Source organism: Lytechinus pictus, chromosome 8, assembly GCF_037042905.1.
Source record: "Lytechinus pictus isolate F3 Inbred chromosome 8, Lp3.0, whole genome shotgun sequence".
Taxonomy (NCBI): domain Eukaryota; kingdom Metazoa; phylum Echinodermata; class Echinoidea; order Temnopleuroida; family Toxopneustidae; genus Lytechinus; species Lytechinus pictus.
In genome coordinates this window covers 38,340,964-38,413,052 of record NC_087252.1, presented here as the reverse complement: position 1 = coordinate 38,413,052, position 72,089 = coordinate 38,340,964, and the positions used below count along the sequence as shown (strand labels likewise).

The 72,089-nt window shown below is 35.6% G+C and overlaps 2 protein-coding genes across 2 annotated transcripts; one reads left to right on the top strand and one right to left on the bottom strand.

Moving 5' to 3' along the window:
- The first annotated feature begins 1,442 nt into the window (after nt 1–1,442).
- LOC135155304 (limbic system-associated membrane protein-like) lies at nt 1,443–39,840 on the top strand. The gene is made up of 11 exons (XM_064104258.1): nt 1,443–1,522; nt 7,740–7,880; nt 10,311–10,496; nt 15,261–15,461; nt 28,924–29,046; nt 30,943–31,099; nt 34,515–34,615; nt 35,229–35,386; nt 35,943–36,147; nt 36,753–36,806; nt 39,624–39,840. The coding sequence occupies exons 1-11, from the start codon at nt 1,465–1,467 to the stop codon at nt 39,746–39,748; spliced, it is 1,509 nt and encodes a 502-aa protein (XP_063960328.1). The 5' UTR covers nt 1,443–1,464; the 3' UTR covers nt 39,749–39,840.
- A 7,778-nt stretch (nt 39,841–47,618) lies between these two features.
- On the bottom strand, nt 47,619–71,856 carry LOC135155189 (limbic system-associated membrane protein-like). The gene is made up of 12 exons (XM_064104050.1): nt 71,733–71,856; nt 67,574–67,708; nt 67,251–67,403; nt 66,202–66,420; nt 59,044–59,226; nt 58,487–58,618; nt 57,173–57,317; nt 55,094–55,218; nt 51,917–52,065; nt 50,582–50,771; nt 49,474–49,512; nt 47,619–49,057 (listed from the first exon to the last, which is right to left on the bottom strand). The coding sequence occupies exons 1-12, from the start codon at nt 71,839–71,841 to the stop codon at nt 48,894–48,896; spliced, it is 1,743 nt and encodes a 580-aa protein (XP_063960120.1). The 5' UTR covers nt 71,842–71,856; the 3' UTR covers nt 47,619–48,893.
- Nucleotides 71,857–72,089: the final 233 nt, after the last annotated feature.

The following is a 72,089-nucleotide window of genomic DNA, read 5'->3' as shown; positions in this document are numbered from 1 at the left end:
TCATATCTTGAGAAGAAATGCCTTGGTGCACACTTTACATGCTTTTTCGTCGTTTTTTTAATATTCAAAGATATTATCGGGTTTTTGCATTCTTATGTTGAAAAAGTGCTTTGGTGCACACTTTACATGCATTTTCATGATTGTTATCACAATATGCAAAGAGGTTTTCGATTCTGAGGGAGGGGGGCTACCTGAATCCTTACCCTTCTTGATGGAATAATATATACAGAATCACTTCAAACGTGGGATGATTTTTGGAAGCAAGAGGTTTCATCGTCAATTATTCAAACTACCATTATCACAATTATTCATTAATTACCTGATTGTTACCAAGTGCTTTAACATGTTTTATAAATTAATTGGTTTATTGATGGTCTTTTTTTCTCCAGATGCATTATGTATAACGTGATTAATAACTGAGGATACAAACAAATGAAACTTCATCCAACGGCATCGAATCAAATTATACAGTTTTAATGGTTTTGATAAATAGACCTGCAACCATGTCTACACTACATACACCTCATTTTGAGGTGACACGACATATTCTCCGCCGACAATTGCTCCGGGCTTTATTTCTTCTATGATATAGGGTTAGGGTCACGGTTGCATTAGGGTTTTATGTTAGATTTAGGATAGGGCAGAGTTTTAAATCCAGGGGTAAAGTTGGTCTTTCCTTCAGTATATGGAACAATTGACGCCGGAGCAAATGTCATGGTACAAATCAGTCAAATTGACTAGATCAGTAGTCAGCTGGGTGCAACTGATTTGGCAATAACTGATAGTCACATTTCTGACATATATTCTAGTCAGAAATAACTCTGTTCTAGTAAAATACGACTAGAAAATAGTCAAATATGACTAGAATAACAGTTGCACCCAGCTGACCCTATTAACTAGTCATATTTGACTGATTTGTTTTTAGAGTGTACCCATTTTGAACCCTGCTCAGATGGGGGATTATATGGCATTAAGGACAAAGGTCCTCGTGATATGGACTTTCTTGAAATTTGTATTAGTTTTGACAATTAAACTAAACTTGCATTTTCTCACCTCAATAGCGAAAAAAAAATTGATGGTATGATTTATTGGCCCTTATTGTGAAGTCAGGTTTAACTCAGACCATGATCTAACTCTGTGCTAATATTATGGAGAGCCAAAAATGTCAAAAACTTTCAAAACATTGTATATTTCTTATGTTTACCGTGCTCTTTCCTAAACTCGTGAATGGTGAAGAAAGCTATCTTATCTATCCTTCCAGAACGGTTAAGAATGATTAAAGAGAGAAAAAAAATTATACTGTTAGAGATTTATGCCACAACTGGCTATCCATAGTTAAACCATAACTTTAAACCAGAGTGTGAATAAAACCCGACTTCAGAATACGGGCCATAGTGTTTCGTTACAGTTCATTTTATTTTACATTTTGAATATTAAGCCTTTAGTACAGCAATTCAACGCAATATGTATCGAGAATTTAATCTCAGCGCCTGGTACCTAGGAATCACCTCAAAACCACATTGTGAGTAGAAATCTTATTTAAATACCTTATCCTTTTTCAGCTGCAGTTCACTCTTTCCTCTTCTGAAACATTTTTGACAGTATAGAAATGTTAACACGGGTGGGGTATAACTTTGTGTTCACAGTATTTGGAAAGAGACCTTTACGAGAGTTTTGAAAATGTTTTGAAATATCATGTGATAGCCAGACTGGGTGAGTCGTGCCCGTGTTTTAATACAAGGCACTGGGAACGTTTTTTTTTAAGTGGGGGTTCTGATGTAAATTTAAAAAGCAAAAAAAAACAACAAAAAAAACCAGGGGGTTGTTTCACTACAAAACGAAGGTCATTTTGGTTAGATTTTTCCATTTTTACACATCTACCAGAATAGCTGGGGGTGCTGCCTATGGAAAATAATACACGCAGCAGCACCCCCGCTTCCCAGGGCCATATACTGAGTGACTCGTGCCCATGTTTAATTGCAGGGCCATGGGAACGATTATTTTTCAAAGTGGGGGTGCTGATGTCATTTTGAAAAGCCAAAATATAAAAATAAATGAATAGATATACACATCTTCCAGAATACCTGGGGGTGCTGCCTATGGAGAAAAAAATGCAATAAAAAACAAACCAAGATGAAAAAAAAAGTAAAAGACCCTTTAACAGTACAAGACCCTGGAGGGTGTTTCATAAAGCTGTTCGTAAGTTAAGAGCGACTTTAAGAACGACTGGTGAACCTTTCTTACGCGCTAAGCTATCACCAATGAACATTGAATGGTGCATATTTACCACAAGAAAGGATCACCAGTCGTTCTTAAAGTCGCTCTTAACTTACGAACAGCTTTATGAAACACCCACCCAATCACTGTTCTATCTAGCGTGCACTGTTTTAGTCCTTCACTGCTTAGTAACAACGCTTCATATTATCTTATTTTTTTAAGGAAGCATTTTTTTTCTTGAATGAAAATCTATCTCTTCTTTTATAGAATCAGCTTTTCGAAATACTTTCACTGCTATTTCAGTGCTAATGCTTGAACGCTTTCATTTTAAATTCTTGTAAGATTGCCGTTCCTTAACTTTTAGTACTACTGCAAAATTAAACCCAACTTGCGGTGTACTGCTAATCCGTAGCATATTCCTTCGAATGCGACCTTAAAGTCATCTAAACGGTCTATATCACAAGAAAGACCTTTGATGAGAAGGCGTGCCTATCGGTATAATGCACGTGTTCACAATCTCAAAAGACATGACTGAACAATTTCTTGAGAGATGCAGTTCCTCTCCTAAAATTTTGATTCATTGTAAAAAAAGTGTCCCTCTTTTGTACAGAATCAGGATATATTTAAAATATTTTCAAATTTCAAATGCATTTCTTATGAATTCATATATTCTTAACACTACCTTATGTGAACTGAAATAGATTTTTACATACACTTGTTTATTGACCGATTCGCACTGATTTTTTGAAACCTGAAGATAATTTCAGGTGAGCTTCCGAATCTTATTTTCTCGAGTGCTTAACCTGTGCACACGTTGAGTTCGATTATGATAAAAATGCGATTTTTTTCGTACTACAGACAAGTCCGGGATACCAATTATTGTTACCAGTACCAATTGGCACCATATAATTCAAAAGGCGGTGCAATAAATTTCAAATCAAATTAATATGGTTGCATGGAAAAATATCAGAGGAATTATAATATTTCGCGATGAGAATCAATCACACCATTATCAGTTTTATTCATTATATTTCAACAAAGAAAGTTTCAAATCTTTTTTCAGTTCAATTTAAGACATGCTTTCTTCCTTCTTGTTTAACGTTTTCAACCCTGCTCAGATAAATTTTCCCATAACATGTAAGATATTTTTATTGGTATTGTTTAATTTCTACAAAATATATGTTGGTCTACTAAAATAAAGACTTACCTTTAAGGGCGACATTATGAAGACAACAATTCGTTATGAAGTAATTATGAAGTAATACCAGAAAAAAGTGTCTATTTTTCGATCTCCTTCAGATTTACCCCTACAATGTCCTTGTTAAGAATTTTTTTTCTTATTGTCTAGAAATACAATTAACTTTATAATGCTTGAAATTTTAATAACATAAATTTGCTTTAGTGAATGATGATAATACTTGCTTATGTAGCGCTTAAAAACTATGATGTCTAAAGCCCTCTACCAAAGAACTTATGGATTCACGTCATCCAACTCCCTTCTTAGATGCTAAAATCATTCGCCTTCCATGCGCTAGTGATCTGAAGCTGGCGTATCTCAGACAACTTAAGTTTACGCGTATTCGTATGTCCTCTGAGGGAGGGCGCTATAAGATTATGACGTCATATGCATAAAGTCTATAGCTGAAGTAGATCAGCTGTTCGGCCATTCAGTGTTTCAAGGGAAATAGAACTCCGATAAAGTAGAATTAAGAATAAATCCTCATTACTCCTTGCGAACATCCGTATTCCTATATCCATTAATACTTTCATATCTACTTGAGATGAGCTTAATCACATTACAACTAATATGTTGCAGTCACTATGAATACCTTCAGCTCAAGACCAAAACGTCCCTGTGTGGGTCCTGTATTTTTAATAAGGATGCGTAATTTAGTTCCTATGTACTATTACATGTATCATAATATCCTCTAATCTTTCCAACATGCATACCTCAATTATATGCACCAAAGTGAAATGATAGTCTGCTTCCAGGCTTTTCTATTTTTTCTATTAAAGATAACCTAAATCATTTTATCTTTTACTCAAATTTCGCAATACATTTCTAAACGTTTGATGGAAGGATGAGGATGAAGAGACTGATGATGTCATATCCCCACTTGTTCTTTTGTATTTTATTATAAAAAAATTAGATTTATTCAAATATTTTCCTCCAACAACTAAAACATTGGATTGAAAACTTATTTAATGGATCATATATTAATTGGTGCAACCTACTTCATTATAAAGGGAACATATCATTTAAATATGAATGAAACAATGAAACAATTATGATTTCATTTAATAACACAAGAAAAGGGAAAGTGACATCATCAATCCATCAAATGGATATTCATGTCGATGTGCATATTAATGTTTTCACAATATATTTAATAATTTGTTATCAGATTTTGATGAAATTTTCAGCATTTTGCTTCACGAATTTTACTCTATTTTTTTAAAAATATTAAAAATATTAAATTATTATAAAGAATATTAAAAAGAAATATTCCCCTCATGGTGTACCGTTTTACGATACACATTATATGAAACAATGACTAAGCATCTACCTTTGATATTCGATATAGCTTAATGACTCAATATCTGTTTAAATTAGGCTACCTACTTTTGGAAAATTGTCTTTTACAGCACGTAAAAATGTTTTGTCTTGATTATGGAATATGTAAATTTAAGAAGGAATTACGTGATAAATTAACTCAAGCTAAGCTAAGTGGTAAAACAAATATACTCATGAATTGACGTGGTGTCTATTTACCTTATTCTAAAAAAAATACTACATGTTTTTAATTCTAGCAATCACAAGATGATATTGTTAGTATTTGGGAATAAATGTCTACTCCTTTCCCGTATGCGTGATACACATTGATATGATACTTTTATACTAAAATACTAAAATGATTCAATTTACACCAACATAGTATAACTTCCAAGGCTCCATACCTTTGTTAAGTCATACAAAAAAAACACGATTCATTTATATTTCCCCTTAAGAATATTTTCATATCATTCTTCAAAATAAAGCTTTATATCTACTTAAGATTTAGGACAAGCACTTTCTCGGAAACACTATTAACTATTAAATGATATTTTGTTATCCACTTTATTATATAATTATGTGCTCTTACAGCTGACTAGCCTAACAGATACAAGTGGTGAATATAGGATTGTCCGGGGGCAGTTTTCTAAAAAAAGCTAATAGGGGTTTAAGGTTCTCAAAATTACCGTGACTTTCGAAGAATTTTTGGTTTAATATTTTAAAAATCTCCTCTTGTGATATTTACAAGACTTATTCGACTGGTAAAAGAATTATAACAAATCAGACGCGGATCCAAGAAAAAAAAGGACCCGAAACCCCCAATTCCTTTATATGGGAGTGATGATCCTCCTTTTTTTCTCGTCAATTTTTTTTCCATTATTGGATTTTTTGATTTATTACAAGAATAAATAAATGATTATTCATTAGATGCATATGCACGAGGCTCGTTTCACAAAAGACTTACCACTGTTGTGACTTTGCCGTTATGGCAATTACCATGGTAACAGGGCTCATCAGCCAATCAGAATCAAGGTTATCGTGGTAGTTGCCATAATGGCAAAGTTACAACAAGTCCTTTATGAAACGGGCCCCTAGGTATATTATGTTTTCAAAACTTGTTTGATCGAAAAGAGACTCTTTAGGTCGGACACCTTATATGCCAAACGATTATTTATTCTTCGGTCTTATTTCTCGTGTACGATCCCTATCTGTCTGTGTTTTCGTGCTAATATATGACTTTCTTTGTGTTATTGTATCTTTTTCTAAAATTTAGCCAGATCGTTTATATTTCACATGATGTCGTATTCTGTTTACCATTATCTGATTTTGCTTCTAGCGTGGCGATTGAAGCGCATGTTGCATGAGGCTTTTTATATGTTTCTTTGGTTTGTGCGTTGTATGATATAAATCATGACCATTCCATCACATTTATTTGCTTGATTCCCCAAAGAATTTTTTATTTGCATTGATTCCATCACCATTCTTCTGCTCCATTGCTCAATGTTTGGTCCGACCACCTTCCAGCCCCTATATTTAGACCAGTATCGGGTAAGATGGAAACACATTGAATGCCCAAAAAATTCTGAGTACTCGTTTAACTTTAACCATGGTCAAAGCCAGGGCTGAAATTATGGGAAGCCAGAAGTATTAGTATTAGTGGAGGTTCACCCCCCTTCCTACGCCCTTGGATTGAGACCACGGTTTATGGTAAACCGGAGTTTAGAATACGGGCAGTTTAATAAATATTTTAATTCAATCATTTAGAGTTGAGCGTGGGTGTGAACTCTCATGTTTTGTAATTGAAGTGAACCGACATGCACGAATTAATGGAATGTCTAGATTATGGTAAAGCATGGCCACTCGAGTGAATGTATTTGACGATTTATCATTACTCCTACAAATGTGAATCGACCAAGAATAAACGGTTTCTTGAAACCTGTGCGGCGAAAAACTGCTCGTCTATTAAAAAAAAATTATCAATATACTTACCACTTCCCAAAGGGGAAGAGACGTAGCCACATAAGAAGCCAATTCACCATTTTTCTTTGAATTATATTGATATGGAATGATATGACTGCATTAATAATATGATTTCAGCGATTTTTTTTCCTTGCCATCGAATTCATTACTATGCATTTTGCAAAAGATATTTTGTTCACTCCTCTTATTTTTAAAACTTTAATTTTGATTAGCATGTGCTTGTTAGTTTTAGGGTTTATGTGCGTGTGATTTGCTGTTCCTGCTGTTACAAATATTTTTGTTTTTTTAGATTTTTTATCGATAATTGTGATGAATGGTTTACAACAGTTAATTATGACTAAATTAATAAGCTTCTTAATTTTAAGCTGAAGCCCCCCAGACGAGACGGTCATGCAAGCCATTAAGAAAAAAAAATAAGTCTGAAAATAATGTCTAAATAAAAAATAAACATTCAATTTAATGTAAATAGATCTCTAAGTTTTCCTGAAATCACTTGCTGCGAAAGGCTACATTTGAATAAATATCCACCCATTTCTCTTCATAATAAACACTGTAAAAAAATAACGTTTAAGAATGTCACACATTGCGAAAGAATTACTCTTGCAAGAAATGAACTTCCTTCGCTTGCACTTATGAGGTTCTATGAATTTTCCACGTAGAGCAGTGATATTTTTATTCCTAAATAAAGATTGAAAATCCCTAATTTGGAATTTGTTATAAGAATAATAATACCAATTTTAGATTAGGCCTAGTGCTGAGCTCTCAATCATTACTTCCATACCAAGTGTATATCCTTTTGGAGAATACGCCATTCAAAATGCCAATAATGTTAAACGCCAAAGGTTATTTATATCCAATGTTGGAAGTTGAAGAAAAGATCCCTTAGTAAAAAAGAAATCATGCTTTATGCAGTGTTCGCTGTTCATATGATTAATGGACTTTTTTCTAATTGAAGCAATTTTCCTCTCGTACTTATTTTTCATTAAAGCTCCTGGAATGCCCTATTTCATCACACACAACGTGCAAGTTATGATTCGAGTCAACGAAGGCGGTAATGCTCATTTCAAATGCCGAGTTTCTGATCTGGGGGACTATCCTGTTGTCTGGTATAAGAACAACAAAGGAATAAGTAAGTATTACTCTTATAGCGAGCTCCGCACACCACCCACTTGTTTTCAATCTAGACCTTATGTAATGACGTCATCGGGCCGCCATCTTGGAGGCTGAATCCATCGCCTTGCATGCGTTGGTGATGTGCAGCTGGCGCATCTCTGGCAACTCCGATTAGCGTATCGTGGTTGTTATTGCATCGTCAAGATAGCCATAAGTTACTCGTGTTAACCCCCCTACGTGTTTTGCAAATATTTAAGCGAATTGCTAAAATGCAATAACTTTATTTCTTTTACATCCGACTGTGATAACGTTTGTAGTGTAATTCTTCTTTAATTCACTTAAATGACTTCCTATCAATATTTTCAATCCTAATTGGAATCTTCTATACATTACAGTATTATGCAATAATAAAAATAATGATAACAATAATAACAATGATAATAATACTAATAATATTAATAATTATAATAGTACTACTACTACTACTACTACTACTTCTACTAGTACTACTACTACTACTACTACTACTACTACTACTACTACTACTACTACTAATAATAATAATAATTGTCAAGCAAATTTGCCAATATAACAAACATGTAAAGGGTAAAATATATATAAGGGTATTTAAAGTGAAATAGCATACGAAATTTCATCTTTCCGAGAGAAATAATTGGCATCATTTTGGCCAGAAGAAACCATTGGGGCTTTGTACTCGATTAATCGAATTCTATTTGTATGCAATATCTTGGAAAAGATGTATTAATGGCAGAAATGCGTGCTTGTTCATGGAATTACAGTTGGTCATGAATACGACTTTGTAGGACATTTAGCAGTCCCATGGGTTGGTGGGTCGGTAAGTCTCGACAACTATGTCTTGATCTGCATAATGAAATCGAGAATAAGGGTCTCGTCGAAAGGTTAAAGATAAATACCAGTTGTGGTAACGGTCTCGAAATGAGTTCGAACAGAATCCAATAAAATTACCAGCAAAGTGTTTGTATGTATAAAGAAAAGAAAATATGCGCCGAATAGCTGATAGAATGCGTAATTGCTGAGAAATGACAAAATAAGCACGGATTTCCATCATACTTCGGGTATTCTTCGAAGCAATATTAATAAATGTGTCCCACATATGCTTTTCTGTGTTGGTGATCATCAGAGTTATCGATTTCGAGCTTAGATTTTTTGGTTTTCCAAAGATAAGTTTGCATTAATGGACCAGATCTAGATGTATGAAAATATTTTGACAATTAACCTTGATTTAAAAGACTTTCTGATAAAATAATTTTTGCTGCAACTACTGTTTTTTTTAATACTTTTAAATAAAATATGTTCATTTCTTTGACACTGTATCACAGCAGACCAGCGAAACCGTTTCCAGATCGTCCAAATCTATTACGTTATTTTCAATGACATACCATCGATCGGTTTGGAAAGGGTTTAGTCATTGAGACAGTAGCCTAAAAGAAAGTGTGGGTAATGATCTATATTTTAGAAAAAAAAACGCTTCTGACTGATAGAGAAAAAACACTTTTTTAGTCATTCATGCGATTTTACTCCGATGGATACATGTCGAAAAGCTTTAGTAAGTCCGTTTTAAGGCTATTTTACGATTTACCTATCTTAAAAGTACTTTGTGAAATGTAGTTTCCATGAGACATTGAGTTTGGCTTCCTGCAGAAAAAGTAAGTATAAGGGACCGCACATTATAATCTGGCCTAAATTGTTATGTCAAACGGTTGAGAAATCGCGACATTACTAGGCCGATGAACAGAAATGATCTCATGGTCACGTGAAAGGAGATTGTTGCCGCTTGATTGCCAATAACGTCCACACTGCAAAAAGAGGTCTTAAAAAATAAATAGGTCAGTCGGTGTTTCAGGATGACCACAACATATACATCAAACCAAATCTGAATTCATGGTGTTAATTCAATATACATGCACCCATTGGTGTTATCATAGAACTGTCTTATATGGTGTAGTGTACAAACACCATTGTGTATATTTAACACCGAAGTGTGTGGTTCTGTCAGGACACCAATTATTCATGCTAGTGTTGTCTTTAATAACTTCCCCTTTTTTATTTACAGTCTACTAACTCTTAATTATACATCACTCCTTTAAATTCAAAGTTTGAATTGTCCTTTTAGGAGTGATTATACCTAGTTCCAATTTACACAGTAAAAGCACTGTTTTCGTACAATGCCCTTTACTTTATGAACCTTACAGTAGTTTAAATAATTCGAAGTAGTATTTGAAATCGTAACCAACAAAGTTTGATTTTTCGTATTTGATTCTCAATAAACTAAGCACGGTTGTTCAAATTGTTAAACATCTTCACTGTAAGGTCCATATTACAAACAGCATTGCATATACATATAATATTAAATTAACATATTTTATTAGTACTGCTTAAACGTCCTTTTCCCAATGATTTCAAGGAAGTCTCATCGCCTTCGGCCCATCGATCGTGGACCAATCGCGACACTATATCAAAGATGGCGACTTTTTCAATTCGACCTTTGACCTTCGACTGAGAAAAGTGAGAAGGTCGGACGAGGACATCTACGCGTGCTCCATTCAGACTACTCCGCCCACAGAGCTGAATTTTACTCTACTTGTGTCATGTAAGTGAAAACCATCTTTAACATTATTCAAATCATGCAGGTTTTGAATGTGTTCAATTCTAATTCAATTCTTTGTTTTCTTTCCATTTAAATATAGTACAATGTAATATAGATCAGATACAAATTTAAGGATTGGCATTTTAAAGAAAAGCAGTATTAAAAAGCATAAGGAGAAGAGGGTGTCCACTTAAAGCAATGCTTGTACCATTAGTTAAAATTATTTCGTAGTTGGAATGATCCCGTGTGGAAAGTTTGCACAATAATATCCATTTCCGTTATTTGGTTAAATATTTCATTATGATATTATTAATTGAATGGGTTAACGCATTATAGATGTGAGAAAAAAAAAGAAAAAATTTCAACATTGTATATACCTCTATCCTAACCCTTACATCATTTTTCTTCGTTGCATCTCATTTTTTGTTGATGAATTCAATTTAGATTCAATATATGCATAGACAAAATCTATACACTGTAAAAAAAAATGAAGTGCTAATTTGGCACTTACAGTGCTTGTGTAGTGACTGCACTACGAGTGCTGATTTTCTAGTTCAAATTTGAACTAGGAAATCAGCACTCGTAGTGCAGTCACTATACAAACACTGTAAGCATGGTAAGTGCTAAATTAACACTTCATTTTTTACAGGGTAGGTGATGTCACTTCCGTAAAATCCAGTGAGCTTTCTGTCCAGTTCTTCTCCTGTGTGGTACATCTTCACTATAGAGATGTGTGTCGTTGAGGTGAATTTTAATAGAGTTCGCCTTAACTGCTCACTGGGGACCAATCTGACGCCACGGTGTGCTGAAAATGGTCCATCACTGTCTAAGAACTGTGAAGCAGATTAACGCCAAAAAGTGCTACACCCTTCGCATCGCCTGCATACTAAATACGCTCTTTGCCATTGCAATCAAACGTATTCTCTAGCCCTATAGGCCCAGGCATGAGCAGCTGTGAAATAATAAGGGAGTTTAGGCATCGGCAGCAGGGGCGGATTATAGAACTGAGTCGATATATTTGGGGGGGGGGGGGGTATTTGTCGAAAATTTGCGAACCGAAACAACAGTTTCGCCCTACGTTTCGGAGATGACGAACAATGCCAGGATAAAAGGGCTGTTTGGATTTCACCCAATTTTCGACAAAGCCTTCTTGGCTGTTCATTGTCACTTGACGGGCATTTTGCAATACAATTGTATACGTTCTTGAATCCGTTGCGGCGTCGTGAAAGCGAAGACTCCCTAAGGTTGAAACTTCGGGCTCATTATGCTTTACATTCAGTCTCCAAAGTCACTGGAAATTCTCAATCTAAGAACATGCATTCGCTCCACTGGCGGATCCAGGAGGAGGGGGGGGGGGGCACATCCGGCCCGTGCGCCCCCCCCCCCCTTGAGAGCCATAATGATAAAAAAAAATGTTGGAAAATCCTGGATCCGCCCCTTTTGATGGCGGAAGTAACTTTAAAAATAATCCTAGCTGCAGTGTCAGCGTTAATCTGGTTTGATAGTCAATAAAAGCTGAAGTATCCTTTTGTAATGAAGCAGGGAATGGCGCCATTATTTATCAGGACCATATGTATCGACAAGCATGATGACAACGGTAATCATAATGAACATTATGTGGCATCTTCAACCAAATATTTGATCTCCGAAAGCGCTCGTTTGTACTCAAATTTCAATTTGAAGCGATATAAAAATTATAGACTGTATAGCCAAACTTGTATCCATCGTGAAATGTTTTCTCTCATGACTTACTTTTTATCATAATTCAACGAATTCGTTGGCAAATGACACGACCCAAAGTACGTTCGTAATTAATATTGTGCTATAGGCCCTTGGAGTCAATCATCTCAAAGAGGCAAGTGCTTGAGCATAATGTCGTTTTAAGCCCTGAAGTATTGAGATCGTTATGATGGAAATTCACCCATTTTTACCTCAGAGGTCGCCCATCATTAATAACTCACCGTTATTATCAATAAAACAAAAAAATCATTTTTAAAGGGAATTTGTGAAGGGAATCAAATGATCCGTACAACACCCTACTTCACTAGCAGAACCGTGTTTGATAGTTTTATAAGGAACTGAAAATGTGTACATGAATGAATGTACCAAGTAGATGAATTAAATCATAATCGAAATGTGGACATGAGAAATGAAAGCAAGTAGCTAGATCGTATATTGATTATAAACACGATGCGCTCCTGGGAACAGTTTCAGGGCAATACTAGTACCTGTTTTAAATAAATAGTATCCTCTGTTAATCTGTGCACCAGTATGCATGGAAAGTCAGCCTAATAATTGTTCAAGTTTCTATTTCGTTGTTATTAATAGTTGATATATTTCCGCTCAAGGTCACAGATAGCTAAAACAGGTGTCAGGGAAATACATGATGAAATGCTGGCTTCGATGGGTCATAAAGGGCTGAGTGTGGGGGAAACCATATAAGTACATAGAAATTTGTAATTTGACCTAGGTCATATTTAGATTTTTGCATGAAGGTTATTTCTGGCATGATCAGAGAGATTTTGATAAATTAATTAACGAGATCAACAAACGATGACTCAAGTATGAATCACAACATGAATCATATTTACAAGAAATTGATAGAATAGATATTTCGGCATCAATTACATTAAGAGATGATTTTACTTTATATACGAAGAATGACGTGATAGAATATTGAACCATATATATATATATATATATATATATATATAAATATCAATGTCCGTACATTGAGTATACTACACAATATATGCCTATATGTGCTCAGTAGCGTGAAATTTACACGTGTAAATTTCCTGTCGGTTGCATTTTAATTGTACCTCTTTTCTTTTATCTTTCGACTCGTACAAAACATCGCGTGCCGTTCCTTTGGATACGGAGTATTGTTACGACCCTCGGTACTCAGATTAAAACTAACGTGGCGTACCATAGTTAAATAGGCTTTCCATAACTACTTAGCAGGGGTCTCAAGGTGAATTAACAAAGAGAAATTATTTATTAATGATTGGGTTTTCTAATTGTGGAGACACAATGGACTTCAAAAGATGGATACAAGTGTTGATGAGATTGGATATAATTATAAAAGTTTCATCATTATTCATACAAACATTAATCCTGGAATAAAGTAGGCCATGTCAAACATTGAACTTAAGGTTTCATCATCATATATGAATATCGGTAAGAAGTATTGTGTTGCAGATAAAGATTGGCTTGAATTCTTAGAATATTGTTAAATTTAAATGTACTCTTGTTTAAGTTGCACTGGATCAATACTCTCCCGTCCATTTCTATGACCAAGGGGTTTAGAAGATGGGGCATTTAATCACATTGCTTCAATATAATATATATATATATGAGTATTGGTCGGTTTGAAAACGTTTTTGTTGGTGTGACTGTGTGATTAAATACGTCAAAATCAACCTTGGTCCAGTAACACAAAGGTTAGCGATTAATCGTGCGCTTGATTTTCAGGATTGATTGTAGAGTGTAGTCAATGCGATCAAATTTATTGTAAAGATATTCTTCTACGATGATTACTAAGCTTTGTTCTACGGGTCCCCGCTTCTTTTAACCTTTGAAAGAACGATTCTGATTAGTTCCCAATCAGTATACTGAGCAAAATGCGCATGTACCGATGATCATGATAGGCCATTTCATATAGCGATTAATCGCTAACCTTCGTGTGACGGGGCCCAGATTGCTTTAACCTTCTTCATCTTAATACACTCTCTTATGAATTCGGGTCACAGATATGGCATAGGTTGGTGCAGTCAATCCCCCAACCGGTTTCAAGTATCCATCGTCATGCCTCAGTCTGACAGGCGAAACCGACTTAAGACCGATCGGATCTATTACATTATTTCCAATGGCTTCCCATCGGTCGGTTAGTAGTCGGTTTCGCGTGTGTGACTGTAGCACCCGGATCGGTTTGAGGTGTTGACTTCACGTCTTGTACTTCGCCCCGTATCAAGGGAGTGCACATGATTTACCAACCACGTGCGTTTTTAATGATACATTATCCGAAGCGCTTCCATCAAAGGAAGATACAATGAATATGAGAAGGGGACATTGCGCTGGGGGATATTTCATACCATCTCCCAGATTGATCATAGTGTTCTTGTTGACGAAACCGATATCTAGAACAAGGCCCACAAAATATATTGCCAGTAGCAATTCTAATTATACGCCCATATGCCTAATGACTATTTTGTTCATGTTGCTGTTGTTGCTTTGTTTGGTATTTTTGTCAATATTGTTTGATCTATTTGAAGGAGCATGTATTAATGACAACGGTTGCCTTTGTTCCGTTTATATGAAATGTTTATGTTATCCATTCGCCCAGTAGACAAGAAGCGCAACCCATGCAATATTATGTTTTGATTATCTGTACCATGTTGAATTTGTGCGAACATGAATAATTTCCCAGGGAGACCAAAACGTAAGGTCAAAGAATTCATAAAAGCGAGAGAGGCGAATCAATCGAGATGATTTTGAAGGTATTTTGGAATTTTGAAATTGTAGCGGTCCAATACTCCCTTGGGCAAGCGTATTATCAAAATGCAAATAAAGAGTAAGTTGATAAAAAAATGTATGGGGCCAACCCCAATCCTGCCCCAACCCTCTTCTCCAGCTGAGCACTATAATTTGACCTTGCAATAGGCTAAAAGAGAAATCATAGAAATCATTCATTCACTAGTTTACAAGGTATTCAAATTAACCTATGTAAATTTTCTGAAATAATGCCTCTATCGTCCTTTCCTGCAGATCCGGCATCGGTTAGAAGGATCCTCCCTAGCGAGGCGCCCTACTGGAGTCCCGCCGAACCGAACCGGGTCTACTTTAACGAATCTTCGAACGGGACACTCACATGCCTCGTCGATGGATCACCGGCCCCCATTGTGACCTGGTGGAAAAGGGATAGGCCTAGCCGGATGACCAAGGCCAATCACCTGATTATTGCGGCCAGTGAGTATGATCATGACTGTCAGTCCATCCCACCCTTCTCCATTTATCTCTCTTTCTTTCTCTATCTGTCTATCTATCTATCTATCTATTTATCTATCTATCTGTCTATTTATTACATTTTTCATTTCATTTATTTTCCATTTCCAACAAAAATTTACAGTAAGTTTTGTTACATATATCTTGATATCTCAATAAAACAAGGAATCTTTGTATGTATAAAAATCTATAATCTATCTATCTATCTATATATCTATTAACTCATCAACAAATGAACACTGAAATTCGCATATCATGTTTACAAGAACTAGGCTTATCCTATGATGATCTTTGGAGGTTGTAATGGTAATACATATAACCTTGGCGAACTGATTGGTCCTGAAAAGGCCGAATGGAGGGGGAAGTGACAAAGATGAAATTGAGGGTCGAAGAAGTCTTAGGTGTGAGTATACAGCCTTTCATAAAAAGTTGAATATCTCAAAATGGAATTTCGATCAAAAGGGACTTGAAGCAGAATAGTATATGAATTAACACGAATTGAATGGTTTTGACATCGTTGAGTAGATAAGGAGTTCATAAGAGTATTTTGTTGAGATGAGTTGAGTGGTCCTCGCAGCAATGAGTGGACGAGTATGAGATGCGATGAGGAATATCCACTTTCCGGGGCAAGTTGGATGTCCCTTATCAGGAACTATCCGGTTCACGAGAGTACAATAAGATTAGAATTTTGACCTTTAAGCATGTTTTATCAAAGCCACCATCCGGAATTCATGAGTTGCAGTTCGAACCACGGAACTCTGTTCTCAAAACTCAAGATGCAGGCATTGCCATGCCCAGTAAACGTTTACTGGGGTCGATTCGTAGGGGCGTGGAAGGGGGTGGGAATGGTAAAAGCTCTCTCCTGTGTGAAGGAATCATTCATATAATATTCAGCATCCCCTGCCCCCCCTACCTTGATAAACCGAGGGTTGCTCCACAGTACAGAAATAATTCTTCATTAATCGATTTTCAGGCACAAATGGACACATCCTCGTTGAATATTGAGCAAGGATAATGATCAATCACTGACGATATTTATAATTCATGTGCCTCCGCAGAGAAAATGTGCAACCTTTAGGTCAGTTTTGACAGAGTGACCATTTCGGAGAGGTTTATGATGATAAACGCGTGGTCAGCCTTGCTTGTCGGCTCGAAAATTAATCATTCAGTTTTTCCTCATTATTTATTCACGGTCTTGAACTTATTTCAACACAATGCTTATGGTCACGAAAAGGCCCAATTTTTGTCTTGAGTAGATATGAAGTGATTGCATGAGGTTTACTTGTTCAGGGCCCCGTGGAAGTTAATATTATAGTAGCTTTACCATCTAATGGTAACTACCATGGTAACAACGTTCAACAACCAATCTAAATCAAGGATTCTATGCAAGTTTCCATCACATGGCAAAGTTACCATCATGGTAACTTTTATGAAACGGGGTCCAGGTGTGGTTAAATATATGAAACACAAATTAAAGCGGAAAACTATGGATCATTTACAAATATATATTTTTTTCATATATATATCCGATGTGTGTGTCCGTCTGTCTGTAGATGGATGTATGTATGTAACGAAGGTCACAGTTTCACATAAATAATGATGTATATTCTTCTATATCTGATTTCTTCAATCATTTTACCACCAAAATGTAATATTAGAACAGTGATAAAATAATTCTGAATACTTTCTTTCACATGAAACATGTATAAATTTGGTTTATACCGTAAACCACTAATGTTGTATATTCGGGTGATAATGAGGTCTAGTAAAAAATAAAATAAAAAACATATTCTCAAAATTTCAGCTTACTAGAAGAGTTAAGCATTAATACCAATCGCTTTCATTTGTCGACTTTGTTCGGCTGTATTTAAGTTGAGTGATTCGTCCATTACCATCTGACTAAAGAACACATTTCTATCTTTATGATCACATAACTCAACGAAGATAATTATATTCTTGGGGAATCTTATTGAGTAGCTATGTAAATTGATCTTTTTCTGTAATGCATGCCGAACTGTCATCGTTGTGTATTGAATGATATTAGAATAAATACTTCCATAAATATGATTTTATGGTCATTGACAGGCGCAATTGTCGTATTTAGAAATACCTCAGTAAGTCAGTACACTGTTAGAAAATATATCCTTTAAATAAAAGAAGTTCCTGCAGGAGACTCTCGAGAACACCTGTAATCTTACCAAATTGCGTAATCTTACATTATATCATGTAAAATTACAGGAAATTGGTATTTGGTGTATGGAACCTTACAAATTTCCTTAAATAAAACACCCTTTTCCCCTTTTTCTACAGACCTGTTCTATTAAACTGCAGAAAATTCCGTTTTATGACCTTACAGACTGATTATGTTATTGCTTTCTGCAATTTTTTTTTTCTTCTGTAAAATCATTTTTTTGTTATTGTGTAGGCGGTTTACATGTTTTTTTTTAATACATGACCCCCTTTTAACTCTGATTTGATCATACATTTAACTCTCATTTGATCATACAGTATTGATTAAAGTAGAAAGGTAATTGTTAGGACTTCATCGTTTAGCTTTTGAAATGATACGACATTAAATAAGTTGTGGAAAAGAACATTGTTAAGTTTTGAGCATGTATTTTTACTAACTGCAGTGAAATAGCCTCTCGCCAAAATATTATGTAGTAGTTTTAGTGCATACATGTATACTGCAAATTTATATCTAACAAATTGATTTACCAGTTTAACTGTCCTATGATATCTATATTAATTGGAGGTCAACGATTAAAACAATATTTTAAATGTTGTGTATAATTGCTTGCTCAAGAAAAAATGACTTAAGGGCATACAGTGTGTAATGCACAGACCCTTTTTTATTGCATATCTATTTTTTTTATTCAAGAATATCGATCAACTAATTTTTATTGGCTCGGTGTAAAAATGGCAGAGGTAAAAATGGCAAAGGTAAAAATGGCAGAGGTAAAAATGGCAGAGGTAAAAATGGCAAAGGTAAAAATGGCAGAGGTAAAAATGGCAAAGGTAAAAATGGCAAAGGTAAAAATGGCAGAGGTAAAAATGGCAAAGGTAAAAATGGCAGAGGTAAAAATGGCAAAGGTAAAAATGGCAGAGGTAAAAATGGCAAAGGTAGAAATGGCACAGGAAAAAATGGCACAGGAAAAAATGACACAGGTAATAATGGCAAAGGTAAAAATGATAGAGGTATAAATGATCAGCTTTAAACCCCCATGCCAAAAAACCCAAAAAGCCCCTCCATGTACAGTAGATTAAATATGAAAGGTTCTGAGAAGAAATTTGGAATTATAATGTTTGACTAATGGAAAGGGTAACATTTTCAAATGATGCTGTAGATCTTCTGCACCAAATTGATAACACTTGAGTTGGTATTTCTTATTTTTTAACCACTGATTAAAATATTGAAAAGTATACATTTTGGTGCATTAAATACGGGGCAGCTGCTAGTGTATGACGTCACAGATCATAAAAACTCAAACTTCTAATAACTATCTTAATCTTTGATGGGCTTGCCGCAAAATTTCACCAATATATTTTTTTGCTAATTTTACAGTAAACCATTTGTCAGGGTGAATTTCCCCTTCAAAACAGGTCGATAGAATGGTACCTAAGAAACACCTAAAAATTCAAATCCCTAAATTCGCTACACATTTCAAAATTAATGCGGTAACCGTTACCATAGAAACTAGGTTGGGAACCTGACATCCACTTGGACTAGGTGCAATGAGGTATTGCTCTGAAAAACTGAACACTAGTTGCTATCATTATATCATTTACATTAAACTATGTACGTATCATATCAATATCTATTCGGATCCATTATGATGTTGAAATATGAAAAAATGCTTTTATTACAAAACGTTTTGTTATTTTTCTGTTATCCAAGTTATGCCAGTGGTTCAAAGAAATCCCGAACTTGTCTATTTCAGTGTGTTAATAGTAGCGCACATTGGTCTTTACATTAAAAATTGTTGGTTATGTATGGGATGAAGTGTTGTTCTACTATACGAACTAGCCAAGATAAATACTTTCATCAATCACTAATTGAAATTATTTTGGCATGAAATAGTTTGAGTTTGATCATATCAACGATAAAGTATAGACCTAAAATGATGACAGAAAAATCCATATAATATCTAATCAGTTCATAATACTCCTTTCGTCGAGAGGAGTCCATTCAAGTTCAATAACTATGACTGATATTAACCGAAAAGGTTCTGTTTTTTTCCTTGTTGATGTAGCATATCATGATCTTTACCTCTGCAATTTTTACCTCTGCCATATTTACCTCTGCCATTATTACCTCTGCCATTTTTACCTCTACCATTTTTACCTCTGCCATTTTTACCTCTGCCATTATTACCTCTGCCATTTTTACCTCTACCATTTTTACCTCTGCCATTTTTACCTCTGCCATTTTTACCTCTGCCATTTTTACCTCTGCCATTTTTACCTCTGCCATTATTACCTCTGCCATTATTACCTCTGCCATTTTTACCCGGCACCTTTTTATTACCATCCCTGTGAAAGAAAATCATTAATTTTATCCATTGGCTTTTCTAATTCGTTCAGTTTTTATCCTTAATAATTGTTTCATATTTTTTATTGAATTGAAGCAAGATTCAATATGTTGGAGATCGTTGGTCATAATGATGGTGCTGTCATGGTCTATCTCATATTTGTATGGCGACCTTTTTTCACTGGTGTGAAGTGGGTGGCATTTGATGAATAGCTCGATGTGTACTAAATGGTCCATTTACACGTACATGTATAACGTGGGCTGTATCTAATGTCTATCATGGCGTGTGATAAAGAGGACATTTGTGCCAGTGTGAAGTGGGTGGTATTTATTAACCAGATAAGGGCGCACGAGAAAGGACCCTTTTACACGTGTGAAGTGGGTTGGGTAAAGTTGCGTGTGATAGAGAGGACGTTTTTCACGTGTCAATTGGATGGCCTATAATGACTCGCTCGGTGCGTGCAGAAGAAAGGCGATGTTGAATCCATGATAATAGATGGCATTTCAGAAACGAGTTGAATAATAGATTTTGTGGCTTAAATGATGAGCGGCTCTGATGACAGATTTGCATATTGCAAGACGAGGAGGAGGAAAACAAGTTCAAGGGAAAATATTAAAGTTAGAGACAAATTTGTCATCACCCTGTGATCAATTCCAGTGAGGTACCAACATTGAAATGCTTTCAAGACGTAGGTAATGATGCTTACGATGATGGTGATGACGATGGTAAAAGTGATGATGATGATGATAATGGTGATGATAATAATTATAGAAATAATATTGTTATAGTAAAGATGACAAACACGATAGATAGAGCAGCAGAAATAGTATGAGTATTAGTCATGTTAGTAGTAGTAATATTAGAAATAGTAGTAGTAGTAGTAGGAGGACTAGGAGTAGTAGTAGTAGTAGATGTAGTAGTAATAGTAGTAGTAGCAGTAGTAGTAGTGGTAATAGTAGTAGTAGTAGTAGTAGTAGTAGTAGTAGTAGTACTAGTAGTAGTAGTAAGTAGAAGTAGGATGAGGAGGATAAAAAGTAATAGTACTAGTACTAGTAGTAACAGTAGTATAGAAGTAGTAGTAGTAGTAGTAGTATTAGTAGTAGTAGTAATAGTAGTAGTAGTAACAGTAATAGTAGTAGTAGTACTAGTAGTAGTAATAGTAGTCATGTTAGTAGAAGTAAAGTAGAAGTAGTAGCAGCAAAAGTAGTAGTAGTAGTAGCAGCGGCAGTAAAAAGTAGTAGTAGTAGTTGCAGCAGCAGTAGTAGTAGTATAAAGTAGAAGTAGTAGTAGTAGTAGTAGTAGTAGTAGTAGTAGTAGTAGTAGTAGTAGTAATAGTAGAAGTAGAAGTAGTCGAATTAGAAGTAGCAGTAGCAGACAAAAGTAGTAGTAGTAGAAGAAGAAAAAGAAGAAGAAGTAGTAGTAGTAGTAGTAGTAGTAGTAGTAGTAGTAGTAGTAGTAGTAGTACATGTAGTACTTCTACTATTACTACTACTAGTGTCGATAATGGTACAAGTTAAGTAGTATTAGTAATAGTATCACAAGAGTCATTTACTTATGTTTTTAATCGCGTTTTCATCACTTTGGATATACATATGTATATACATATTTTATAGTTCTGGGAATTCTTAAATACATTCATATTTGGCCCCTAGTGTATACTGTCAAAGATAAATAGGTCTGGGTACCAGGAGTGCTATAGTAGTAATATATTCATATTCCCGTATGAAATATATATTTTAAATTATTCACCCTTTTGCACTTCAACCAGGTTTGCGGTTCTGGGGCCCGTCTTACAAGGAGTTGCGATCGATCCGACCATCCACAACTATGGAAAGACAGTAAAACTGACTTGGAATGTAAAATTTCCTCTTACGCAGCCTTAGTGCAGGCAGTAGCCACAATCTAAGGGTCGAGTTTCCTAATATTATTTCGAATTCAAGAGGCCTCCTTGTCTTAATTGAATAATTATAATTAGGGAAAGGCGCATTAAATAATAAACGAGTAGGAAAGCAATTTTCATTGAATATAGTCATAAGGTGATTTAGAAAATGGCCATGTCTATGATGATAAATGTTACCTTCAGCTGTTAGAATTGTCACGTTCATAAATCTTGATTCCATGTTTGCTGACAAGAAATTATCATCATCCTGTTCCTCAGTTGAGTAGCATGGTCCAGGTTATCAAGCCTAATCTACGGTGTTCTAATGTACACAAAGGTTTTTTTTTCAGTATGAGCGTATTTAACTTATTAAGCCCGATCCACGGAATTTTATGAATAAATGATATTAAAGTTGAGCATAAGCTATAATGGTCATTATCATAAGCCTGATTCATGGGATTCTAATATATAATAATAATTTATATTGCGCAATTTCTATATGTATATAATCAACTACGCATTAAAATACTTAAAGAGTGAAATAGTTAACAAGATATGTATACAAAGGTACGATTAAGTTATAATTACGGGAAAAAGAGAAGCCTACCGTCTCTACAGATTATACAACATGAATAAATTTATTCATTGTAACTCTCCTAAAAAAGGAATGTTTTTACTTTAGTTTTGAACAAGGTAACAGATGTAAAATGGTTTTTATGTTTCTACTGTTAAGTATGAGGCTTATCATACACCTGATCAACGCCGTTCTAATACAAAATCATAATCATATTTTTCAAGTGTATTCATATGGGTGATTACCATAAGCCTAATTCGTAGTGCTCTGAGTTGCATATATGTTTTGGGGGTTTAGTTTAAAGGTGATAATTGCAATCTCATCCACGGTTTTCCTAGAGACATAATGGGTTTTTTTAAGTTGAGTATAAGGCTGATTATATTAAGACTGATGCATGGTGTTCCTAGATGCATTATGGTTTTTAAATTTGGGTGTAATGGTGATTACCCCAACGCTGTTATATGGTGTTCTTAGACGCATTATGGTTTTTAAAGTTGAGTATAATGGTGATTATCCCAAGGCTGTTAGATGGTGTTCTTAGACGCACAATGATTTTTAAAGTTGAGTATAAGGGTGATTATCTCAAGTCTGATACATGGTGTTCTAAGATGCATATTGGTTTTTGAAGTTAAGTATAAGTGTGATCATCCCAAAGCGGATACAGAAACCATTATGCATCTAAGAAATTTTACAAACTCAATTTTAGAAACCATTATGCATCAAAGCTTATACTCAATTTAAGAAACCATTATGCATCTAAGAATAACGTATTCTTAGATGCATAATGGTTTCTAAAATTGAGTATAGGCTAAACTGATGGTGTTCTTAGAGACTTAATGGTTTTTTAAAGTTGGGTATAAGGGTGATTACCCCAAGGCTGATACATGGTGTTCTTAGATGTATAACGGGCTTTAAAGTTGAGGACAATTTGATTATCCTTAGTCCGATACATGGCGTTCTGAGATACTAAAATGTTTTGTTTTAAGTCCGGCATAAGGATGATTGCCATAAGCCTAATTCGTGGAGTTCTAAGATACATATATGGTTTTAAGTTGAGTATAAATACCTTCACGCAAGCCTGATTCATGGTGTTCTAAGATACATAATGGTTGCTAAGGTCTAGTAAAAGTAAAATTCTAAGAGTGCTGGCAAATCACACTGACGAAAAGCAGACATGAGCTTATAAATGAACAACCTACGAATTAGTGGTGACGAAAGAATATTCTGTTTCATACTGCCATTATTTACTAAGAATAGCAGATTACAGTGTTTGTAATGAGTGACAAACCACTTGTTAAATCGTAGAACTTATACGGGGAACTTATGAATAACTTATGTATGCCTGTAGTTGTGGTCTAGTGGTCGCGCCTCTGGAATATACCACATGGTATGGTATGGAGTTCGATTTCATTTTTAGAAATACCTTTATTCTGACTCTTTGCTTTTATATAAGCTCATGGTCATTTGTTCGAATCACATTCCCCCTCACCCCCCCCCCCCCCCCCCATTGACAAGACGTTAACTACACTTTGCCACTCTAAGATGTTTTGGATACCCGGTAGAATGTTGTCAGTATTGCGTAAGAGCTTAAGATCTCCTGTTAGAATGATCCACATGGAGTGGAGAAAGTGCCTACTTTTTGTGGGATGGGTACATCAATAGGGTAATCTACTCAGTGTTTAAAGGGTCCTATGACATTCACTCCAGTGACAATTGCTCCGCTCTAAATTCCACAAACTAATCGAATAACCTGGCAAGTTTAATCCTGGGTTTAACAATATACACTACACTGACCTAACATAAAATCCCATTGCAACCCTAACCATGACCCTTTCATCTTAGACGAAATTAAGCCAGGAGCAATGATCGCAGCAGCAAATGTCGTGTGACCGCTTATGGTCGTTGCAACCCATCTTCACGATGTATTAAGAGCTCTTCAAAAGTGGAATAACCATGCTGGAAAAAGAACAGTATGGCCACAGCGTGTTCACATTGTGGACAGTGTGAAAATGCTCAAATTCTACAATGAGAAGGTATTTACACCCTGTGGACACCTCGACAGTGTGACTGTTCACAGAGTGTTCACATGGTCGACTATGCGAATATGTCTTTCACACTGTTGGTATGATCAAATTTAACAGTGTGAAGGTGATGCCTCAGTGTGCTCCACACTGTGAACACACTGTGGCACACACTGTTGGACACTGTGTGTTTTCCAGAAGGGATTGCTACTAGGTATCACTACTACAATTGCAAAATTTTGGGTATGTGATCACTTAAGGCCATGATTTTCAATCGAAGAAATAAAATATCCATATTCAAGTAGAGAAAGTCTTGCATATATTTTCCCAATCGAGAACGCGTGCACAGATTTTAATCAATTATCTATACAGCAACGCATTATGCCCAATCATGCTAACCGTTCAATTTCATTGATAATATTTAGTTATTTACTAATTGATGTTGAAATGCAGGATATTGGATCTTTTAATCTGCAAATTGAACGTGTATAACCTTGTTCTGGGCTCCCATCATAACATTAAGCGATTGATTTCGGGCTGATTTATGTGATTGGTTGCATTGATATTTGTGTATGAGCAATTGTAAAAATCGATCCCAAAATTAATGGCTAAGGTTTATGATAAGGGGTCCTCGACGGGAGGACGTGTTTTTTTTTCACTTAGTTTGAAAAAAAACGTCTAAAATTCTTTTTATTTTTTTGGACAAGCAACAATACTTTTTCACTTACTCTCTTTATATTTTTATGGATCTTATAATAAGGTCACACGATATGGTTCAAAATGATATTGTATCTTCTCAATATATATTGATTTGCTCAAACTACTATCTTAATCCTCCTGCCCGATAACTGGATTAAGATCAAGAATATAACATGAAGCACCCAAAAAAAATCATAACATAATATATGACCAAAAATTATTAATTTTTAGGGAGGATATCACTAGTTGAGACATCCATATTTCCTCACTCACTTATATTAAAATGCTTGCCCGCTGATGTGCGTGTAAAACAGACCTCATTCATCACAAATTGTGATAATTTGCCCTTTCTTTAAGACGTGGGAAGCATTGGAATGTAGCCCCTGTAAGAGTAAATTAAGGAAGTGGTTTACTTAAGGCTTCGCGGCGTCGACACAACCCCATAGATGCGTAAAGCAATAGGAGGTTTGAAGTTAAGGATAACGTGGTTCGTGTGGGCTTGCTCAAAGGAAATGTTTCATCATTATAGCAATTGCTATCTTTCTGGAGTGCTGCAGTCATAAACAGTACAAGTGAGATTGCTATTGTATCTACTATTTCTTCACATCATAAACACAGCTGCTTCCGCTATTCACCTGTCTCTGCATATAAATTGACTATAAAGCCTTGACTAAGAGGTTTGTTCCCACTGCCATGGAATCAAGGGATAGCCTTGACCAACAAGGCCCCTCCAGAGTAACATTATCCAAGGAGCCAAGTAGAGATTCTGCTCCAGAATGTTAGGTGACCCGACTCCGATTCAGGGTCCTGTTTCATAAAGACATGTCATAATCACAAATTCACAATTTCTGTAACAAGTTTGCTATCAGCCAATCAAATTGAATAATTTCAATAGATTTATACTGTTATTGCATTATTTTCACAACTTTAATGAACCGGGCCCCTATTCCATTATGACGTTTGCTTGAGGATGTGTGTGTGCCTGTGATTAGTCTTTAATGAGGGGATCTTATGTGTGTGTGTCTGTGTCATATGCGTAATATAAGGGTTTGAGTATGGATGTGTGTAATATGAATGGAGCCAGTAATCGTTACTGTGGGGACATCATTTTTGTGCGCGTAGAGGTCGAACGTACAGGTATTGTGTGGGAGTGTGTGCGTTTGTGTGAGTTGAGGCTGTGTGAGTGGAATGGGGATGGGTGATGGTGCGCGTATGCGTACGTTTGAGAACGTTTAGGTTTATTATCTTATTATTTTTTGTTAGCATCCCGTGCAGTTACACACACACACATACACACGCACACACAACAAAATAACGGTTGTCAATTTGGGGATAGTGTGAACGATACCGGAGGCAAAGTGCCTCCTCTAAAAACTATGAATAAATGATAGTTTAAGTTGACACCATCGCGTCGGTGCGGACTCCCCACGAGCGCTATAAAGCGTATTGTCGCGACGGCATGCTTACAGTAGCGGAAAGCCGTTTATCAGTGAGACAATATAAAATTGGCAACCTTTAAAGAGAAAGATGGCTTTGGTCAAAGGTGGACAAATCACAAATTTGACTCGTTTTTCAAACTGGAAAAAACCGTAAAAGTGTTCTCCCTATTTACCTTTATCTTTATTATCTTTTTTACACATTCGTCGTTATATTATGAATATTATTCGATTAAACACAAGTGATTTGTTCTAATCTGGCATTTGGGTGCAATAGCTTTTGACGATATTTTATATAAATCTCGGACAATAGAACAATTTAAGCATGATTTATTTATTAATTTATTTCAAATATTTAAAAGAAGGGTAGCCCAATCAGCAACAAGCTGGTTTTCGTTGGGGCCCTTCGTAAGCAAACACAAATATCAAACATGGTGACATATTTAAATATAAACAAAGAATAGAGCATAAATACTAATATTAAAAATCAAATAATGAAATAATCATAATTAGCTATGGAAAATGATACTGTACAAATGTTACCTAAATGTAAGCAAAAATTGTATATACACATGAAAAGGGATAAGATATGTACAAAATGAGGAGAAAGAATAGAATAGATTCCAGCATTAGTCCCTATTTATTCCCGTTTTGCCTTTTCCCGTTTAAATTGTTTAATGTCTTTTATGAATCGGAGGCGTTCGGGTAATTCATTCAAATGCAATGGGACTGTGACAAGAAGTGCTTTCTTGTAGAAGATTGTAAAGAACGTTGATAAAAGGGTTGATTCGTTCGCACATTTTTATAACCCCTCTTCAAATGAATGATGCTAACTATAACTGATGTTCATGGCGATCAAATAATATATTGTATTATTATTTCAACCATTATCATTTTGTATAATTTATTTTATACTCTACCTTTTTTTTATTCTTTTATGTTTTTTCTTCTCATTTTATCGTCCCCATCGGTTGTTTGTTACATTGAATAGCGGAACACGAAACCAGAACTGAGCCTCGCAATGCGCAATATGCAATTTATTTAAAATGAAAACTGTGCTCCCTACATTAATGTATTAACCATTCCTCGTAATTAACTTCATTTTCCACATGTTTACAGTGAATGGACGTGTGGATTGTTAGTGATAACCATAGAACGTAGAGGGCGCCAACCAAAACGTTAACAATATTATGTACTTTCCTTGTTCTTATCATGTAAATCACTTTTACTTCCCATTTAAGTCTAATTATCATAAACTGAGACAACCTTAGTAATCGTGTGAGAGATGAAGGACATTAGACACCCTTCTGTCTCTTTACATAATCTGTCTCTCTCCCTCTATCTGTCTGTCTCTCCCCTCTTTCATTATCTTTTTTTTTACATACTTCTTCCTCGCTCCCCCTCTCTCTACCCCCCCCCCCTCTCTCTCAATCCAATATGAGGTAGGTATCTAGTCCCAAATGTAGGTCATGACGAATGTATCCATATTCAAATGTATTCCAGTCACGTTTGATGTACACAAGTAAGAATTATCCCATCCGCCACCGAAATGATATTCGGATATTAAGTTTGATAGAGCAAGAGACAGAGAGAGAGAGAGAAAGGCTGTGAGAAAGAGGAATCTTAACGAAATTATTACAAATCGATCCAGGTCATGGTAATTTTATAAAATACTCTTGCTAATTATACTGGTCGCGTTCACACTTTTCTCAGAATCGGACCAAGGTCTAGATTTGATGAATGAAGGGATGACAACCTTGTATAAATCCGCTGAAAAAAAATATTGCATGATTATCTTAAGTATTATCGTAAAATAAATATTGATTATCAAAATATGTGTTTAATTTTCATCTTCATGATGATGATGACGGTGGTAATGATACAAATTGTAAGAACAATAATAATGATAAGAAAAAAAGAAGATGAAGAAGAAGGAAAAAGAGAAGGACATGAATAATCATGATGGTGTTGATGATAATGATGGTAATGGCAAAGGCGATAATGATAATAACATTACTACGTTTATTTCTACTACTACTACTACTACTACTACTATTATTATGATGTTTACTAATACTACAACTAATATTGATAACAATGATCATGGACATTTGCTCTTGTTCTTGCTGTGACTGTCAGTAGAAGTACTAGTATCATGGACTTTACTATCATTATTGATTATTATGATCACTGAAATTATTAACATCATCATCGTGATCGTCATCGTGATCACTGTTATTTTGTAAATTTGCAACTTTAATATTCGTCGTTCATTATCTTTTCAGGTGATAACATTACCTTGTTGAATATATCCCGGGAGCAGAGTGGACAGTACGTTTGCGACGCTGAAAATGGAGTCTCGGGTCGTGACCCCCCTGACAGCAGGGTCATCGATGTCGTGGTTCAGTGTACGTCATTTCCGGTTCTTTTCTTTGATTCAGTTACGATATTTTCACTGTAATGTTACAGCTATGTTATGTATGAAGATGATCATTTGCTTTCCTGAATTTGCTTTAATACGTAAAATATAAAATTGTTTTACTGTTTTATGTAGAGGAAGAAATCTTGAACAAAAAGTTGAACGAAACGCATTAATAGTATTTCTTATAGGAAATATGAACAGAAATAAAAAGATGATAGAATTTTAGATAGATAATAGAACAGTATTCAATGCATGACCCGCGCATAAACGAGGTAAGTCGATAGATGTCAACTATGATATAATTTGCGTCTCGTAATAGTAATATTAGTTTATTACGGAGTGTTAGGGAGGATCGTGAAAGTGATATTTAACTGCTTAAGGGAAGATTTTTTTTGTTTCTAAATTGATGTATGCTGAATACTTGATCTGCCCTCTGTTTTTGAAAGATTTATTGGAAATTAAGCAATGATGGATTTAGGATTTTTAAAAAAGAGTGGAGAAAATTGGCTAGTGATTTTGTCAGAATGTTAACAACCACAAAAATGTCTTGCCCCCACAAACGAATAGTAACTCTCACCTTAAACGTGGTTCACTGCGGAAACGATACCGTTAAGTTGCTCCACCACTGCTTGTACCAGTCCAACACCAGTGTTAGATTAATGTGTAAGCTCATACCACATTGGCGTTATCATAACATGTTCTGTTTGTTAGTTCAGCGCTTCTCAACCGGTGAGCCGCGAAGCTCTCTCAGGTGGGCCACTAGAAGCTCCAAATGGAGAAAAATAAAAATTGGGGGAAAACTAAACCGTAGTATATTTCATAGACCTGTCCGAACATGTTTCGTCCGATCGGTCTACGTGGGTCAAACAAAACTTAACCATGCTTTATTTTAGGTATCATGCATGTTGCAAGGCATGCAAATGCACACTATAATGGTTTCGATCTAACTTTGATGTGAACCTCGTGTGCATGCATATTGTGTATATAGTTAATTGTCGCCCATTTACCGGATATTTGCGAATGCAGATTAGTTCTCAAACTGTTTGTTTTGAATCTGCTTCAGAGCTTTGTGTTCAAATTTTACGAAATATTTTTTTTTCATTAAAATGGACGTTTTCCTAAAATTTTGGTTGATGGGCCTCGAAAAAATATGAGAGTTAAAGTGGTCCCCGAGAAAAAAAAAGGTTTAGAAGGGCTGTGTTAGTTATCACTCGCATGACTGGGGAAGTAGTTTCAGTGGTTCTGAGTGACTAATTTACTCTCGGCTAGTCGGATGCAATAAGGACTCGCAGTAGTTCATCTGTCGGTGATAAATGGAGTTTTCGCTCCAAGTCGTACGGACGTTCTCGGCAAAATTACAATAGAAGTATTGAAAATACTGCTTGGAGGTCTTTGTCGAATATTGGTGAATCGGTAGTTTCGTCCAAAGCTTCGAAGCTGACGAATGATTGCAAATATATCGTTTGTCTAAAGTCCAGGTGCGTGTTTCATAAAGCTGTTCGTAACTTAAGAGCGACTTTATGAATGACTGATGATCCTTTCTTGTGGTAAGCGATATTCACCATTAAATGTTCATTGGTGATTATTTGGCGCGTTAGAAAGGTTCACCACTCGTTCTTAAAGTCGCTCTTAACTTACGAACAGTTTTATGAAACGGCCCCAGGACTAAACTGCTGTTTTGATTCACCAATTTTCGAAAAAACAAACAAACAATTTTGGTAATGTTCTTTGTAATGAAGGGCATTTGACAATAAATTTTCTCTGTTTTTTAATCCTCCGTAAGTCGCTGTGCGGAAACTCCCTAATCACTGACAAAATTCCTCATGAAACTCTCGCCGGACACAAATTTAACCTTAGCCTCTGGTTTCATTTTCTCCCTCAGATGCTCCCGAAGTACAGACCCTTTCTCCAGACATTCGCGTCGGGGAGGGGAAGTATCTTCTGCTCCAGTGTAACGTCAAAGCTGTACCGAAAGCCAGATTCTACTGGATGAAAGACAATAAAAACCTTACCCTCACATCGCAGAGTTCAGATAACAGGTAGGACTGGGTGGTGTCCATACAAAACGTGTGGTATGGCTTCAAGTGTTCTAGATCTGACCATAACGCTATGGTAGAATTTTTGCTCTACAATGCACGACGGAATAAAGAACGGAGAAAATGTATTGCTTAATGCCCTTTGTGACAATGAACAACAAAGAAGTCATTGTCGTTAATGGGTGAATCAAAACAGCAGTTTCGTCTTGTACTCAGGACAAATGATATACTTGCAAATTTTCGTCAGCTCCGACATTGCCCTGGGAAGCGGGGGTGCTGGGGGAACTGAAGCACCCCAAAAATTACTTTGGGGGTGTTACGTGTATTATTCTTCATACGGAACACTCCCAGGTATTCTGGAAGAAGTGTCAAAATGTAAACTGTAACCAAAACGACCCCTATTTTGTAATGAAGCCTTTTTTTTGTTTTGCTTTTCAAATTTTTGGGACCAATTTGATCTCCATTTTAGTTGTGAAAACTTCTTTTTGTTTTGCTTTTTGCTTTATTCAAATTTATCTCAGCACCCCTTCTCAAAAATTGTTCCCAGGGCCCTGAGCTCTGAAACTTAGGATGAAACTACTGTTCACCAAAGACTTCCCAGCTGACCTTTGTCATTTTACGGGCATTTTTCAATAGTTTTACTGTGTTCTTAAATCCGTCGAGTGCCGCGGTTCAAAATCTCCCCGTTGTCACACCGATGAGACTGACTCCAGGGTCCCGTAACACAAAGGTTTGCGATTAATCGTACGTTTGATTTCTACGATTGATTGTACAAGTGAAGTCTATGCAATCAATTGTAGAAAAACGTTCTACGACCATTGCTAAGCTTTGTGTTACGGGCCCCAGATCGGCCTGGGGCCCGTTTCATAAAGGACTTGCAACTGTTGTAACTGCCATTATGGCAACTACCATGGAAACCTTGATTACTATTGGCTGCTGAGCCCTGTTGCCATGGTAGTTGCCATTATGGCAAAGTTACAACAGTTGAAAGTTCTTTATGAAACGGGCCCCATTTCTATTACGTTTTTTCCAATAACATAATGCCATTGGTTGGATTGGAGTCGGTTTCGTTGTGACGGTAGCATAACATTGCAGCGACAATCCAGAGAACATCCTGACATTGGTTACGTCAATGCGAATGAAAAAAATGGGAATAATTGTAATCGGATGCCAAGAATACTTTAAGAGATCTATTTGAGAAATATGTATAAAAAGAGCATGAAAACCAAACTATGAGCTTTGGTTTACCCGAAGGACCGACATGATAGCCTACGTATTCTTCAGTGTAATATTAGGGATTTCTCTCTAAGCTTTCACTCTTGTGCAGGATAAACAACCCAGTAGAAATATTAAAAGGAATCTCGACTATCCTGGATGATATTTTAAGTTACCTGTCTTAATTCTATACAGGCCAATCGTCAGTATAATGAATAAAACCAATCAATTTATCTTTTTATTCTTTCTTTTATTTTCATACAAATGAAAACTTTAATCAATGTCTGAAAACTTTAATAAATTTCTGATAAAAGATGAAGGTTTATTGCTCACTTGCTGTCCATAATTGTGATATCAGTATGCTCATTAAGGGACTGTGGCATTAGGGGCTGGTTGTAGCAAGAGTGCAATCAAACGCAACTCTAACATTTTAAACTCAAATCGACTTTCAGCCAATCAACAGTGCGTATTAGGGACTTAAACTCGATATTTTGAGTTTTAATCAAACGTAGCTCTCTCTCTGCAGTGGGCCCGTGGACAATTAAACAGCGTGTGTCGACGTACGCATGTCAAGCCGTTTATCAGTAAATTGTAATTATGTATGTCAAGATTTAAAATCTTCATGCCAGAAAATCGATTTCGTTGTATAAAAAAAATCATTCGTTTTAATGTATCAAAATCATGTCTTGTTAATTCAAATTCACAATTTTTGATATCAAGAAATTGAATTAAATTTTATTTTTTTATTGGTTTATTTGAAAACAAAACAAAACAGGCAGCTCTCAAGCTGATATATTCAATCTACCAAACAAAATAGAAATGCATGACACAAATCAGGAATCAACTTTAGAAAAAAAAATACTTTGACATTAGAAAATGCAAGTCACCACTAATAAATGGAACTTGCAAAAAATTAAGAATTTAACGGTCTCTCAATCTAATAGAAGTGGCGCGCCATAGTATGTATAAATATGCTGGATAAATGGTCAAGGTTACACAAACCCATCAGACTCACACCTTCCAGTTCTAAACACAAACTGACTTGTAATGTTATCCTTTTTCATTCACGAACACCACTTCTAACTTATTGATTATTTTTGTGCATGGTGTGGCGTACTAACTCATTGTGTGGATCCTAAACATTCTCCTGATACTAACACAATTCTATTGCTGTTTCAGTGTAACTAACCCCTTTCTCCATCACCTCGGTCTCGTTTCTTCCGCTGTCCCCGTTTCCACTAACACAATCGAGCAGGATTCCTTTGCTTTGTTATGAGAACTTTACTAGGCAAGTAGCGGGAGAACATTTCGTCATCAACCCCATACTCCTGTATTGAGAGAGGCCTATTTGTATTCATGTAATAATTTGAAACCTGCATGAGGAACGCATACATTTATTCCAAAGACGCAAATAAATGAAAATATATTGCGCTTCGCGCTTATTGTCTTATTGTTTGTATCGTTCCTACTTCCTCTCTCTCTCTCCCAGCTACTAGTGAATATTGACTATTATAACAGCTACAGAAACACATTTTGGCTATAATAAGCTGACATGGCTGAACTTATTTAATTCATATCAATTAATTTACTTTTATTTATTTTTTAATTCATTACTCTCACTCATTTGAATATCTCTATGAAATATGTAAACTATTTTTTTTCACCGTAGTTTAGCACTCATTCACAATCTCGTATGCACTCTAGCGCACCATGAATGTAATAGTCTTTTTAAGTATTTTTACAATGAAAGTATTTCAAACTTATGTTGGACGCTGAAACAAAAGATTGAAATTTAAAAAGCTACGGTTTTTAAAGTCAAATTGAAAATTGTGATCAACGCTGAGGATTTGTGTTTCTCAGTCTTCAAGATAATTTGACAGAACACATTTAACCTGCCCCTATGCATAATAGTAGATTGGCTTATTATCTTTAAATATCATAATTTGAATCAATACCTAAACTATCATTTTTTTTCGATGATCTCCTGTGTATGTACATTGTTAGTCAGTGTGCATGTATTTGCCTTCAATGTTTCCATCAACTAACAATTTCATGTCTTGCCAAGCTTCAATTTGTACATTATGTGTATTTGTACCACCTCGTGTTATAATCATGCAACTGCCGTCAATTCACGTTTGACTTTATCACGATTCCTAATATCGATATCTCCGATGGAACGATCACATAGCAATCTTTTCCACAGACTCGTCATAATATCATTGGATCCGAGACGGGATTATGGAAACTACACGTGCGTGGCATACAATCGACTGGGGTCATCAAATACCACTATTCAAGTCAGTGGTGAGTTACGTCGTTGCGACGCCATTTTATTTATCAGTACTTTCGCCACAGACGCAAGATGGTGCATTATTACAGCGACTTGTACCATATCGGTAGCCCAGTACATACCGGGTAGTCTTCATTGATTAAAGAAACGCAATTTTACCAGAGATGGCGGTTTCATTGGCGGAATAAACACCAATCATATCAATGTTACCAGCAATAATTAAAACAAAAATGAATTTGGTAATCCGAACTGCCCATTTTAAGACCAAGGATCAAAGGCGAAGGACTAGAGGTCCAAGAATAATACCAATGCGTCATAAATGTCATCGATGAACATAGCACTGTCAAAAATACGATACTTAATCTTAAAATCCCGAGTGGTCAAGAATTGAGGGCAAGTTTTTAGTGCAGATAACGGTAAAGGAAAGAAGCCAAATATGATAAAACTTTTTCAGAGAGAATTGAATATTCTTAAAATTTTAATTTTCAAAACATTGGTTCCTGACATTTTTTTATCAAACAAATTATATTTATTGAAGATAGATATTGGTTGCGGGCTAGAACTGCTATTCACTAGAATCATAGTTCTCGTTATAAATATTTTTATGCAATTGATCCTTGAATATAGGACGCCCTCTGGCCCCTCAGGTTACCAGTAGTTTCCATGGCACTCGCCGTCACATCTACACATTACGATGGACACCTGGAGCTAATCTTCAAGAGGCACTTCAGGACACCATAGAGATCGAGGCATATGATATTTACTACAGAAAGACATGGATAGAGGTAACGACGAATTCAAAGTCATATAAGTATCGGATCTAATTTGCGAATGATCACTATGCAATGGTGTTATAATCTATTATTGTTACTTTTATCATTATGGACTTCTGTCATACAATTAAGATGTAATTGCAGAAGATGTGCCTTACAATTAAAGAAGACATTATGACTAAATTGATTGGAAAGTTTTTTTCTGGTAATGCTACAGTTTTTTCGAAGGGAAGGAACAAGAGAGACTTACGAGGAAAAGATACGAGTTAGGGTTCAATGAGAATCACTATCATCATCTTTATCATTACTACTCTTCTATTCTTGATATCACCATAAGCATCACCATTGCCAGTGTCATTGTCATTATTGTTATATATCACCCTAACCCTGTTGGTAATAATAAATATTGTTATTATTATTATAATAATCATCTTTATCGTTACTTTTACAGTTCTTCTATTCCTAATAGCATGATTGGTGTCACTTGTAGGGCTAGCTATTATTTCATTTGTTGTTAGGGCCTATATATTACCGTCACAATTATCACGATATTACTTTACTTCATTAGGACGTAAATGGACGAAGCAGTGTACGATTCTATCCAGAGCAGCCCTTAGCAGACACCGTGTATCCTCGTCCCGACGCCTGGTCGGCCCAACAAACTTTCATTCTTCGTGACCTCTCGGACGACAGCACCTACGAAGGGCAGATATGTCCAAGGAACATGTACGGCACTGGGGACTGCGCAGACTTCAAATTCAGGACAAGACTCGGTGAGAAAACCTACTTTCTAAAATTCTTAAACTATAGAAAACATTCCGTACATTAATGGATTGAGTAACTTACGTGTAGGTTAACGAACATGTGGCATGTGAAGTCCTACTTGCGGTAGTATCATACGTATCAGAAGATGATTTGAAGTAAGAAAGTGTTTATTTTCCCTTTGTACTATGAACTTCGGAGTCAATATGGACATTAGTAATTAGCCATCACCATTGCAGCAATTAAAACACCGATTGTCTAAAAAGAATATACTCAGGGGATTCTTGTCTGACCTAAAAGCCCCTAAAGGTTTGTAATTATTATTAAAGCTTTAGCTGCAAGAAAAAGAACTATGATTATTCAAATCCGGAATGAAGTTGAACAATCCCTTTTTTTTAAAGAATCTTTATCATCATAATTGATTTCGAAATTCAAATCCGGAATGAAGTTGAACAATCCCTTTCTTTTTAAAGAATCTTTATCATCATAATTGATTTCGAAATTCAAATCCGGAATGAAGTTGAACAATCCCTTTCTTTTTAAAGAATCTTTATCATCATAATTGATTTCGTTTTAAATTCATGTCTATAATTCACGTATTTCTTTTATTATACAGAGGATATTGTTACCACTCTCCCACCCGAAGCTAGACAAACGATGCAAGATACAGGTAATACCTCAGTCACACAAACAAAGCCGACTCCAGACCGATCAAAGCTATTACATTGTTTCGAATGGCATATAATCGGTCCGTTTGGAGTCTGTTATACCCAGTCACATTTCCCTACGGCGGCCGTAGGCTAGTCTAAAAAACAGCCGTTTTGTACCAGCTATATATAGGTGGTTTGAATAAAAGTGAATATAACGGCTGTTTTCGACTCGTCGTATGGTCGCCGTAGGGGAAATGTGACGGTAGCATTACATTGGTGGGCCTATATTCAGTACTCATATTCTTTTTATAACTTTCCTATTTTCCGCCAATGTTTTTTCAGTATACTAACAACAACCATGCACGAATTCAATCGAAATTAAGGATTTTGAATATTTCTCATTGACATAGACAAACCTAAACTAGGTAAATGTATATCAATTATTTCCCATTGAAACAATCGAAAATGATTTTCATTTTCAGGAGGTCCCGTAGATGTGGGTACATATTAAGGACCCTGACTAGGCACATGAAAACAGTTTTATGCATGTCGTTGTGTCGTTATTTAATGCGCAAACTGGTGATTTCATATCCCCACTGGTTCTTTTGTATTTGTTACATGAATTTATGTTTATTCAAATATTTTCCACTCTCCGGGAATCAGTTGCCAACATTGTCAAACCTGATGGGAGTACTACTACTTCGAACAAGGAAAATGCTGAAGTTTTGCAGGATGTTTTCACATCAGTATTTACTCAGGAGAATATGAATGACGTGCCAGTTCCCACTTTGGCTGATTTTATTGCTCCGTTTGATGACATAGAGATATCCTCGAATGATGTATTCAATCTTCTGTGTAAATTGCAACCAAGTAAAGCCCCTGGACCAGACCAGATCCATCAACGTGTACTCAAGGAGTTAGCTGGTGTACTTTGCTTACCTATTTTCATTCTGTTTCAGAAAAGTGTAGGACAAGGAGTTTTGTCTGAAGACTGGAAGAGTGCTAATGTGACCCCGGTATTCAAGAAGGGTAGCATGTCAGAGGGTAGAAACTACAGGCCTGTCAGTCTGACATGTGTTATATGAAAGTTTAATTGAAAGCTTCTTATTCGTCATCTCCAGGAGAATGACCTCCTCTCTGTTCATCAGCAAGGTTTTATTGCTGGACGTTCTTGTACTACACAGTTTTTAGAAGTCCTGGATGAGTGAGTCCTTGGATGGTGGCGGTAGTATAGATGCAGTGTCCATGGATTTTATGGAAGCCTTTGACACTGTTCCCCATCACCGACTTCTTAGCAAATTTCAAGCTCTTGTAGTCAAAGGTAAAATGCATGCATGGATTAGAGACTTTCTGCTTGGTAGACGTCAGAGGTTCGTTGTCAGTGGTCAACACTCCCACTGGTCAGAAGATTGCAGTGGAATACTCCAGGGCAGTGTTCTCGGCCCCATTTTGTTTTTAATATATGTAAATGATCTCCCAGCTTCGGTGCAGACTTCAGCCAAGCTGTTTGCTGACAATATTAAGTTGTATGTTCGTTCTGATGTTCCAGGGGTCACCGGTAAATTGCAAGATGATTTGACTGAGCTTGAGGCCTTGGCTGATAAGTGGCAGTTATATTTTTTACCCAGATAAATGTACTGTTTTGAAGATTGAAAGAAGTAGGTCTGACTCTGAGTATCATTAGGACCAAAGGTTCGAAATCGATTGTTCTACGGGAATGTGAGAGTGAGAGAGATTTAGGAGTTCAAGTAGACTCACGTCTTTCTAAAGTGGTTACAAAGTGGTATTAAAAGAATATTTTTTGTTCATTTGAATAAGACCTCTATTAAGCTTTTGTTGAAGTATATTATTCGCCCAATCTTAGAGTATGGCCAGGCTGCGTGGTCACCGTATAAGCTGGGTGAGCAGAGGCGGTTAGATAGTGTCCAACGTAGAGCCACTAAATTGATCCCAGGTATTAAACACATTTCGTACTCTGAACGTCTTCGCCTCCTGAAAGTGCCATCACTCAGTCACAGATGAAAAAAGAGGTGACATGATTGATGCGTACAAATATCTGCGTGGTTACTAGGATACAAGTTCTGAGCTTTTCTGTCTAAGAAATGGTGGTAAAACACGTGGTCATTTCCTAAAGCTAGGGAAAAGATATTCACGTCTTAATGTGCGGTTTTTTTTATTTGCTAACCGAGTGATAGATGTATGGTACAGTCACCCAGAAGATGTAGTTACTGCTTGTTCAGTGATTTTATTTAAGAATGGACTGGATAAGCATTGGGAGAAGATTGCCTATGATTTTGAGTGATTTTCGATTTTCGTGTGTTTTTCATGGAGGTTTTTCCCTGCCACTTCTCCCTGCCATCATAAGTAGCGCATCTAATTTTGTCTGAAGAAGAGCAGCAATAGACATTCTCCTTGGTCGCTGAACAGGCATGGTCCTACAATATCGTTGGAGTAAACTAAACTAACTAAATAATTTGGATGAAAACTGATTTAATTCATTAGATATCCATTTCTGCCACCTATTTTATCATAAAGGAGATTATTCACACAAGTATGAAAAATGAAATTATGATTTCATGTCATAACATAAGAAAAAGGACAATAGGGATATGACATCATTAGCCCACCTAATGGACACCCATGACGATGTGCATAATTACCTGTTTCACAAAAATATTTTAAACTTGACAATTCAATAACTTCGTTATTTGTTATCAGATTTTTGTGAAATTTTTAGCATTCTGGTCAATGAAATTTACTCCATTTATTTATATATAAGCCCGGATTGCCTATAGTTGTTTCAATTATATATATACACAACCATTTTCTTATGGCAGGTGGCAACTCTGGACTATGGACGGCCAAATCTGATCAGTGGAGATCGAGCGCACATGTGATAGCGCCTTCATTGTTCGTAGCTCTCAGCGCTTCCTTTATTTCGTCGCATTTGTGTTCTCATTAGAAAAAAATATAACTTTAAAGAAGAAGTTAAGATGTTAGAGCGCCTCTAGCTTTACTATTTTATGAAATTTAGCCTATTAGTTTGGGTACCAGAAAACGAAGAAAATAATGGAGAATTAGTGCCTAGTTAAAATCATGCATATAATCCAACAATCATTTACATGTTTTTGACCAGCAGTCGAATGTAGGCAAACCACGTTAATTTACAATTAACATATTGTTTTCAGTGCTCTTTAGTCTGTAATTTATGCTAAACTTACTGTAACAATCCTTTTGCAAGAATCAAATCATGCTTATTAAATAATGAATCGAATGCATGCTGGGAGTTCCAGCATGCAACAGTTTGCATGGTATTTGTTTTAATGATAACCTTTTCGTGTGTTACGAAGCCCTTAACTTTGATTTTTATATTTTTAAATGTATCTAATTTATTTTAAAACATTTTTCATATTTCAAATGGAATGCTGAAATCAGGGTACTGAACAATAGGCCTTGATATAAAGTCTGATATTTAAATAAATTAATTATTTCTGGAGAATAAACTGTAAATATGTTCCAAAGAAAACTTTCGTATGGTAAATTTACCATGCCGCGAGATAGACGCACTCTAAAAATTCGAATGTTAAATCAACATTTGAAAGGTTGGAGGAGTAACAACCTTTTCCAAATGTTACATCCAACCTTTTATAAAGCTTAATCAAACATTTTAAGTGTTGGGTAGAACCATTTAAAGTGCTAAATGCAACATTTAGAAAATGTTGTCACTCCTCCAACCTTTCAAATGTTTAGTTAACATTTCTTTTTTTTTTAGTGCGAATTTGTTTTTTGGTCGTCATTTAGAATATGAGTTTAAGCAAATCTACGGCAGTAGGCCTGCCATTTTTCACCAACTGATATGAAATGATTTGATAAGATTAGTTTGAAATTGATAGAGTACACATTTTTGTTTTCATTTTACATATGTATGTACCTCAAATAGGCATGCTTCAAACGTCTATGACATGGACCTAAATAATTTTGACCTAGAAAGAGTTTGCATGAGAATGTCTGCGCAGTGATGTAATTGTGTGCGTGTGCGCGTGTGGGTGGTAGTGATATGCACCATGCTGAGTGTATGATATCGGCTTTTTGATAATGGGTTGGAAGTTTTTTTCGTATGCTGTAAGACGCGACGAACGCTTTGTACATTGATACCTGGGGGCCGTTTCATAAAGCTGTTCGTAAGTTAAGAGCGACTTTAAGAGCGACTGGTGAACCCTTCTTACGCGCTAAACCATCGCCAATTCAATATACCATTTACTACAAGAAAGGTTCACCAGTCGTTCTTAAAGTCGCTCTTAACTTACGAACAGCTTTATGAAACACCCTCCTGCTTATAGATCGGCAATGCATTGGCGTTAACGGTGAAATGGCAGGAAGTGTTTGGATAGAAAATAGATATGATGTAATATTTGTATAATTATGACTCTGTTAATAAATCGTCACTGAAAATAACATCATTGTAAATATGACATAACTGTACGCTTTAATTTTCTACTGAATTTAACAGGGAGATTGAGAACAGATGTTTGTTTGCAAATTCAGTTATTATATGTGTATATAATGATTATCACATAAAATTGTACCTATATAGTGTAAAATCTGATATGTCTTAAAATTTGAATATACGCATTGGCCTACACTCGAAATATTTATATTTATATCTATATCGTTTGTATTGTGATGTCAAAAGTTTTGTCTATTTCAACAAGTTAATTATAACATACAAAGGAATACCCGGTAGGGAAAATACTAACAATTTCTTCAAAATTAGAATTTAAAGTTTAGCAAGTAGGGGGAAGTTAAACCTCGCTTAATTTTTTTTTTTGGAAAACATTTACATGCATATCCTGGTAGCATTGTAAAGTGACCTGATGATGTTACGCACAAATCCTATGTCATGTTATGTAAAGTATCGAAAACTACAGAGGATGACAAATCTATACGAATTACAGTGAATGGTAATTCATGTTCCATCACAAATCAAACTAAGTTTTACGTATCATGTTAGGGAGGTAAATCGAAATATTCCACATCCGTTTATTAAAGGAGAATGAAACTCTTGGAGCAAGTTAGCTTTTGTGAAAGCAGAAAAATCAAAGAATAAGATCAACAAAAGTTTGAGTAAAATAGGACTAGCAATAGAAGAGTAATGAGCATTTGAATGTCGAGATCACTAATGCTATGGAGATCCTCCTATTGGCAGTGCGACCAAGATCTATGATGTCACAAATGAACAACACTCCCATTTTGGACACTGAACATATACACCAAAACATCTCTTTTTGCTCATTCTAATCATATGACAAACGATTCATCAATGATATAATGTTGTGAAACCTCTGTACTTGTCCTCTCATAAAAAGAACACCTCACCTTGTGATAGACTCTATTAAAGTGAGAATATAAGTGAAATAAGTACTAAAGTAATGAGGGAGTTGTACGTGTGTGACATCACAGATCTTGGTCGCATTGCCAATGGGAGGATCTACATGGCATTAGTGATCTCGATATTCAAATGCTCATAACTTTCTTATTATTCATTCAATTTTCCTCAAACTTTCAACAATATGTTTCTTTGATTTTTCTCTTTGATATGGATTCAGCTGGTTTCAAGGGTTTCATTCTCCTTTAAATAAGAATTTTTAAATGGGAACAATGGGTGTGTGACATGGCATGCATATCACTGATTTTTCAAATAAGTAAATCTAAAAAGTTAAATCAGATTGTCTTACTTTACCTCGGATTTCGATAAATTGTCAAATGTTTTGTTCCATTTTCCCTCTATTTATTCAAATCGACTCTTTTGTTGGGTTGACCTGACCTTCAATATTTTCTAGAATGTATTTGTACTTATTTGTGTTTAAGTATGACGCTAGATAAAGTATTCAATGTAAGGTTATATGTGTAGCATCGTGTTTGCCAAGAAACATAGTTCCAAAGATTGTTTACATGATACTATAACGATAATGCAATGTAGCGTAGATATTAAGAAAAATAACGAAAAGAGCGCTTGCGCCACAATAAAATTTGATGCACTCGTTCATCGCAATCTTAATAGTGAAATATTAAAACGATCATGATAATTTAAACGCAAAACATGCAGAAATGAAAGCTTTTTATTTATTGTTTAGTTGGTCTATCTCCTTTGATCATGTCAAGATCTTTAATCATATTTTTTAATTCATCAATTATTGAATTCCAAAGAATAGCTTAAATAAATCATAAGTTATAGCAATTACAGTAAATAATACAATTTTGAAATTGCTTAACCTATTTTTTATTCTGTTATATTTGTATTCATAGTATTCACCAAGATATCTTGAATAGTAGGTGTAAATGAAAGAAGAGATTAAGAGGGGAAAAGAAAATAATACAAGAAATAAAGTAGGATGTGGAGCATAGGAAGAAGAGACGGTGAAGAAAAAGAAAAAGAAGAAGGAGAAGAAGAAGGCGGCTTTGGAGGAGGTGAAGATGGTGATGTTAATGATGACGATGTTGATGAAAAAGAAGAAGAAAGAGAAGAACAGGGACAAGAAAAGATAATATGAGATTAAAAAAAAAGAACACTGCATAAAAATAATCGAATTTTTATGATCGTGCTGATATTTTTCAGTAGTGTCACTTCAACAAAGTTATCTAGAAAAAATATATTTTACATTTTATAGTTTGTGCTGAAAACTCTATATACATCTAATATAATGAAGTATATTTCAATTCATTTCGAAAGCATTATTTGTAATTTTCATACACTGCATGTAAATTGAAGTAGATTTCATGTCATTCAATGTCATTCATAATGTCTAGTGACATGCATTGGTTTTGTTACATTGTTGGTATATTAAAATCATACTGAATAATTTCAAATAATGTAGTACTTGTTTTTATCACATTGTGTATTGTGAAATATTTCTCGAAAACAAATATTTGACAGGTATGATGCTACTGTCGCGCAAACAAAACCGAACCCTAACCGACCACTTGTATAGTTTTGGTCAATCGGGATTCTGTTCATCGACCCCGCTGTGGCATTAATTAAACGTAGCATGGCGGTCAGGGCACTGGGAGCAACATTTTGACTTTGGGGGTGCTGATGTAAAATTGAAAAGCAAAACAAAACATAATCACAAAATAGGTTTTCACTGCAAGGTCATTTAAGGCAGCAGTTAGATCTGCGTCGTAATTTCTGTGACGAAGTTAGGAAATTAAATTGGCCAAACATACGCGTATGCACAGGACGAGAAGTCTGTTCTGCGCAGGCACTTAATATATTTTTTTAATAAAGCGAGTCAAGCCGCAACATTTTGAGAGGCAATCTTACAATCTGATGATCATGGTATTATCATATCAAAATAAAACTCTATCACTTCAGCATAACCTTTCAGTATACATAATTTGTTTATTAAAAACGTAGTCTTAAATATTGCATGAATATACATATCAAATCCAATATCAAAATATAATAAGTAAAATATAGGTAAAACATACAACTGAAGCTTTTTATATAAAACAAATAGTCAGCGATTTTTATTAGTGTACTCTGAGCCACTGGGGATCAGGGGGCCTTTTCACAAAGTTGTTCGTAAGTTAAGAGCGACTCTAAGAACGACTGGTGATCCTTTCTTACGCGCTAAACCATCGCCAACGAATATACCATTTACCACAAGAAGGGATCACCAGTCGTTCTTAAAGTCGCTCTTAACTTACGAACAGCTTTATGAAACACCTACCTAAATAGCTTACAGCACATAGTCAGTGAAAATCACCGATTATTTTGTTCCATTAAAAAACTCCCCATTCCTACTGTAACTTATTTTCTAGAATGCATTTGTTGATAAAGTGGTATATAATTACATAGTATAACACAAGTATTTCAAGTGAACTTATGACATAACAGTAAATATCGGTTCTTTATCATTGCACATGTATGTAAAAAAAAATATTTTTTCGTCTCAGTATGTATAATAATAATAATGATGATAATAATAATTATAATAATGTGACCTACATTCGTAAAATGTTGGGCAACATAAAAGTAACTGTCCACATGACAATTGGTTAAAAAAATTATCCGAATCTGGGTAGTTTTCAACCAATACTGTATAGTTTTCATCCAACGCACATTATTGCTTTAAAACTACCCAGAAATTGATAAAGGTTTATCCAATTGTTGTGTGGACAGTATGTTGCCCAACATTTTGAAGAGTGTATAAAGCGCCGAATCCGCTCTGTAGAGTGCTCAAGACGCATAAAGAGCTAAGAATTAGATTAAAGAGTATAACAGTCTATGAAAAGAGCTTCTGTTCCATGGCATTTCTACCAGCGACAATTGTTCCGCTGTAAACGGAAGCTCTTTAATGTGGCCAACCGACTTCTGAACCGCAATCAGTTTTCTCCTTTACCTAAGTATCCTGATGGTAAAGCAATGGCTGAATCATTTATTGATTAGTTTGATTTGAAAGTTCAGAATATTCATCATAGTCTGAGTAATAATATTGTTTACCCAAAACCTGAATCTGTCACCACTTCCACGCTGGATACTTTTGAACATACCTCTGCGGATGGGATCCTTCACCTTCTTCGTAAACTGCCTCCAAAATCTTGCCCATTAGATCAAATCCCTACAATTCTTTTAAAGGATTGTGCCTCTACTTTAGCTCCCATTATTTCTGATATTGGAAACAGAAGCATAAATGAGGCCACTGTCCCATTAGCTTTGAAAACGACCCCTATTCATCCATTATTGAAAAAAAATACATCTTTAGATTGTGAATCACTGAAAAATTACTGACCATTTAGTAATCTTCCTTTTCTGTTCAAGATTCTTGAGAGGATTGTCTTTTCAAGACTCGCAGATTATTTGTTAGAACATGTCGAGACACTCTTCACTAATATGTCTAGTTTTATCTGACAGAAAATGAATAGTAGATCAGTCACAGCCATGGTACTTCTAGATCTGTCGGCCGCGTTTGACACCGTCGACCACACCTTACTTATTAACACTTTGACCAGTTTAGATGTTCAGGGAAAGACCCTATAATCATGACAATGGCTGAAATCCTATCTTTCAGTTTTCCTAAATGGTGTTACCTCTTCATCTGGGCCATCGGTCTGCGGTGTCCCCCAGGGCTTTTTTTAGGGCCCACTTTGTTTTCCATTTATTTAACAGGGTATTAACAAGATATTTTCCAGTATCACTCTGTGCAATATCGTGTAAATGCAGATGATATTCAGATTTTTGTTTCATTTTTACCCAATCAAACAAGTGCCAAACAATCCATGTGTAATCTTGAAAGGTGCATAATGGACATTGACACTTGGTTAAAATTAAACTCGTTAGTTTGGAACCAGAGTAAATGTGAGTTATTAGTTTTTGGCTCGAAGTCTCAACTTAACAAAGTCCACATTGATTCAATATCCATCTCAGGCAATGACATCTTCTTGTCAAAATCATGTCGGAATCTTGGAGTTGTCATTATTCCTTCATGTCCAATCTGATTACAAGCATTTGCAGATCAGTTCGTTATCAATTCGTCAACATTGGCTTTATAAGAAAATATCTCACTTGCTCAGTAACAGAGAAACTGGTACATTCACTCATTTCTTCACGATTCGACTTTGGTAATAGCCTTCTTTACAACTTACCAGATTCTCAATTTGGGAAATTGCAGAAGTTGCAAAGTGCAGCTGCGGGTATTGTAACTTTATCTAGCAAGCGCAGCCACATCACCCCTATATTGAAAACTCATCACTGGTTGCCCCTGAAGGAACGAATAGTCTTTAAAATCCTTCTGTTGATCTTCCACATAGTCAGTGGAACTTCCCCCCGTTACAATAAGTTTTTGATACATAACTACCAACCCTCAATAACCTTACGATCCTCATTATCAAATCTCTTACAAATTCCAGTTTCTAAGAAATCATGGGGCGGGTCTTTGCTCATGCAGGGCCAAACCTGTGGAATTCTCTCCCACAGAGTTTGAAAACCTAGACTTCAGTTACCACATTCAGGGACAACCTGAAAACATAGGCCTACCTGTATAAGAGTGCTTTTTGACAGACATCGACATATAATTGTTGAAACATATATTATATGTAATTTTTGTTGTTGTTCTGCTCTGAAGCGCCTTGAGCATTTAATCAAGATGGGACGTGCGCTATACAAGTCTTATGTATTATTATTATTATTGATATTATTATTAAACTCCATACACTAATCGATTGATGAATTTCAACCCTTTTAAATTATTAAACACTATACCCTATCCTAGTCCAAATCCAAAACCTACCATAAAACCCTAGTGCAACCCTTACTCTTCATCTTAGAAGAAATTAAGCCCTGAACAGTTATCGCAGGGGGAAATGTCGTGTCACCAAAGGTTCTGACGATTTGTATTTTGTCATTTACCCCGGGGGCCTCTTCATGCTATCATTGGTAAATTGCCAATTCGTCCACTCATCAGATAGTCTACCTTCATTCAGTATAATGCCATTCCGTCCATCAACATTTCGTCTAACAACCATTTGGTCCAATATTCACTTTGTCTAATCACCAGTTCGCCTAGTACCATTTCGTCTCATAACCACTACCAGTTGATCCAATACTCATTTTCTTTTCATCCATTTCGCCCAATTAACAATAAGTCAAATTAGACGAAATGGTATATGGACTAAATGGCAAGTGGACCAACTGGCTATTAGACAAAATGGTGAGCGGGCGAAATGGCAATTAGACCACATGGATAGTGGACGGACTGATGGTAGACCAAATGATAGTAGACGAGTTAGTAATTGGCATTGGACCTATTGAAAATAAACCCTATTATTTTTTTGGACTGAAGCACCTTCATTTTGTAGTGAAAACATTTGTTTTCTTATTTCATTTTTATTGCTTGTCAAAATCACTCCAGCACCCCAATACAAAAATTGTTCCCAAGGGCCCTGTTCCCGTTCATCAATTTTTGACAAAGACTTTCCATCCGTTCTTTGTCATTCGACGGGCATTTTTAATACATTTACTGTCATCTCGAAATGTCAGTAGGTCGCTGAGCCCAAACTCCCAAATAACATTGAACGATACCCCATCATCAGTAATTTGATTCAGTTTACATGGTTTAGAGCCCCGTAATACAAAGATTATATCTTGATCAAAGTGCTGATGGTCTTGCAAACGCTTACATAAAACTGGGTTCCAAAAGAAACTTATTAAACTTCACAACCGCAATACACAAATTCCACTCCGTCAAAATGAACAAAATTTTGACACAGGGCCAGGCTAGTTTCAATAATCTTTACCGAGGACATGTTAATAACTAAGAGATTTGTCTAATAACAGAGAGGCTTGTAGCCTCTCAAATCAATTGGTTCCGGAATCCAAAGTCACAAAAGTCTTGTTTCAGTCTCAACTAAATGGTCATTCTTTGCCTAACTGCTTTTGACATGATTGAGTTCATTCATGCATTATGCTTGTTTTACTTCAAAAGATTGTGTTTAAAATGTTAATTTTAACTTCCTGTAGCTTCTTAGTTACTGAGGCAATCAATTAAATATGCCGATTGTCATATTGTGAACTTTTATAAACTGGTAAGTTTGTTAAACCTCATCTCACTTACATTGGTCTTCCTTTTGCCATTTTGTGACTTTGGATTCCGGAATCATATGATTTAAGGGGCTTCAGCCTCTTTGTTAATCATTGACATGTTCTTTTTAAGATTATTGAAGCTAGCCGGTGTCAAAATTTGGTTTATTTTGACTCTGTGGAATTTTCGTAGTGCGATTTTTAAGTTTGATAAGTTTCTATTGGAACCTAGTTTATATAGGCCTTTTTATAGGCCTAATTATGTAATAAATCCAATAAATCAAATCTAAGAACAATTACTAAGATTTGTGCTGCTGGCCCATGATCGTAACTACCTACTCTATGGCTACTTCAGTAAAATTATTCGTTCACTATTGTGGATATATACTGTCTAGCAAATTGCAATATTGCTTTGCAATATACACGATAAAATTTCGTATCTACAACATTACTTATTTCATAAAAAAGCGTCTGTATCAAGATAAGGTCGAATTTTCCAGTCCTTAAATCGCGGTGGTTTATTCAAGTTCTATGTTTTATCATTCGGCAAAAGATCTGTAGGCCTATCTAATGTGCAGAAAAGTGCAAGCATGACCAAGATCGACATGCAACCGATAGAGGGCGACGTACTGCATGAAGCTCGACCGGTAGATGGTAGCGACTTCGTTTCTGGACTGATCTCTGCCGAGTTTTCTGCAAGAATGTAAAAATTGGTTCAACGAGATTAATTGATAGTGGTCGAAGTAACCATTACCTATATACAATCCCACAATGAAGGACGGGTTTCCAAAAGAAGAGAATCCAGAAATTTGCCAATGAGGTGAATAATTGCAATCTTCTGTGCTGAAAGCTTCGGCCTACCACATATTCAAGATTCAGAGGAAATTGACAAACTAAGTATCTCACAGACTCACACTTGCTGCTTCATAAATGGGTCAAGCAAAGACTTTTTCCTGAAGGATCAAGGAGCCGATTGCATGGAAAGGTAAGTGCAAACTGGACCTTAATAACACAAACGTCCCGAGAGCCAACTCTCAGAAAACATCCTAAGCCAACGAAGAACTTTAGCTTTTAAAGGAGTGGGCCAAGATGAAGAGAAATATACTCACCTGTTTGTTCTAAAGTAGTTTGAGAGATAATCCTGTTCTCTGGAAAATATAAATAATAAAAAATATATTTTTGAAATTGGAAATATAATATAGGCAGAATTATGTAATAATTTAATCGAACACAGGCACAAGCCCTATTTCTTGCATTAAAAAAGCAAAAGAAAAAAAAGTTTGGAAGATAAGTAAAGTAATAAAAATACACATTAAGACTTGCTCACTCTCTCTTCATATGAAACATACACACGGCTAGAGTGATCCACAAGAGAGACAAATCAAAAATTAAAAAGGATCCGACTCTTTATTATTATGATCTGAACAATCGAAAATATGTTAATAAATACAGGTTTTGTTGGTCGTGCTTATTCGGGAAAAAGCACCTAGCTCGCCATTCTTGTCATATAAAGATGACAATGCAAAGGTTCAATTTACAGTGTGTCCCAGAAAAAAAAACGAAACCGTAGTTCATGGTAGTTTTTTTTTTTACTACTGTGATCATGAAATTCCTTTGTGAGATGTGCACGAATGACAGATTATGCTTCTCTTCTTCAATTCGAATCCCATTTCACCGTTCATAATCCACGCATACGTAAGTTAAAACAATCATGGAAAGTGGTGCTACCAAATCCAAACGTAAAATTCCAGCCGACCGCAAGCTCGCACTCACCGCGCATTGATTGTCTCTTGCTTTGTTGAGAAAGTGAAATGCTTGTTTTTTTTCACGATCAATAGAATAGGTAGAAAATAAGCATGTTTTTATGCAACATTTTTTCGACCATGCGTCATTCATAGCTTATATATAAGGTCTAATATGAAGGAAGAAAAGACATTCAAGTTATTAACTTTGTTTTCCGGATAGGATGGCAGCAAAAGGAAGAAAAAAAATCGCAAAATCGTTATTTACTCGTGCAAATGGAAATTTGGTAGCACCGGTTTAGATTGATCTAACTAAGTAATGCATTGTTTTTCCATTTATTTACATCTCATGTAGCATATTCATGATCATGAGAGCAAACAAATAAATTAAATTACGGTCTCTTTTCTGGGACTTACTGTATTAATATTCGATGGCGTAGACTCAAAATGAATTATCAAATAATTATTTTCTTACCATTGGGCGTATAGAAGGTATAGTTTGCACAATCCCCCTTGCCAAAATCGTTTATCGGACAAACTTCTGTCTCGTATGTACTATTCTCCTTCAGTTCGGTGAGATAGTATTTCAAGACATTGCCTGGAAGGTTGATGGAGTTTGGAGCATCATTGGGGTAATAAATGACTTGCATTTCGTTTCCCTCCGACTGGGATTATAAAAATAATAGCGAGAAAACAAACGGATATTTCATTCGATTTATTCGAATAATATGATGTCCTCGCTCAGCGAGTTACGGGGGATTAAAGAACCGAGGTACTGTATTAAAAATGCCCGTCAAATTACCATAATGACAAAGAACAGTTGGAAGTCTTTGTCGAAAATTGGTGAACCGGAATAGCAGTTCAGTCTTCAGTTTCAGAGCTGACGAAAAATTTATAATATGTCGTTTGTCCAGTGTCGATGACCGAGCTGCTGTTTTGATTTACCAATTTCCGACAAAGACTATTTTGTTGTTCTTTGTCATGACGGGCATTTGACAATAAATTTTCTATGTTCTTGAATCATCCTTACGTTGTTGTCCGATAACTCCCTAAACCAAACTTTTCGCATTAAATACGGGGAAATTCTCTACAACACGTCTATTCCTTTGAAAATGCAATTAAAATCGCAATGGAGAGCTGATGAGCTTTTGTCAAAAGTTAGTGGATTAGGACAGCAGATCATCCGAAGATGTGCACCAGACGAACATTTGCAAATATGTCGTTGTCCAGAGTCAAGAGATTTCCATGCTGTCCCGCTCCACCAACTTTCGACTAAAGCCTCTTAGCTCCCCATTTTGATTTGACTTGCATTTTCAAAGGAATCGGTGCGTTGTAGAGATGTTCTCCGTAGTAAATGCGAAAAGTTTGGACTAACGCATATTTCTACGACGCTCAGTCTTGGATGATCTCTGCTATTGTATTCATTTCTATCCCCAATCCAACATTTTCCTTCCCAGCAACTTTTATTTAAAAAAAGACGCATGTTAAAGAAGGGGTTGATTCATAAAATTGAAACAATTCTGCCTAAAAGCCGTAAAAAATAGTGACAAACACGGAAGCAAGAGAAAGCAAGTTCGGTTGGGGATAGAAGAATTCGCTTCGAGTGTAAGATTATGGAAGAAGAAATTTAAAAAAAAGTTATAAATGAATGAATGAATAAATAAATAATAGTCATACTAACAAAAATTACATTTATAGTAATAATGATAATAACAAAACATCAGTATATCTTCGTCACTAATAAAAAATAAAGCACTTCACTCACTTATTCGCCTTTGGCTTTAAAGTATAAAGAGACGCACATACAAACCTTGATTTCCAATCTTCTGTAAAGCAATCTGTATGACGTAACAGGTATGTCATTTTGCAGATTCAGACCAGGCGACCAGGACAGATTAAACGATCTCCGCCTCGTACTCAGAGCTTGCTTGTTTAAAATTACAGGAGGGTACGGGCTACCTGAAATAGAGAAAAAAACCAAGGTACCATTTGATGTACTATTTTAACATCATAAATAATCATACTATTTCTGGAGGATCGAATATACATGAAATAGAAAAATAAACAAAAAGTAAAGTTATCAAATTATCAATATTCAGGGCTTCGTACTGCCAAAAACAACAAGAATGTAAAACATACTACAGTGCGTCCCAAAAAAACTATACACTTTTGAAATGGCTGCCAAATAAAAAATAAAGCATTTTGGGAATTTTTTTTTACATATATGGAAAGCCCATAAAGTCATCTTTCAAATGTTACCAAAAAGTTGGAAAACTGTTTATACTTGAGCGAGCACTGCCCACTGAAACAAAGGGTATGAAAATTAGGGTGGGCTGGAATTAGCCTTCCTATTTATGTCAGTTTTTAAGAGGCAAATCCTTTCAAACTTGCAAAGTTAAGGGCGTTGTGATAAATTAATGATCAACCGTAACCAGTTTTGGTTGCTTATGCAAATTCTATAAATTATTAAATTGAACTTTAATGCATGAGTGAGCACAAATTATACTTTTGGGGCAGCATTTCAACTTTATCATGTGGATCTCAGCAGTGTGTTCATGGGAGTCGGGAGAATAGGGGTGAGATAGGACTTAAGTGGGAGAAGAACATTCAGCCCCCGCCCCCTCCCTCTTTCCCGCCCTCCCCTCCTGTTGAGAGACTGATGGCTATTGTCATGTACGCGTGAAGTCCAGAGCGGAATGTTGATTTAATGATTAATTCTGAATTGGGGCATCAACTTTTTCCTATCAATAATTTCATCAACAATTTATCAGTAAATCAACTCATTCAATGTGCAATGTGATCAATCAAACATTCAGTTTTTTTTTCAATAAATTATTTCATTAATCATCATAATCATTAAATTTCTTGGTAATAATTCAATAAAAAAGTGACCATCAGCCACAGGTCAATTGGCAGCTAAGTTTTGAATAGGCTACAATCCAGGAAGTGAGACAGAGAGGGGGGGCTGGGAAATGGAGGTGGAGAGGGGAGGGTACATAATTATGACTTTTAATTTGTAAAAGAAAAAAAAGAAGAGGAATGCCCTTTTAACCAAGTCTTAGCATATCTCGCCCTCTTGCTTGTAACAGGTACCATCACATTACTCTGACTCTCACGAACACACTTCTGAGGTCCACAAGATGAATATGCTACACTAAAATTTCAATTCCTGTACACTCATGCATTAAATTTCAATTTTAGTAACTCATGAAATTTGCCTAAGAAACCAAAACTTATCTCACTCATTAATTTAGCTTAGCAGGTTCCAAAGGACTAACCACTCAAAAAAACTGTAAATCTAATTCCTGCCAGCCTAGCCGAGCTTAGTGTCTGAGGAGGAAAGAAGCGGGGATGGGGGGTTGAGATGGAGGGAGGGGTTGCTAAATGTTCTGTTGACCTTTATCCCATCAACGTACTTCACCTACCTAAGTCATATTACCCCCTCTTCTCTTGACTTTCATAAACACATTGTTGAGATCCACATGATAAAGACAAAATGCTGCACTAAAAATTGCAATTCACGATCACTCATGCATTAAATTTAGATGTAATAAACGCATTAAATTTTCACAAACAACAAACTATCACAACTGATCTTTAATTCACCAAAAAACCCTCAACTTTCCAAGTACCAAACAAAAAACCTGAAAGAAATTGGAAGGCTAATTCCGGCCCACCCTAATTTTCATACCCTTTGTTTCAGTGGGCAGTGCTCGCTCAAGCATTAATAGTTTTCCAACTTTTTGGTGTCACTTGAAAGTTGACTTTATCGGCTTTCCATATCTATAAGTTATTTCCCCAAAAGTGCTATATGTTTTATTTGGCAGCCATTTCAAAAGTGTATAGTTTTTTTTGGGACGCACTGTATAAAGAAGGATTCTTGTATCACTTTTTTTTCTCATAACTTGACATAATTTAAAAGTTGTCTGTTAGGAATCGCCATAACCCGTAAAGCTTTCTGATCAAATTAGATAAGCCATTTTGATCGATGAGGAAAATTTTTATTTAACCTAGTTTTTATACTCATATAATATAAATTCAAGAACTTGAATGCATATCAACCTTGTCAACAGATATATAGGACTACTGTGTAATCACTTAGTTTCATCCATATGTAAGTTATATCACCCTATTCTCTTTTTAGACCTAATCTTTTGTCTCTTCTTTGTCTTACAAAATACGAATACCATGGTGATTATCTCAACTTATTTCATTTTTGCCAGATATCAAAGCAATTCTAGAAATGAGAAATTATATCTTTGTCGTGTTCATTATTTTTATTTAATTGTAGAATGACACATCATTAAATTTTGAATGAAATTATTGGTTTGCTAATGCTGATAATGACGTGTGTGTGTGTGTGTGTGTGTGTGTGTGTGTGTAGAATACGAGGGATACGAGCCAGTGTTTATGCGAGAGAGGGAGAGAGAGCGTGGGTAAGAGTTAGCTTGAATGCGAATAACTATTTTTTTTTTTTTTTTTTATTCATTTATTTGTTTATTTATTTACATCTAATGAAATTTATAATGAAAACATCAAAAATAAAGAATACTTTATGAGTGGTTATAGATCTGGGCATTTTTAATTATTAAATATTTGTGTATGTGAAACAAGATTGCGAAAAGTTGGCAAATTATATCAATCTCCCCCCACACCTTTCGACACGGATTTACGCCAGTGACCTATGCCAAATAAAATAATGACTTTATGTCCATACTGTTGGGAGGGATGGAGCTAGACTGCTTCGATTTTTAAAACTTATTTGTTGTTGCAAATTTTCCCAAAGTTCCATATAATGTGTTTACATAATTTCAATTTAATAATAAAATGCCTAATTAATCAATTCCTTTTGTCCTCACGTCTCTCGCTTTGATTTTTCGCTATTATATACTCTTACAAAAGGAAAATAATGCGTATGTTTGCCCCAAAGAGAGAGAGAGAAAAAAAAACATGGGCGTCCATGCAGGTTTGATTTTTTTCTGCTTACCGTTTACTTCAAATTTTACACTCGCTGATCCTAAAATATTCGTTGCGACACACGTGTAATTTGCGTAGTGACTCCCTGGCTCTATCCCTACGATGACTAGCTTTCGACCCGACACCGCTTCAGATCTAAAAGAAAAGAAACACAATATACAGGGCGTCCCAGGAAAAAGAAATCCGCAATTCCCACATTTTTCTTCTTCAAAAGCAAATTATTTATGATATTCCATTTATTTCATCATATATACAATTCAATTATTCATCTACATTTTGATACCTAATATGTGACAAACACTTCCCGCAATGATGAGCAAGACGAGTTTGAAATTTTAATTTTAAAATCAGGTTACGCAGAAAAATTGGACAAGATTGGTTAGTGATACGACAACTGTACTTATTCGACGATTGACTCATTAGCATTTCTTTTGTATTCTTTGTGAAGTTTCTCTCACTGATCCCTAAACTGGGAGTCTATTCAGATTCTTACGTGAGTTCCTGCGCAAATCGTTTCTGATAGGCCTTAATATTTATTGTTTGGAACCTGCCATGCGTGAATGATTTTCTAAGTTGTTGGTATCAAAATTAATGATGAGATTTCACTCTTGCCATTAGTATCAAATTTATAGTAAAATCATATTTAATAATTGTGAAATTTATCTCTAAACACGTTTTTTTTTTTTTTGTGGGACGCACTGTGGAGATAAATGATTATAGATCTAGGACCTGGGACCATAAAACTGTGTTTAAGTTACACATGAGTTTACGCACAACTGACGACCCGTGTTAAAGGATGCGCATATCATGGCTTTTTAGTTGACTTTATTTTTTAGCAAAAAAAGAACATAGTCTAATCTAGGCTAGTCTAATCTATATATCTTCATCAAACACCATGGCCCGTATTCTGAAGTCGGGTTTAAGTTAAACTCAGGTTTAAAGTTGTGGTGTAAGTATGGGAAGCCAAAATTATCAAAATTTTATTAAGTTGTATGTTTCTTATGTTTTACTGTGCTCTTTCCTGATACATTGATCGTGAAGACAATCATCTATTTATACTTCCTAGACAATTATGAATGATTTGAGAGCCAATGAGCTGAAGTATGATATCTCTACTGTTAGTGACTTCAGTTAAGTTAAACCCGACTTCAGAATACGGGCCCATATGAGCTCATTTCTACAAATAAATTGCCATCAGATGAAATTTATCCAAACCTCAAACCAAATCAATTTCAACGTTCTTCTCTTACGTAAACTGGTTTATTTGAAATAATTATAATGGTGTTATCAATCAGTGTGGATTGAAACTTTTTGTACGATGGTCCCAGTTGCTAACCTGCTTGTAACAAAGAAATTATTCTGTTTTGGAAAAAAAAAGGAAAGCAAATTAAAGTGATTGGTTAACATTGGTTTGACTTTTAAAAAATCTGAGCTAGAAGGTCACACTTGTCACCTGTGTCTGTGATATGTTACAAAAATGAAGCCCAGAAAAAATTGCGTTCGAAAATAATTATTTAGTGCTTCAAAAATTGAAATATAAAGTGACCGAAAACACCATCTTAATTTCCTCCTATACACTTATGTGTACTATTTAGGCGTCTATAAGACGCCTATTTACAAAATCGGGGTTTGCCTTGTAGTTAAACTTTTCATTCTCAATAATGGTTGTTTTCAGGTTTTATTAGTTCTAATACATGCACTTGTACACATGTTTCATCTTGGTTTGAGAATTTTTTAAATCGGCTGCTCACAAAGTTAAACAATACCTTTAACAAGGCAACAATAGTAAAAAACTGACTAGTTTGCCTATTCAAAATAACAACATCAACAACAGACAGCTATTTTTTATCTGTAGGATTTAACCAATCTGATTTTGAGATTAATGAAAATCCGAAAAAAAGTGTATGAAGGATTAGCAGTCGAGATAAAAATCAAGCGCTAACCAATCGAATTATTCACTGATACTGATAATAGTCTGCGAAATTTTATTAGATGATATTGATTGATTTAAACTCGATCTTGCTTGGGATCGATCTTTAAGTTAGGAACTTGTGAGAAAAATCTTTTGAAATGGCATTATGTTTCTTACGAGTTGTTTCTGGCTGATAACAATTTTCCATTTTTTAACCAGTGATATGTCGGGCTCGGAAGACCAGTGAAAGACCCTTGCAAGAGGAGGTACCGACCAGCACTTCGTTTGTGAACCTCATAACTTTGTTCAGACTGTGGCGGATCTAAATGGATTAGAAGATAAGAAATAAAAATGAAAAGCGCCACTTTAAAGGAAGGCAGTGGGAGACATCACCACGCGGCGAGATCCTACTCACTACAAAATCTCGTGAATCGCGAGGTTTTCTGTGTGATCTATTTTTACAAATAAGAGTACAGTATCCTTCTTTCACGTTGCCATATGTGTTTGGCCCATGAAAAGTTTGATTATGACCCCATTAGATCACAAGTCCATCTGAAACTAATATTAAAAGTATAGATCTTCATGTTTATCATGAAGTAAAAATTATGCGGCTCAACCAAAAATAAATCAAATGAGAAATCTGCCGTTAGGGTGAAAATATATTGCAGCATGTTTTGGATCCAAACTTTCGGCTACATTACAAAGGCTGTAAAATTATAAAACACATGGTATTAACGAATTATTGCTTTGCTTCACATAGATACCTCGAAATGATAGAGCTGAGAGCATTAATGACCTAACTGAAGGAAGTCTTTGATCCGTTTCCAGGTTAATAGAAACTACATACATGTACGTTATGCACATCACCAAGATAAATGAAGCAGTATTTTGAGGATCTGCTTATATATGACTACACTCTTAAAATATTGGGCAACACACTGTCCACACAACAATCGGTTACAATATTTATCCAACTCTGGGTAGGTTTCAGCCAATACTGTGTATTATTCACCCAAAGCACACATTATTGGTTTAAAACTATACCCAGAATTAGATAACGTTTTAACCAATTGTTGTGTGGACAGTATATCGCTCAACATTTTAAGAGTGTACTGACTGACAGATGTAGAGGGAAATGAATTAAAAACATAATAGAAAGCTTTCGTACTCACGACGCGGTCGCTCTGTACAACGTCAAATAAAAAAGTATTAAAAACATGGATAGGCGAGAGGCTTTTGTCGAAAGTTGGTGGACCGGGACTGTTAGCATGGTTGGCATATCATGCGTTTTGCACCGGACGAACTATTGAAAAAAAGAAAAAAAAAACATTTCGTTGACCAGAGTCACGAAACGACGCTGCTGTCACGGTTCACCAACTTTAGACAAAAGCCTTTCAGCTGTCGATTGTGATTTGACTTGCACTTTCAAAGGAATTGGTGCGTTGTAGAGAGCGGCTGCGTCGTTATTGCGAATAATCTCTATTAACTCACATTGGACGATCAACTCTACTCTTCTGGTGGATTTCCTGCGGTTCAAAGAATTTCGTGCAGAGCATAAATAAATGCCAGAATAATTTCTCGTTATCTTTGGTATATAAAGGGAGCCGTCCACATCGGTAAAACCTGGAAGGTTAAAACAGAAAAGTATGCCAATAATTTTCATGAAATTATACGGTGACGATTTTCCAATGTAGCTGACACTTAAGGGGTATTCATGCAATAGTGTCGACTGACTCAGGGGCATCTCTATCTAGGGGAGGGAGTGGGGGCTCGGAAAAGTGAGTGGAGCTGTCAAAGACGTATCTATCATTATATTTAAGGCAATTTCCAAAGTAGGCCTAATTATCTCGACTTTGTTGGGGATCTTTATATTCTAGAGTTAAAATAAAACATACTCTGGAAAATGATATTTTTTTCTAAGATCTATAAGTTAAACGTTCTCACGCCTTAACCTCCCCCTCTCTCTTTTGGGGATATCATCTTCCATGAGGATCGAAGTCAAACGTTTCTAGACGATTCGAAACTGGACAAAGCCAAACATGTCTTACTATTCATCCTTTCGGATAGACTCGGGTATCCGTGAAGTCTCCAAGTTACAGCTGGTCTCGGATATCCGTCTGCTATACAAGTCAAGGTGATATTGGCTGTTTCGTTGAAGTAAAACTTATCCGGTTGATCCGAACTCCAAAATGGTGCGATCCGAGGTCCGATGCTCCGAACTCGGGCAGGATCTGTAATGGTGAGACCAAGAGATATATATATTTTAAGATTGAAAATGATCGGAATAAAAACCTCTCGGAGTGTAATTGAATTTCAGAATTCAACAAATAACCAGCCCACCTGGATCTGTCCTCATTTGCCATAAAATATATCGCCATTATTGTACGCAATGGATTACACTTTACACACATGTAAAAGGAGTGAGTTTGTATTGACTTTCTATTTGAAGGTACATCGTGTTAGATTTTTTTCTTCAGGTACATTTCATTAACACGTCGAGAATATACAATGTCCATCATGATTCAAAGCAAAAACAACGCAACAACAACATCATGTAAAAAATGAGTTTGTATTGACTTTCTATTTGAAGGTACATCATGCTAGATTTTTCTTCAGGTACAATTCATGAACATGTCGAGAATGTTTACTTTCTTACTATGTTCATCATGATTCAAAGAAAAAAGAACACCGGAACAACAAAGAAAAACATTCTTATACAAATAAATCAACGATTTTCAAAATGATTTCATGGAAAAATGGGTACTGTTGGTGATAGCCGTTTTATGTGTATTATTGCATTCTTTTAATGGGGTAAATAAAATGCTCGTGAAATTTCGCCTGTTATTTTCACCCCCCCCCCCCCATTTTGGTTGCTCCCAGGCCTGCACCTAAAAAATCACGCAAGGAAACGGTAATGAGAGAGGAAGAAAACGGCATTAAGAAGGAAAGCAATACAGTCATGTAAATGGATATCCCATAGCAAAACCTTTTATGGATTATCTGGTATAGAAATGGTGCCATGATGTCGACCTCGTTTCTGGGTTTAAGATTTGAGAGAACAATTCATTGATTCCCATAATGTGTCAAAGATACTGCTATCTAATCCTAATATGAGATAGGATACTTCAGGATAAAATGAACATGATGATGAAATGTATATTATTCGATTAATCTTAGACCATGCAAATTAAGCACCTAAGACATGTCAGATAAGCACTGGCGTACAGATGGGGGGGGGGGGGCTCCCAAAATTGTTCAAGACCAAGAAAAAATAAAATGAGAAAAGGAAAGAAAAGGAAGAGAGAAGGGTGAAATATCATATAATTTTCTGAATATTATGTCAAAATCTGTCACAAAATGTAAATTTTTGCTCCCTCGCTTCGCTCGCTCGCAATTTTTGAAATAATTTTTACGCGATATCTGGCCCCCTCATAATCTAAGGCTCATTACGCCACTGCAGATAAGTGAAAAATAAGTATACCTTAAAAATTTACGAAAAAGTGATGTGTACGTAAGTTTTATATCAACAATTGAAATAAAAAACCAAGAGAATTAAATAAGTCACATCTATTTACAGCGAGATAAGGTTTTATACGGGTTTCTTTCTATATGTTCAACATTATAGGTTGATCGCTCTCTCTCTCTCTCTCTCTCTCTTTAAGATATGGAGGGAAAGAAGAGGAGAAAACAGAAAAGGCACGCTGGAATAGAAAAAAAGAGACACAATCAGTTTGAAAACTCTGTAACTGTAAATCCCTATTTTCTCCATTTAAAAAATAAATGGAACACACGTTTTAATTAGTATGGCCCCTCCCTTCCCCCTATCAATACCATCAATGTAAGTTAATGATACATGTATATCGTAGTGGAAAGTGTTTTATTTTTTTGTATTTCACTTTTCTGTAAAAAAGATAATAAAATACGAAGAAGATAATCTTGCTAATGTAAACGATAAACGATCACAACATTTTATTTTCAATCCGACGAGGCACCCTCCTGCGAACCAAAGGATAAGAAGCTACATTTGGATACACCTTACACATCGTGATGTTTGGTTTAGATTAATTACATTTGCTACTTTTGCATAATATTGATTAAGATCATAATGTACAGTTCATAATATTCCATTCCCAAATTTGACTAATTTTGTGTATGTCATGTGTGATTTGATATTGATTTCCTAATAAAACCTTTAATCTAAAATTTAATTTAAAAAGAGCCTTCTACAATGGACAACATATTGTGTCTCTTCATTTACCCATGCAAACGCAGTGTGATGTTTGCTTACTCATACCCAGTCACATATCCCCTACGGCGGCAGCACGGAGAGTCGTAGCATTTTTGTACCAGATACATATAGGTTGTTTGAATAAACATGAATAAAACGGCTGTTTTCGACTCGACGTACGGCCGCCGTATTAAGGGAAATGTGACTGAGGTATTAAGAGTTGTTCACACCTGAGCGTGTTATTATTTAGTATATGCCGAAGTAAACGGTATGGCAAGGTGTTTACTCATTAAACATAATGTCTTATTATCAAGATCTGCCATTTGTTAATAAAAATATTCCTCAGTACCAAAATGTGAAATATTCATTACACAATAAATAATGAATAAGGATTTGAGCTCAAGACGCTCATATTACCCCCGGCTAAGCTAGTCTACTGATTCTGGTGCGCACAGCTTTTTGAGGAATTACTTGCTTCCGGTACCCATTTACCTCACCTGGGTCGAGTGCAGCACAGAGTGGGCACATTTCTTGCTGAAGGAAAACACGCCGTGGTTAGGGTTCGAACCCACGACCCTCTGCTTGAAAGGTGAGGGTCATAACCAAGGCCACGACACGCCCACAAGTATTGATAAAAGAAAGAGAGTTAAAATATAATTATGCTTGATATTCGTAGGTACACTGTAAAAAATGAAGTGCTAATTTAGCACTTACAGTGCTTGTATAGCGACTGCACTACGAGTGCTGATTTTCTAGTTTAAATTTGAACTAGAATATCAGCACTCGTAGTGCAGTCACTATACAAGCACTGTAAGTGCTAAATTAGCACTTCATTTTTTACAGTGTAGGTAGGCTTAGAGTGGGTAAAATGTCCAAGGCCCCGATTCATTTATAAAACTTGTTATAATTACATATGCAATAGCAGTTTAGGTAAAATGTCCAAGGCCCCGATTCATTTATAAAACTTGTTATAATTACATATGCAAAAGTAGTTTAAAGCTACTGAAATCATGCAATCCGATTGGCCGATAGTAAATTTATATGACAAGCCTCATAAACCGGGCCCCAATTGTGACACCACCTTCACCTCTAAACCAATGTTATCTAATCACACGGAAGCCATTTCAGTGAAATTTTTGTTCATACGTAACAATGTTCTGGTGAGATGAAAGAGAATTTAAATCGCTGTAATAATGGTCGTGTGATCTTTATCCGATCTTCACAGAAATGCATTTCTATTTTCTTTCATTTGTAAAAGGTGTTAATGATGTGATAAATAAGGCTATTTAGTTGACTTTGTTTAAGTGTTTTTAATGTTCATGCACCAATGCGTACGTACGGTGAGCTGTGGCGATGTTCGCTCACCGCGTTCCTCGTTTTAACCTGAAATTACCCCCAAAGAATAGAATAGTGTCTCCACACATTTTCCGCTGAATAATTAACAATCGATCCGTGTTTTAAACACCTATAATATCCGCAGTGTTAATAACCCCTCTCAAGCTGGCGTGTACGCATTGCCGATCTACATGTACATAAAACAATAAACCAAAGCAAAAATAAATGTAGGTCGACTAATGTTTGAAGGAATGTTGCAATGTTAGTTGAGGACAATTTTGTCTAGCATAAGAGAACTATACGGTGTAATGAGTCACAGTATAAGGGACACACTATTTTACGGGCGAAGTTACTCAACTGGCGCGAGTAAGCGAATCAATCGAACGAAAGCGACATTGTGTAATATGAAAATTTGATTGATTTTGTGCTTAAGCTTAAGTTTAATCTAACACTGATCGGACTCAAACTCAAATTGTTGGAATCCGACAACAGTTAACATGTCGTCATTATTTTAGTTTCTTACTGATGGATTAAGCTTCTACCTCAAGATCAACTTGGTCTATCAATTACGCATTTGGGTCTTCACTTAGAGAAATGTCAGTCATCCTTACCTTATCCAATAATCTAACAAACCAAGATTGTCATTCTATAATACAGCGGAAATGGGTTTCCAATCAATATATTACCCCCCCCCCCTCCACCTCGATATCTTTTATACAGTCACACCTCAGAATCTGACTCCACGCCGACAGATGTTATTTCATTGGTAATAACGCAATAGCTTCGGTAGGTCTGGTATCTGTTTCGATGGTGTGGCTTAAGCAGTAGGCTTCAGCTGAAAGTAAATTTAAACCACCTCATGCATACTGACAACCATTTAGACTTAACCAATTGGGTAAATTACTGCACATCAAAATAACAACTCTTTTCAAGCACAAACTGACACAACCGTCCTTGTTTCGATTGAACTACTGGTTTGAAATTGTCCCTTTGAATTGGTGATGTTGGTGGGATAAGCGTTTTTCCCTACACATGCTCGGATCGAAAGGGAAGTGCAGAGGGTGCGGGCGTACCCGGTAAAGTTGTAACCCAAAAAGGAGGGGAAATGAAAATGTAATCATTTGTGACTGATAAGTCATGTTTTTATTTGTCTTTTTTTGACTAAATGTTCTTCATTTTTTTTATAAAGACCTTTTTTTCTTGACAATTTTCTTTCGTTTTATCAGTGATGACTTTTTGTCATAGTTCTTGCTGAAGGTGTTTTATTAGGTGGTGAAAGGCAGCATCATTCAAGCAACAGTAAGTAGAAGCAGCAAATTAATAGGAAAGTGTGAAAACATGGAAAGGATAATGTAAAGGTAAGAAGAAGACAAAATAATAAAAGGACATGAGAAAAGAGAAGTTTACAGAAGAAAGTGACTGGCAAAGTTGAAAAAGAGACAAAAAGGGAGGAAAAAATAAGCTGGAATTTAATGTTACATTTTGTAGACTATGATTTCTTTAAATTGTAAAACAGGGACTCTCTCGTTTATTCTATTCCGTTTATACATCAGAAATGTATGTTTAAATAAATCTTGATGTGATTGTTTATGAAGAATATCAGATTTTTTTTTTTCAGAAACAGCAGTGGAAACGCACCGGGTAATGGCATGACTGGTTATAGTTCTCCGCCAAATTAATTCTCATGTGATTACATTGGACATGCATATTTCATGTGAAAAGAAAATGGAAAAACCAAATGATCTCCACTTCCTAATCATTTTTCACGAGTACGTCTACCCATTTCCAACTACACCCTCCCATAAACATGATAAACCTTATGGAAACGCGCATTCATGTACAGCATATTCCCCCACGTACCCCTAACACACCCCTAAACAACCATAATAACAGCAATTTATACAAAATATTATTTATACAAACGGAGACATTCACTACAACGCATCGATTCCTTTGAAAATGCAATTAAAATCACAAAGGAGAGCTGAAAGGCTTTTGCCGAAAGTTGGTGGACTGGGACGGTAGATCTTCCGAAGATTTGCACCGGACGAACAATTGCAAATAATTATGTCGTTGTCCAGAGTCAAGATATTCCGATGCTGTTTCGGTCCACCAACTTTCGATAAAAGCCTCTCAGCTTTCAATTGTGATTTGACTTTCATTTTCAAATGATTGGTGCGCTGTAGAGAGTGTCTCCGTAGTAAATGGGAAAAGTCTGGAAAAATCGACCTAGAACGGAGGTCATGAGAACTTTCTGCAGGTGATTTTTCAATATTATTATTTCTTAGCAATAGACTACTATCACACTTTCCTTCACCTTCTTAATTAATTATCAATTAATGTCCTTCAAATGTTGATGTTAGGCTTTGGAAATAATAAGCCTAGCCTTCATATGTCCCTGAGGTGAGTGATAGTAGATAAGTTAAAGGAATGAGGATTGGTACTGGCCGGAAATTAGTAATAGACATGGGTGGAGCAATTACTAAGGTAATGATTATCTATTCTCGTATTAATTATGATAAGGTTAAAGAAAAAGATACAAAGGTGATGGGTTCCCGGTTCCTTGGGGTCAAAACTGAGTTCAATAGTGCATTCATAGCAGTCTCAGTATCCTTTTCTTTTTCATAAATCCTATATCAATTTAATACATCTCTAGAAAGACGTTATGCCAGCGATTAATTACAATGAATACCTAATGATTCGGAAGAAACGGATAGAAGAAGAATGGGATATTGTGCAATGACCAAGTGGCATTGACATGCCTAGATATTCCCTTGACGTTTGACGTGGTCCTATTCATTTTTTATGACAAGTCATAACTGTACATGATTCCACTGCCAAAATTTCCTGTACCCTCTTCTGTAAGGAAAAGGGATTAATTTTCTAGTTACGCCATCATTAATTAAGGGGTCCCCCAGGGACGTTTCCTGGGGACTTCACTGTTCACCCGATTCTCGGTGCAGCCGCACGTCAGGAAAATTATATTCGGGTCAAAGGAGCACTTATATTTTTACAGACTGTGATCCCTACGTATATCAGCTACTGCATACAAGGCTAGATCCTGATATTTTTTAAAGCGGATATCCATTGACTATAACTCTTCCAAAAATAGCTTAAAATCATTACTTTGACCATAATCTCACATCGAATAAGGTGACATTAAATTGCCACACAACTGCGAAATTCCGTCGATAGTTTTCAATTCTTACCGTTTACTCCCCGTTGTCAAACTTCGTCTACTAAAATTGTGTGCATTTGTGATTCGCCTGTTGCAATGATTCATCTAAGTAATTCTCAAATTAATTTGATACATGATGCTATACCGACTCTTTAAATGACCATAAGTAGAAGAGGTCTCTTACATTGCCTTTTTCTAACGAATATTATAGAGCTGTTTACAAAAGGTTCTAAATACCGGGCAAATAATGTTTTCGTTTAGTTTGTTACTACAGAAAACTCCGCCGAATCACGAAAGTTCACTAGGCACAATTGAACCCACCTCCTTTTCCACCATCGCACCCCTATCCCCCCGTCTCTTTCCATCTCTCCTGTTTTCTCTGTCTTTTTTCCAGCCCATCTTCATTGAATGGAGAATCTTTCAATCGTTCTGATATTTAAACAATTATTTACAATCCATACTCACATCTCACATCGATCCGATACAGCTGTTCGCCAGACAAGTCGGATCCAGACTCGAAGCCGGATATCTGTTGAAAGACGCATCGGTATACACCGGCGTCGTTCGGACCGAGTCTAGATATCCGCAGTTCGGCGGTAACCGATTGATTATCCGAGCTGCGTACCATAGAGAAACTACGATGGGAGTTGATTTGCGTTTCCATGTTACTATTGAAGATCGGTTCTGCAAACACAACATAAGACCATCAGTAAATTTACCGCTTCGTGAAAACCCCATAGACCCATGTCCACTGAAATTAAGAGTACAAGGGAACGCATTCTACGGTACGAAAGACTTGCAATAATAATAACAATAATAATTAAATATTGTATTTACTTTTACTATTTCTAGTAAAACAGGCTATTATCGAAAACATGTTAATTTGCGTGAGCTAAAGCTCATCTTCTCTCATGAAAAGGATTGGTAAAAAATTATAAATGTATTGGTAAATGTGTCGACTGATTTAAAAGTTAGAAGCTCAAAGCATGTTAATTTGCGTGAGCTAAAGCTCATCTTCTCTCATGAAAAGGATTGGTAAAAAATTATAAATTCATTGGTAAATGTGTCGACTGATTTAAAAGTTAGAAGCTCAAAGAATGTTTGTTCAGATATTGACAATGTTCTATAAGATGGACAGATATTCATCAACGGATTGGTTAATTTGATCAACGCTGTATAAGACTGTATACCGATATTAGGGTGGATTTGGTTAGGACCTCCTTCCTTACCCCAAATTCTTTTCTTTCTTTTATTAATAAATAAACAATGCCATGAGCCACTCACATCGGCAAATCAAAGTCCAAACCGAACAAAAATTAATACGGTATACTATCAGTCGGTTCCAAGTCAGCTTCGTTCTTGTGAATGTAGGATTGGTATCCTGCATAGATACCATTATCATAATTATGCAGTAAATTTTTTAAGAGAAAACTTTGAAATCTACAATGTTAGAGTAATGTCGCTTAATTAGTGAAAGTTTTATAGAGATTATCAAATATCAATCATGTCAATACCTGACAATGTACTTCCAGTGTCGCGTTTGGTCCACTTCAAGATAAAGTTGTTGTTGAATCTGTTTATGCGGCATTTTAAAACGACGCCTTCTCCCTGTGTGCGAGTGTGATTAAATACTGTATCGGATCTGTTGAAGTACGGCGTCACCACGGCTGAAGATAAGACGAAGATGGAGGAAATGGTGAGATGTGTTTTCAACTTGTTTACATGTATGGCAAATGTCAATTTTAAATATGTTTAAAAGAATATTTACTTTACTATCGGAAACAAAAATTTACTACTGACGAATGGAGTTCCGCAGGGTTACTGCGTCGGTACTCACTTGGTCGTGTAGGATCAAGGCAATTTCTCCTCATCCAAGCTCCTGGGTTAGGTTCGTTCTGTGGTAATTGGGGGCAGTTCCTTTGATAATGGTTAGCACACGGGAACACCGTTGATCCCAAGATTATTGTGTTACCTGTATAAATGATATGGCCGTGGCTCTTTGAATTAGATATGTGTACATTGACTGGGGACAGCTTTCACTACTTCAAGCAATTAACTTAGTGGTACACAATGTGTTGAGAGTATGTTCACTCAGTAGCTTTAGTAACAATTTTACTAAGATATAAGTGTATAACTTCATATCCAATGCTTACTATCATATTGCAAATCGAATGTGTTGATAATCTAAGAATATTTTTACTGCATATTGCTGAAAAAAACGAGCGAAGTATGACATTAAAATTCTGAACTCAGCTTGTCCAAAGAAAACGTGTTATAGAATGAACATCAAAGTGAGAAGTCAGTTTCGACAATTATTGCCAGAGGTGTCGTGGTGTAGTGGTTCTGACTCTCGCCTTTTAATCAGAGGGTCGTGTGTTCGAATCCCACCCGGCGCTAGCGTCCTTTGACAAGAAGCTGGTCTGTATTTGCCACTCTCCACCAAGGTGTTTATTGAGTACCCGGTAGGATGCGAAAATTATCGTATGTTTGAATTTGCCAGCGCTATTATTAGGCTGCAATGAATGCAGGGAATGCTCCCCAGGGAGTGGAAATTGTGCAATTTCGTGCGGGATTGAAATGAATCCAATGACCGGGGTAATCATATGCTGGAAAGCTCTTTGAACCGTGTATGGGAAAAGCGCTGAATAAAAACTAGCTATTGTTTTTATTATTAATGTTGTTGTTGCAAAACACAATTACACCTTCATTTCCCTCACCATGTATCTGATCATCATTTGGAACCCTGCCTGGAGCATCAATAATTATCAGCATGGTGAGAAGAATACAAATGTAATTGCTTTACTCCTTCCTATTTTCCGTATTACCTATCTCCCGGTCAAATTCATTCGATAAAAAAAAAGAATACATGTCGAGAGATGTGGTTTTTTTTGCACGAATATTGCCAAACGGCACATTTCAGTTTCTTTCAGTTTATTTATCTAAATACGGAAAGATGAAAAGAAATCCTTCCAGCTAACAACCTTTTTTTTTCAGCATGTCCGTATAACATTTAAACAATGCAAAAAAGTAAATTCCGCCATATTCACTGCCCTCAGACATAATGCTGTTCGATTTTTTTATGTAAGGTAAAATATTTCTATGAGGGTGAACGGCTTCATGACGTAGCAAGATCTATGCAAACCCGACGCCTATTATTTTTCCCAGATTTTTTTATTATTATTCTTTTTTTTAGGGGGGGGTGGGGTCTGCTTGTTACTTATTGCTCTGTTTATCCCGAATCTTGTATAATGTAGTAAATTGTAATTCTCAAATCTTGAACTAATTCCTTTATTTCCTTTTTTTTAATTTTACCTAATTTACTTTAATTCTCAAATCATCTTTGTGTTCCTTCGTTATTCGGGGAGTCGTAATGTGTTTACTTTTTTAGCATGAAAAACATCTGAAAGCCTTCATTCACATTATTAAATGGGAATAGATAATTATAATAGTAATGATATTCATGATGATGACAATAATAATGATAATGATAATCATAATGATGATAATTAATACTGTTGGCAGAATAAACCAATGTGTTCTCCTTAACACGCCTTACGTTTTATGCCGCTCTTTGGCAAATAATGGTAATGATGACAATGTTGATGATACTTATAGGGCCTCCTGTATATGTGTCAAATAAAATTTCTTATCATTTAGTCTCCTCCGCCCCTCTTCTCTCTCTCACACACACACTCTCGCGAATCCCTAGAATTGGTGTTGTGAACAGGTTTAAAATTACAGGTTCTTGTGCGAATGAGGTTACAGCTCTGACAACCTGATCTTTTCATCCCTTTCGAATGCATTATTCAAACGGAAAACTCCCTATAGGAACAGAAAAAAACATCTCAGTACCACTTGAATGACACATTTTGGACAGCTTGGAGAAAAAGTATTATAAATTGTATATGGTTGAAAGATAAAATATACAATTATGTAATGAAAAGAGACAGATGATTAAAAACGGGATGCAAATGGATGAGGTTAGGAATAAAAATGTCTTTTATTAGATAATCGCTTCTCCAGTTATATTCGATTCAAAATGATTGCTATGCTAGCGGATGCAGAAAATATTCAAATGAGGAAATGGAAGGCTGCTGAATCGATAAATATGATTTAGAGTTTTCTGTATTATATATGTATATGTACCAGATGTTTCGAGTACATAACAAATGACATTGAAAAAGTAGCTGCTGATACTACTACTGCCGATGATGGTGATGGTAGTAGTAACATTAATTTATTTTGTAAACAAAACTTTTTAGCCCGCTCACTGTTCCTCTTTATTGAGCCAAATAATATCAAAATATACACAAGCAAACATTACACAATTAATGAATGAACTCAAATAATAATGATACTTCACATTTCTCTTAAGTAAATAACGATTAAAGTAACATCCATTAAGTATCAAATTTGTTAAACAAACGAAATATAGAACTGATATGTCTCTCATCTCCATAATTCTGAATCATTATCTTTTCTTTACAATTCTAAACACCGTTTTTTTACTATTTAACATTTGAAGAAATAAATATTTGATTATACATATACCAAACAATTCAATGCATCGTTTCTTTTCTCATCGAAACCTGTTTCCTTAAAATGTCTGTACTAAATTTCCTTTCATAAAAAGTGTACAATACCTTTTAAGTAGTAAAAATACTCATGCTGGGGTTATTAAGAGTATAGTGAAAATTCATTCAGAAATAACACAGTTATTGACTTTAGCTACTAAAGTTTTAATCTCACCACCTCATTTAAAAACAGCTGGAAAACATATGGAATAATGGTGATACTAGACCAACTTTTTTAAAATGTCATTCTCTCAGAATTCAGTGAATTTCATTTGTATTTTATCTCTGCATTCTTTAAAAATTACCATGCGCATAACAAAAGAAACAAAAATAGTCGTCATATTAAAACATAAAAAAAGAAATTCAAAGTTAACTTCAAAAAATTTGTTATAACAAAAATTTAAAAAACTATATTTAATAAAATATTTTTTTTTCAGAATTTTGCTTCAAACATTCACTCTTCAACTTTTTATCATAGCCAAATCGAGTTTCTAAGAACTATACGAGAAGCACTGAGAGAATATGGATGAATTCAACCCCAAGCGCAACCAGCATCCCAAACGTGTTCAAATAATATTCCTTCTGAACGCCAGCGCATTGTTCTACCGGGGGCGAAGATATATTTCTAATTTTCGTTCTTTCCATTCTCCTTTATTACCATCCATCACAAGTATGTATCTGTATTCTTCCCTAATGCACTGTGGAGCAGTTCATCATTTATCGAAATTGGAAAAAAGATTAGGAATAACCTGGCTTTGACTATAAGCGACAATCCATATATGAATGGCAATAAAACCCTGAAGATATGTTCTAATTTGTCTCCGTTGTCACTTATCGGTTTGAATAAATATTGGATCAAAAAGTCCGAATCCAGTTTAAAGTTTACTTTATTCGTTTATTCCGCAGAAAATACATGCTTCTGGAAAAGCGCAAATCCACATTATCCTTGCCCTTTCGAAATTCCGTAGTAAAATTAACCAATTTCAAATTACCATCAAGTGGATTTAGCTCCTTTTGGAATAAAACTGGTTTGGATTTAGCTCCTTTTGGAATAAAAACCAAATTTACAATCAATGTTTATTAACCTTCCATTCTTTTAGAAGTGCGATATGGTGTTTTTGATTTCCACGTCTAAGATATATACATTAAAAAAAAAATCAATATTGGTCAAAAGTGGATTTCGCCCCCTTTTCGAAGCTCTTCATATAAGTAGCTGATATAGTTTCCTTCTATGTTGTTGCTCTTCTAAATAATTATAGCTAGGGATGACTATGTCGGCGAATTGAATATTACTTCGAAATACGATTTCCCAAAAATAAAAGCTTCCACACTAGCACCAAACAATCACAAGGCTATCAAGTTGTCCTCTTATTTTAATAAAAATAAATGAAAAGACCACTAATTGAAAGCTTTTATACTTACATGTTGGAATAGCAATCAACTCATTCAGAAGTCCCTTGCCCGCTTCCATATGAAGGATTTTGGAAGCCAAAACGATTAAAACCGTGACTATGGAAAGCCACTTCATCATCCTCAGATCTTGGTATTACCTGTATTAAAGACATCAAAATGGTTAATTATTTTTTATACATTTGTAATCGTAATTTTTTAATTATTTATTTCAATTATGTATAGATTGATTTGCATATCAATCATTAAACGTTGCACACATCTTTAGCAAGCCTATTTTAATTGACCCAGTGTCCTTTTTTGAAATAACAAATTAGAAAATATAATGGATCGAAATCGATAGTTATTACCAAATGAATAAAAATGAAT

Excerpts from the sequence above, each read along its gene's own strand:
- LOC135155304 (XM_064104258.1), top strand. The coding sequence starts at position 1,465 with ATGTATCGAGAATTTAATCTCAGCGCCTGGTACCTAGGAATCACCTCA. Across the intron at positions 10,497-15,260 it reads TTTTACTCTACTTGTGTCAT|ATCCGGCATCGGTTAGAAGG; the intron begins GTAAGTGAAAAC and ends CCTTTCCTGCAG. Across the intron at positions 34,616-35,228 it reads TACCACTATTCAAGTCAGTG|GACGCCCTCTGGCCCCTCAG; the intron begins GTGAGTTACGTC and ends CCTTGAATATAG.
- LOC135155189 (XM_064104050.1), bottom strand. The coding sequence starts at position 71,841 with ATGATGAAGTGGCTTTCCATAGTCACGGTTTTAATCGTTTTGGCTTCC. Across the intron at positions 66,421-67,250 it reads CACTGGAAGTACATTGTCAG|AACCGATCTTCAATAGTAAC; the intron begins GTATTGACATGA and ends TTGTGTTTGCAG. Across the intron at positions 52,066-55,093 it reads TGTAAAATTTGAAGTAAACG|GTAGCCCGTACCCTCCTGTA; the intron begins GTAAGCAGAAAA and ends TCTCTATTTCAG.